Source organism: Aedes aegypti, chromosome 1 (genome assembly GCF_002204515.2).
Source record: "Aedes aegypti strain LVP_AGWG chromosome 1, AaegL5.0 Primary Assembly, whole genome shotgun sequence".
NCBI lineage: Eukaryota > Metazoa > Arthropoda > Insecta > Diptera > Culicidae > Aedes > Aedes aegypti.
The window spans coordinates 145429541-145501629 of NC_035107.1; the positions used below are offsets into that span (position 1 = coordinate 145429541).

General features: G+C 37.2%; 1 protein-coding gene across 1 annotated transcript; it reads right to left on the reverse strand.

Moving 5' to 3' along the window:
- Positions 1-16249: 16249 nt before the first annotated feature.
- Positions 16250-54679, reverse strand: LOC5565263 (hematopoietically-expressed homeobox protein hhex). The gene is made up of 3 exons (XM_001649561.2): positions 53996-54679; positions 20270-20469; positions 16250-16626 (listed from the first exon to the last, which is right to left on the reverse strand). Exons 1-3 carry the CDS (start codon positions 54411-54413, stop codon positions 16306-16308), a joined length of 939 nt encoding a protein of 312 aa, XP_001649611.2. The 5' UTR covers positions 54414-54679; the 3' UTR covers positions 16250-16305.
- Positions 54680-72089: the final 17410 nt, after the last annotated feature.

A 72089-nucleotide genomic window follows, 5' to 3' on the forward strand; every position in this document is an offset into this window, starting at 1 on the left:
AAATGTCTAATAACGGCTTTAAACGGTTTAAAATGGCTCAACATGGCTTAAAACGGCTTAAAATGACTAAAAACGGCTTAAAATGGCTAAAAACGGCTTTAAATAGCTTCAAATGACTAAAAACGGCTTTAAATGGCTTAAAATGGCTTAAAATGGCTTTAAAATGGCTTTAAAAAGGCGTAAAACGGATTCAACGGCTTAAAATGACTTAAAACGGCTTAAAACGGCTTAAAATGGCTTAAATGGTTAATAACGGCTTTAAACGGTTTAAAATGGCTCAAAATGGCTAAAAACGGCCTAAAATGTCTAATAACGGCTTTAAACGGTTTTAAAATGGCTCAACATGGCTTAAAACGGCTTAAAATGACTTAAACGGCTAAAAACGGCCTAAAATGGCTAAAAACGGCTTAAAATGGCTAAAAAACGGCTTTAAATAGCTTCAAATGACTAAAAACGGCTTTAAATGGCTTAAAATGGCTTTAAATGGCTTTAAAAGGCGTAAAACGGATTTCAACGGCTTAAAATGACTTAAAACGGCTTAAAACGGCTTAAAATGGCTTAAAATGGTTAATAACGGCTTTAAACGGTTTAAAATGGCTCAAAATGGCTTAAAATGGCTTAAAATGGGTCAATATGGCTTAAAATGGCTTAAAACGGCTTAAAATGGCTTTAAATGGCTTTAAAAGGCGTAAAACGGATTTCAACGGCTTAAAATGACTTAAAACGGCTTAAAATGGCTAAAAACGGCTTAAAATGGCTAAAAACGGCTTTAAATGGCTAAAAACGGCTTTAAATAGCTTCAAATGACTAAAAACGGCTTTAAATGGCTTAAAATGGCTTAAAATGGCTTTAAATGGCTTTAAAAGGCGTAAAACGGATTTCAACGGCTTAAAATGACTTAAAACGGCTTAAAACGGCTTAAAACGGCTTAAAATGGCTTAAAATGGTTAATAACGGCTTTAAACGGCTTAAAATGGCTTAAAATGGCTTAAAATGGCTCAAAATGGATTAAAATGGCTTTAAAAGGCGTAAAACGGATTTCAACGGCTTAAAATGACTTAAAACGGCTTAAAACGGCTTAAAATGGCTAAAAAACGGCTTAAAATGGCTAAAAACGGCTTTAAATGGCTTAAAATGGCTAAAAATGGCTTAAAATGGCTTAAAATGGCTTAAAATGGCTTAAATTGGCTCAAAATGGCTTTAAAAGGCGTAAAACGGATTTCAACGGCTTAAAATGACTTAAAAACGGCTTAAAATGGCTAAAAACGGCTTAAAATGGCTAAAAAACGGCTTTAAATGGCTTAAAATGGCTAAAAATGACTTAAAACGGCTTAAAACGGCTTAAAATGGCTTAAAACGGCTTAAAATGGCTTAAACGGCTTAAAACGGCTAAAAATTGCTTAAAATGGCTTCACAAAGCTTTAAATAGCTTGAGACGGCATTAAATGGCTTTTATCGTCTTAAAACGGCTTAAAATGGCTTAAAACGAAAAACTTAAAAATATGGATTTTAATTTGAAAATTTAAAAATTGCCTTAAAACGGCTTGATATGGCTTAAATCGGCTTAAAACGGCCGAAAATGGCTTAAAACGGCTTTAAATGGTTCAAAACGGCTTAAAATGGCTTAAAACGGCTTAAAATGGCTAAAAACGGCTTTAAATGGCTTTAAATGGCTTAAAAACGGCTTAAAATGGCTCAAAACGGTTTAAAACGGCTTCTAACGGCTTTTAACGGCTTAAAACGGCTTAAAATGGCTTAAAACAGCTTTAAATAGCTTAGAACGGCTTTAAATGGCTTAAAACGGCTTAAAATGGTATAAAACGAAAAACTTAAAAATTTGGATTTGAATTTAAAAATTGTCTTAAAACGGCTTGATATGGCTTAAATCGGCTTATAACGGCCTAAAATGGCTCAAAACGGCTTAAAATGGCTTAGAACGGTTGTTCCCGCGGATGCGATCCGGTAAGGAATAATTAATACGGAGAGATGTGTTCGAGTTCACGATTTATTTCCAACTGATTTGGTAAAGTTTACCGTGCCCTGTTTATACTCCTTTACCCTATTCAACTCTCACACAATATTATGTTTACTTCTTCTTGTATGCAATCTTGTGTTGTGTGTTAATGTAGCTGAATAATATTGTCGCACCGCCACCAAACCGGATCGCGCCAGTGAGACTCGCGACGCGCCTCAACTCGCGCGATTTTGAAATCAGTTTTTTAGTGTGGCGCTGCATTCTTACGATTTTTATGAACACAGCGCACTATTCACATATTAGCTGCGACGCACGGGGCCCGGGAAAACAATAATTATAAATAAATGTTGGTCTTGATTTCTACCGGATACATAATATGTATTGAAATGTCATAACAATAAATGATTGTGTGTTCATGTTTTTGTTTACAAAGATCGAATTGGATATACTGATCCACTTTTCATCTATTTTGTGATTGTTTTACAGTAGCTACATTGGTATGATAAATGGAGAAAAGGTAAGTACCGTCGTTGGGGGTAAGAATGGGTCAAAAAGGGATATGTACGATTTATTTATTGAATAACTATCGCAATTCAACTCCAATTAACTTCAAATTTGGTGTGTATGTACTTTGATGGTACATTATCAACTGTTAAAAAAATCGTAGAAAAATATTTATTCACAGCGACACCACAAGTGCATGAAAATGACCCAAACTCACCCCATAGAGGGGGTGACATTTAGTCACTGTAATTGAAATAACTTGTTTTTGAGAATATGATTGCAAAACCATTCACAGCTGAAAAAAAATAATGAAATACGATGCAAACAAGACGAAAAGATATCTAAGATGTTTCACAGGTATGATAATCCCACTTAAAAGAACGATTATACCAAAAAATTGAAGAGATTTGAGAAAAAATATGTAAGCCCAACATTTATCGTCAAGTTTACATAAATTTTCTTGTCAAATCTTCAAAGTCTCATCCCCACTGCCATAAAGCCTATTCAGTTTCCCCAAAGCTGTACTGAAACAGTGATTATTTAAAATCTTCGTTAAATTTCGGTGCGACATTCCACACGGGTAGAAATCAGAATCCAAAAACAAGATTATGACTTATGATATCATGATTCCAGCGTGTTTTCGTCTTATGAAAATACACCATGATTTGGACTCATGATATCATGAGCCAGATTGCCGTAACGCAACACACGCGTTAGGTTTTTGTAGCTGATTGCTCGGAATCATGATTCAAATGCCAAAAATGCTGAGTCGCGCATCCGTTTATGATCGACAAAATATAAAAAAATAGCATGCGTTGAGATTCGAGCCAAGAACCTTCCGATTGTGAGCCTCGTACTCTACCACTCAATCGCTTCGTCATCTTGCGTTAAGAGTGATCGATACGAATGTGATGAAGCAAAGTGCGCCGCTTTGTGTTTTCACACTGGATGTTACGCTTATGATGAATCATGATTATGACTCCAGGAACCATGATTTGTGATCCTGATATTATGACCTAACCAATTTATGAATTTCATGATTTGTAAATCATGGTGTGGGGATCAGATTTTTATCCGTGCACGATCAATACATTTCAGGCAGATGTTGACGTCATATTCCCAGTGTTTCAGCGATCCAACTCATTTGTACTACCGTAAGATGTTTCTATGATATAAAAACACTGATAAATAATTAAATTAAAGAAAAATACATTTGATAAAATTTTTCGATGTTGCTGCGCACATTCGTTGTTGTCAAAATAAGTTGTCAAAATGCATTGCATTGTTATTCAATGCACGGAATACTCAGGTAGGCTTGTTTGATGTTTCAGGTATGCTGTATTTTGAAAGAATAAACACATTTTAATGAAAACAAAAGAACACCCGGCACCGTAAAATGTCAAAAAAGTGGACTTGCAATTTAATTTACTATCGTTCTTGCTTGACCCAATCTCACCCCCATTTTTGATGTTTTAGACACCGTACCGAATAAAATATATTTTTGTGGAAAAATCAAATAGATTCCGGAAAATATGTGTGAAGTTTAATGAAAAGACTTTCAACCTTCTTCTAATATGACGACAGAGGTTAAAGTACATGCGTGATACTTTACACAGGAGAAATTTAATGTGGTAAATTTTATCTAGTTTCAACATACAAGTTTATTGATAAAGTAAACAAAAACTGCTATTTCTAAAAATATATATTATGATGAATTACGTGTAATAATATGTTCCCTAGCATATGGATTAATACTTTTAGTAATATCAGCGTTATTAGCTGAAATATTTCATAAATCATATTTTTCCGTTTTGACCCAATCTCACCCCCTAGACCCATTGTCACCTCCATCGACGGTACAGTATATTATCAAAAAGTGCGAATTCAATATGTGCGGTTTGGGGCCTCAGCATGAGGCATGTTAGTCTGCCGGCGCGGTGTAATGAAAACACTCCGGCAGCTTGCTGATGGCCTCAACAACGGCTTTAAATGGCTTAAAATGGCTGAAAACGGTTTAAAACGGCTTAAAATGGCTTAAAACAGCTTAAAATGGCTTAAAACGGCTTAAAATGGCTTAAAACAGCTTAAAATGACTTTAAATGGCTTAAAACGTGTGTTGGATTCCGTTTCCGACTCAATTATGTGGTCGTGCATTGGGTGCTCACGTAATTTCCACCCTGCTTGCGTGGGAGTCAATATTCAAAGAGGATCGCTCCGGAAGAAGGAAAGAAGAATGGACACTTCATCCTTTGTGTTACCATGCTGCAGTTCATGTCAAACCATGGTTACTGCAAGCTTTGAGTTTAAGTCGCTTGCTGATCAACAGGCGCAACTAGCAGAACAAATTAACAAAAACACAGAGGTGATCCATCGTTCGACTCAACCGAACAGTTTGGGCGTGATCGATGAAGCCATTGACCGCTTGGAAGCTCTAGTGACCGATGTCAAAAATCAGCTCGCGACGGCAAAAAGCAGTTGTTTTGCTGGCAATGTAAATGCTGTTAAAAACCACATCACTGCGATGTTTGATGTTGCGCTTGAGTCGTCCAAATCAAGCATATCAACGGCAGTGCAGTCAATAGCAAACAATATCACTGACGAGGTGAAAGGTCTTAGCAAAGATGTAAGAGAATTAGCATCTTTGACCTTAGACATAACTTCGTTGGAGCCTATGAGAAACAACCCATTACTGTAAATAGATATTTTGAATGAGCTGAAAGCCATATCAGCAAATATTATGACGAACTCCAGCACCGAAGTTGAATCACTAGACCCCACATTGGATTCACCTCCAAGTTTAAATGCTGAATTGAATGCAAAAAAAGAGGACAACTCTGGCTGGCGACTTTTAGGTACGAGGAAAGTATGGAAAGCGAATTGGGAGGAATACGACAAACGCCAACTCCGCCGCTTGGATCAGCAAAAGCAGGCCGAGAAGGCTCGAAGGCGACGTAAGCGGAACGCAACTCGAAATTCTACAACCAGCAGAAACAGCCGTTTGGAAAATAATGTAAACAACGATTGCAACAACAATTACACCAATGCCCCGCGCCGCACAGTTTTCGGAAGCCGTAGATACGATAACGACAATCAGCAATAAATCTAATATGAACGCAAATTATCTTCCACCCGATCGTGAACTCCTTGCGGCGGCAAAAAATCAATTTTCTCGACCACCATCTAATTATCGATTTGAAAAACGGGAAACACTCAACCCTTATCAACCGGACGGCCTCACGAATCCACAACACATCATGACACAGAGAAGTCCACCTTCACCACCTTGCGAAGCATGCGCATGCAAACATTCGTGTTTTCGTCGGACTTGACGCTCTCTTCAGAGGAAGTAGATGACAACTTGACGCGTTCTTCAGAGGTAGAGTATAAGCAAACGACCCATATAGCATTAGATAGTTTTAATGAAAATAACTCATCGAGTTCTTCAGTAAACTCATCAGGTGCTTCAAATGAAATTATAACATATTGTCAAAATTTTAACAGGATGAGAAGCGCAGCCAAATTGACTGAAATTCATCGTAAAGTATCAGGTTGCGCATACTCTGTTATTCTGGGAACTGAAACGAGTTGGGATGAGAGTATACGGAGTGAAGAAATTTTTGGAAATAATTACAATGTTTATAGAGGTGATCGTAATTATCAATGGTCTGAAAAAAAGTCGGGTGGCGGAGTTTTAATCGCAGTTTCAGCAAAATTGAACTCTGAAATTATCGTTACCACTAAATTTAAAGAATTTGAGCACGTGTGGGCGAAAGTGCAATTGTCTGGCGAGACACATATTTTTGTCTCCGTATACTTTCCTCCTAACAATGCGTGCAAAGAAACATACGATAATTTTTTTAGTGTAGCGGAAAATGTTATGTCTAGTTTACCCCCTGAAGTTAAGATTCATATTTACGGTGATTTTAATCAACGCAACATTGATTTTATACCAGATATGGACAATGATTATATATTACTCCCAGTCATTGGAGAAAGTGAATTGCTACAGTTTATATTTGACAAAATTGCAAACTTAGGTCTTAATCAAATCAATCATGTAAAAAATCAACAAAACTGTTATCTTGATCTCTTGCTGACAAACGTCTCTGATGACTTTTGTGTTAATGAGGCATTGACTCCACTTTGGAAAAAAGAAGGGTTTCATACGGCAATAGAATTTTCTCAGTTTATTTCTAATACAGATTTCTATATTGACAATGAATTTGAGGAAATATTCGACTTTAATTCAGCTAACTATGACAACATTAGAAATAAATTAAATAACATTAACTGGCAATCGATTTTGAGAAGCAAAGATGATGTAAATAATTCAACAGAAGTTTTCTACAACTGTTTGTTCAAAATAATATTAGAAGAAGTACCAATCATTAAAAGAAGGTGTAATGGTTTTTCAAAACATCCTGTTTGGTTCAATAAAAAAATAATAAATTTGAAGAATCGTAAACAGAAACTACATAAAATTTACAAAAAGCATAAAAGTCAAGAGAATTTACAAGTATATTTGAATATGAGCGTACAACTCAACTCAGTAATGCGATTGGCATATGAAAGCTACAACTCCAAAACTGAGCAAGAAATCAAAAACTGTCCACAGAATTTCTTCAACTATGTTAAATCTAAACTAAAATCCAATAACTTTCCTTCTACAATGTATTTTAATGAAAAGGTTGGCCATACCTCACAAGATATATGCAACTTATTTTCAAATTTTTTTCAAGAAGTATACACAACATACTCTGAAGCTGATCGTGATTATAAATATTTCGATTTCCATCCTGAATTTCCTAACGATGTTGGTATCAGTCATATAAATGTGCATGAAATATTGAATGGTTTGAAAAACTTGGATGCAACCAAAGGAAATGGACCGGATGGAGTTCCACCAATCTTCATGAAGACTTTAGCAATTGAATTAACTACTCCCTTATTTTGGCTCTTTAATATGTCACTGGAGTCTGGAGTCTTTCCAAAGATGTGGAAAAGCTCATACCTTGTTCCCATTTTCAAATCTGGCAAAAAATCTGATATTATTAACTATCGTGTCATTGCCCTTATTTCGTGCATTCCGAAGCTCTTTGAGGCTATCATAAATGAAAAAGTATTCATCCAAATCAAAAACAGAATAACTACAGCGCAGCACGGCTTTTTTAAAGGGCGTTCGACAGCCACTAATTTGCTCGAACTTGTAAACTATTCATTGAGTGCTATGGAAAATGGAAATCATGTAGAAGCTTTATACACAGATTTTAGTAAAGCATTTGACCGTGTTGATATACCCATGCTTATATTTAAACTACAAAAAATTGGTATTGAAGCCAAATTGCTGAAATGGATTGAATCATATTTAACCACTCGCGAGCTAATAGTGAAATTCAAAGGAAAAAAGTCAACTCCAATACATGCCACTTCAGGGGTTCCACAAGGCTCTCATTTAGGTCCGCTTTTGTTTATACTGTTTGTAAACGATTTGTCGTTTATTCTTGACAAAATAAAAGTATTAATCTATGCTGACGATATGAAACTTTATTTGGAAATAAAAACTGCACAGGACATACATACTTTTAAACACGAAGTACAAATCTTCCACACGTGGTGTCAGAAAAGCCTACTACAACTGAATGTAAAAAAATGTAACCTAATATCTTTTAACAGGAAAAGAGACATTCCCAATGTAACAATAACTTTAGGCAATCAAAATGTTGAAAAATGTAATAGAATCAGAGACTTAGGCATAATTTTAGACTCAAAACTTACTGTCATTGATCACTATAACACTATGATAAATAAAGCTAATAATATGTTAGGCTTCATTAAACGCTTCGCTTATAACTTCAATGATCCATACACAATTAAAACATTGTTCATTGCCTATGTTAGATCAATACTTGAATATTGCAGCATAATTTGGTCACCTTTTTCAACAGTACATGATGAAAGGATAGAGTCGGTGCAAAAACAATTTTTATTATATGCTCTTCGCAAATTAGGTTGGACAGAATTTCCATTACCATCTTACAAAGCTAGATGTATGTTGATTAATATTCAAACACTAAGAGAGCGTCGTGAATATGCCATGATTTCATTTATAAACGATATTGTATCCCATAAAGTTGATTCACCAGAATTATTATCTAAATTAAACTTTTATGTACCATCCAGACGTTTACGCCATCGAGAACTATTTGCAATCAACTATCACCGTACTAATTATGCAAAATTTGGGCCAATGAACCAAATGATGACTACTTATAATAAACATTACAGTTCAATCGACTTAACTTGGTCCAAAGCGAAGCTAAAACAATACTTCCGCACATTATCTTAAGAAGAAAAATTAGGTAATTGAATGTAGAAGTGTAACTAGCGCATAAGAAACTCTCTGTAACGGTCTACAAACATGATTGACGACAATAAATAAATAAAAAACGGCTTTAAATGGCTTAAAATGGCTTCAAATGGCTTAAAATGGCTTTAAATGGCTGTAAATGGCTTAAAACGGCTTTCAATGGCTTAAAATGACTTAAAACGGCTTGAAATGGCTTGAAATGGCTTCAAATGGCTTCAAATGGCTTCAAATGGCTTAAAATGGCTTAAAACGGCTTCAAATGGCTCAACATTGCTTAAAATGGCTTCAAATGGCTTGAAATGGCTTAAGATGGCTTAAATTGGCTTAAAATGGCTTAAAATGGCTTAAAATGACTTAAAATGGCTTCAAATAGCGTCAAATGGCTTCAAATGGCTTAGAACGGCTTAAAATGGCTTAAAATGGCTTAAAACGGCTTGAAATGGCTTAAAACGGCTTCAAATGGCTTCAAATGGCTTAAAATGTCCTAAAATGGCTTAAAATGGCCCAAATGGCTTAAACTGGCTTCAAATGGCTTAAAACGGCTTGCAATGGCTTAAAATGGCTTCAAATGGCTTACAATGTCTTAAAATGGCTCAAAATGGCTTAAAATGGCTTAAAATGGCTTAGAACGGCTTAAAACGGCCACGTAGGTAGTGGCTTGATATGGCTTAAATCGGATTAAAATGGCTTTAAACGGCTTAAAATGGCTTCAAATGGCTTAAAATGGCTTAAAACAAAAAACTTTAAAATTCGGATTTTAATTTGAAAATTTAAAAATTGTCTTATAACAGCTTGATTTGGCTTAAATCGGCTTAAAATGGTTTTAAACGGCTTAAAATGGCTTAAAACGGCTTAAAACTTAAGAAGCCATTGTAAACCGTTTTAAGCCGTTTTAAGCCATTTTAAGCCATTTTAAGCCGTTCTTAGCCATTTAAGCCGTTTTAAGCCATTTTAAGACATTTTAAGCCATTTGAAGCCGTTTTTAGCCATTTAAAGCCGTTTTATGCCGTTTTAAGCCATTTGAAGCCATTTTAAGCCGTTTTAAGCCATTTTAAGCCATTTTAAGCCGTTCTAAGCCATTTTAAGCCGTTTTAAGCCATTTTAAGCCGTTTTAAGCAATTTAAAGCCGTCTTAATCCATTTAAAGCCGTTTTAAGCCATTTTAAGCCATTTTAAATCATTTTATATATCATATATCTAATTGCTGAATTACACAAAATCTTTAGAAATGGGAAATTATTCAAATTAACACGTTTGGCGAAATAGGGAACCACTCTGGCCGTAACTGGTACACCTACCCTATAGCAACTCCTATCAAATCGAAAATTTGCATACGCATTTTTTTGCTTATTGAACAGTTTCATTCTTCGAAATATTCATAAAAATGCTTTATGCATTTGGTACAGCAGGTAAAATCTGCACAATGACAGACAGAAAGTGCAAAAATATCATGGGGGACTAGGATGTAATTTGATGGAAATTTTTCCGATAGGTTGCTCTGGGTTTTCCAGGAATAATTTTTTTTTCAACGCGTAATAAAATGTTGTTGCCTCTAGTGAGTTCAATTAGGAGGGATAAATAGGACCCGTTAAATAATTAGCTAAAATTTGTCCACCTAATTATAAACCCATCCTTGATAACCATTTTCTGCAAAACTTAATGTATCGCCTGATTTTCTTCGGTTTATGGGAACATCTGTTGGATATTAGATCACATTTGTAGGAAATTCAGCATAAGACTATTGCCTTTGGAAACGACAACAAAACTTATCAATTTCTACCGTCGATAAGAAGGCCAGATTGCACGCCAAGCTGGTAAACGATTCCAATTAGATCAATTCATCACCTATCAAACGGGTAATACACACTTGTTTGCAAAGTATTCCAACTTTGACAAGTGAGCAGAGCAGACCGTTGTGATAAGATCCAACCGACGTCTGGAGCTTGCGTATCTATACGCATCAATTCATCACCAACGATCGATTATTGTCTATCTGTACACACCGGAGGAGGAAAAAAGTAGCGCTGCTTGAAGTCATAGATACGGTATTTTGCTCCACGGATGGGTTGTCCATCACCAGGCCCTATATTTGATTTATTCATAAAAAAAAATCGCTTTCGAAATACCTGACCGACATCGTTATCAAATACGGTGATATACGGTCATTAAACGAATTCATCTTTGCACTTAGTGAGCTGTCCAGACGCTGTCATGAGCGGTATGCACCAAAACCCGGTCTCCGAAACCAATCAATTTGAATGACGCGTTTTCATCTTTTCCGATCGGAAATATGGAGTTAGACTAAATTTGTGGAATGCATACCAAGCAAGGCCTAAGAATTGGATGTGTAAATCAAACAAGAATTAAGCATAAGTCCCCTACTTTTTGGTTGCTTTGGCTTAGCCAGAGTTAATCATCCTCTCGATCAGCCAGATAGCCACGTAGGTAGCGGTTGATCCAATCGACTAAGAATTAACACTACCGACTGCCTGTTCCGGTAATGAAAGTTCACCTCAAAGGTGACCACTTATTCATGGTGTGATGTTGCTTTATGCTTACCGTGTCTCGGGGGGAGTGGTCAAATAAAACCTGGGAACAAACGGAGTCTGTGGAGTACTATTGCGCCGTCCACAGTATTGTGCGCTTCCTGTGCTACCCGGGACATTAGTACAGGCGTCCTTGGGTTTTTCTGAGATAATCAGCTGCCCTCAAATCTGAGGGGAATTATATACATGTTGTATTTCAATTTAAATTATTACCTTTATGCTTTCGCATCATGCGTTTTTTCAGTTGTCAGCTCACATTGGTCGAGATTGGTCACGTTTTGGTGCCGCTCCGTAGCCTCTTGGTTGTAAAAAGGTCAATTGTTCGATTGTTTTTGCTGCTTTTATTGCTCAACCGAAACCTTTGTTTTCTGCTGTGTGTTTCGATCACACCCGGTGCGCTATCGTCGCGATATAGGTTCTGGGTTGTGGCCCGGCTGGTTGACCAGTCAGATGGTCTGGCCATTTTTGAAGAGGTGCATTTTGAACTTGTGCGCGTGCGTTTCGGTGTTCCGCTTCATATTTCCACTGTGCGAAAGCATTAATCTATGATTGCGCATCCCCGCGCCGCCGGCATGACGTTTCAGGGATCCAGGGTCCTGGGGTGGAAGCCCAAGCAACATGTTCCGTGGTGATTATGCTTGACACATGGACAGCGATGGTTGCTCCGGTGCTATTCAAGTTCTTCAAATGAAGGCAACCGAAGGTAAACTACCATGTGACCCCTTTCTCCTGCGGTTTTCTATTGAAAAGTGGATCGGTATGGCAAACGATGCACAGTGCTGCGTCCCTTGGACAAAAGTAAAAAAAGAATAAAAAACTATTTTATTGCACCAAATCAATTCTGCCAATTGATCACTTCTGCATTATAAGCACTTTTTATTACAAATACTTCTGAACTTCTTCTTTTTAGCTTAACATTCAAATTGGAACAGGGCCTGCTACTCAGCTTAGTGTTCTCTACTGTAATAAATTTAGAGCTTTTTTGTTAATTCATCATTTTTGATAAAAGTTTTGCTCCTGATTATCTACAGAAGATTATTCTATAACTATACGGCCAAAAACGTATGAATTAATTTGTTTACGCAACAAAAATATCACTTTCAAATGAACAAATCTTATATTGAATTTTTTGACTTCTATGTATTTTTGACAATATTTACGTTGTGCTGTTGATTTTTAGCTGAAATGTATGGACATCATATCAATTTAATGATATTCGTAAGAACCCCAAATAATTTATTGAACAAAATTGGTAGGAACGACACAAACTAGGGGTGCATCTTGCCCCGGGTGCTCATCTTGCCCCACATTCCCCAAATAAGTCAATTACATCCGTCAAAACGACCACATCTACGAACGGACCATCTAAAAGAAACCACGCCGACTATGACCACGGAAGCGACTCCAGCAAACCTTCGAAACCCAAACGAAGCGACCGTGGAGGCAAGAGCCACTAATCTACTCTGAAAACCTTACCTCTCCGATTAGTCACCCCCGAAAAAAAAAACTGCTTTATCACCTGGTGGTACGCCCTAAGCACTATATTTATGATCCAGCCCAGTAATGATTATTTCCATATTGTTTAGTTTTCCTTGTGAATACAGACCGTACCTGGGATTGATCTTGCTATAATGATGATGAACGTCGTGACTAAAAATATTTCATAAAAAAATCACCCTTCTTTCTAAAATAGGCTGTTTTTTTGAGTTATCACTGGTAAAACTATTTATACTTTCGTAAGAAACTGATCTTTTGCAAAACTGAATGTTCTCCAATAGTCTTGTTGTTATAATAGTTATTGGTTAGGATGCTCTTCCGAGTTTGGATTTCATAAATGTTAAAGCTACTTTAATTTATATAATAACTTTTCCTTTAGAAATAGGCTGTTATTTTGAACCCAAACGAAAAAAAGATCATCCCACGTGTAAGTTTTGTATTTTTAGAAATTCAGGTAAAGGATGACCCATTCGGGGTAATGGCGTTCGGAGTAACGGCCTTCGTTGAAGTGGCATGGTAGACTCATAGAGTCAATGACAGCTCGTCCCACAATAAAATTGGTCGAAGGGTGATTCCGAAGTCATCTCCATACTAATTGCAAACGCGTTTTAAAATACAGACAACTCTCCATAACTCGAAAATGAAGGGAGCATCGAGTTAGGGAGGTATCGAGTTGCATAACACAAAACCAGTGCAAATGCGATCGAGTTAGCCATGAAAATCAATCTTTATTATGGTTCTCTAACTCCATATCGAGTTACGGAAGCTACATGACTGTTTCGCCATGGCATGGAACATTTCGAAACTTTGGGTTCTGATTCATGGGAGCATCATACCAAAAAGCCAAAATTATATAACGTGCCACAGAAGAAGAAGTGTGGCCTCCTAAATTACTTCCTGTAGTAATTTTGCTAAAGCTTTCTCTAAGATTCTGGGAATATCTGGAAAAAATGAGGAAACTCTTTAGGAATTCGTGAAGTTATTACATGTAGAATCCCAGGAGAAATTCCTGTTGGAATCCCTATAGGAATTCCGGGTAGAATCTCTGGAGCAATCTGATGAGAATGCCTGAAGAAATCTCCAGAATAATTTCGGGAAGAATTTTGAGATGACTAGCTGTGGAATGACACCTGGAGGAATCCCTGCAGAAATCCTTGGAGTTATTTTTCTGAAAGAGTCTCAGGAAAATTTTTGGTGAATTCTCTGAAGACACAACATGAGACATCGCTTGAATAATATCAGGATCCATGAATAACAGGATTTGTATGAAGAAATCACTAGAGGTATTCCTGAATCCTGTTACAACTCTTAAAAAAACCCGCTGCAAAATCTCTAGAGGAATCCTTGGAGAAAACCCTGGAAGAACCCCTGGAGGAACTCCAGGCAGAATTATTATTCTGGAGGAATTGCTGAAGGTGCTCCTGTAGCCCTATCTGATCCGGTCTCAAAAAACCTGGTTGCGATCGAAACTTCATCGTGAAGGAATCTTTGTCGAAATCTTTGTATGGATCACTGGAGGAATCTTCAAAATAAATCCTGGAGAAATCTCTGGAAGAGCCTTTGAAGGAATTTTCTTCCAACATCAATGTTTTCATTATCAATCTGACTAGAACGAATGAATAATTTTTCGCATAATCTGGGATAACGCCCTAAAAGCCATTGGTAACCATCTGTGTAGCTCGTTGTTTCTGAGCAAATGAATGAATAAGCATCCAAACCAACACCACCAGCAGGTAGATAATGATCCTTTCTTCACCATAGACTTGTTAAATGACGTGTAAATTTATTCAAATGCTCAGAAACAACGAGCTACACACATGATTACCAATGGCTTTTAGGGCGAGATCATAAGTAATGCGAGAGATGAATGAATAAGCATCCAAACCAACACCACTGGCAGGTAGATAATGATCCTTTCTTCACCATAGCGCTGTCAAATAACGTGTAACTTCATTTAAATGCTCAGAAACAACGAGCTACACGCATGGTTACCAATGGCTTTTAGGGCGTTATCCCAGATTATGCGAGATTTGATTCCTTTCCTACTACACAACTTCCTACGATTGCTATGCAACGCAAGTTCGACGAACCAACATGTTTGAATGCACGAATATGTTCCTACAAAATGGTTGCTAGTAGTTCGTGCACATATTACACAGTTCGCGTAAACATTCGTGGAACTTGCACAAATGTTCGTGCATTGCACGCACTGTGTAATCGGTGTAATCACAGCTTCGTATTCGTTTGCTTTCATTTGTTGACAGCTCAATCGAAATAGATCTTTGCACGTCTGACATAACCTCGAAACTGCATATAAAAAATCTAAACAATTCCAGCAGTGTATGTCAAAGAGCAGGACAGTCGATTGAGCGTGATGAAAGTTGGACAGAGAAGGATAATTTTTCGTCACCTCACCATGCACTCTTAAATGGTGGCTATTCTGGCCAAACTGGTTTTTCTCCCGTTGCCGTTCCGCTATCATTGCGTCTGGCCGTCTGGCTCTTTACGCGGGGGAAGGAAAGTTAATAATTGTCTTTCTACATTCAACAGAAACTCAGCAGCTTAAATATTTCAGAATAAAAGATTAAATTTATCAATCGTTACGAATTCTCTTTCCACCTTCGTATCAAACCGCAGGAATCCTCCATATACCATATATTTTTTATTATAACGACGCATATTTCAACAGCTTGGAACTTACCATATCACACTGATTGAACGTCTTTACCATCAACTCACCTGATAAGCTATTTTGCCAAACATTAAGGCCACTTGGAACAACTCAAATCACCCCCGTAATCTCAGCGTTGGGCAATGGGTGTGCTCGCTGCAGGCTGAAAACAACTTCCTTCTCAAATCGTTCATAACTAATCTAGATGATGATGATGGAGCTGCCTGATTTGACGCAATCGAATGGCCGATACACCCCAAATAAGTCGGGTGGCAATGCATGCGGTCACCTGGAAATCACAAAACAGCGCACTCACTGGCTATATCAATATTGGATGATCAATTAAGAATGGGTAGGATGTCATGTAGCTGGGCCGATATCGACTGGTTTCGAAAAACCTATCAAATCAATTCGTAACGAACGACTATTGGATATGGGTGAATTTTGCGTTATCACACCGTCGAAATAATGAATATACGATGTAAAAAAGGTTAGGAAAAGGAATGAGCAATCGACCGTGATTAATTGCTTGATGATGTTTCACTGAAAGGCAAGGTGCAGTGCCTACTGAGTATTTGCGGTAACGTTAGGCTTATCAATCGCAGCAACCGTGTATTTGGTTTCAAAGGTCGCTTCGCAAATTTGTTAGACCTGATGGAGTCTCGGCATGAAATCAGACGACACCGTGTCTGTCCGCGTGAGAAGTTGAATAATTTATTTGAATTTCAGCATAGATAAAGTTTAAACTAAATAACATTGATGGGCGAGGCACCTCCGTCCTCGTAGCTGCTGTCCTCCCCTTCGCTGGAGGTTTCGTGTTCTGAATAGTTTTCGGAACTCTTGCAATCGTACGGTTCCGCGGGTCTGCTGCTATTCAAGGTTGCACGATAATCATTCGAGTATGTTTTCATCGGATCTGCGGGTGAACTGGTGGATGACGTAATGGTGGCGGAATGTGACGCTTTGTGTGCACCGTCCGGTCCCAGGTCAACGGGTGAATCTGAGGTTTGGCCTCCATTGTTGGCGCGTCTCCATTTGGCACGGCGGTTCTGGAACCATGTCTTGACCTGTTGAAATAATGATAATATTAGTGCAATTCATAATCTAGGAAATATGCGCTTAAACTTTTTAAAAGCAATACTATTATAATAAAGGATATTGCATTCAACCTTGAAACGAATCTTAAAATACAGAGATTAGAACAGAACTGAAAGGAACAGATTAGACAAAAGTTAAAGGAACACACGTCAAAGAGAACAAGGACCGACTGGAGAAGAGGAATGTGAAAAAAATGAGTTGTCGTACCTCACGGACGCGACGAACTACGACGAACATCAACCAGCTTTTAAGGGGAGTTAAAAATGCCGTCCAACTAGACAGTTGGTAAAGATGTATCGAAGCGGAACACATTAAGGTGGGCCCAGAGGAGATCGAAGATCATCCTCTGCTGCCTTTCACCAAAAAGCGAACGAAGCTCGTGGGGAGTTATTAAAACGGCTTCCTGAGTTATTAAAACGGCTTCCGCTCGTTGACATGCCAGATCATTACAGTATGGTAAAACCTCAAAAAATGCTGGGAGTATCAGGTCTTCACCCTGTTCATTGATATTAAAGCGACATACAAAGTATCGACCGCGTAGAGCTATGGAGGATCATGAACGAGAATAGCTTTCCGGGAAGCTCACAAGACTGTTTAGAGCGACAATCTAAGCAGAACTGCATAAAGATCTCAGGCGAGAACCCTAGTTTGTTCAAAACGCGCAGGGTGCCAAGACAAGCTAATGAACATTCGTGCCTGTTATTCATCATTGTGCTAGAGGGTTCCATGCGGAGAACCAGGTCTAATAGCCGATGTACCTACGATTTTCACACGGTCCAGTCAGTTTGCTTCGCTGACGACGGAAGAACATTTGAAACGGTGGAAGATACATACACCCGCCTGAAACACGAGGCAATAGAAGTAGGTGAATGCGCCGACATCAAAATACATGCTAGTAGGCGGAGTCGAACATGGCTGGGCTCGCTCTGGGACGATTGACGGAGATTCCTTCGAGGTGGTGGATGAGTTCATCATCTGTGGAACCATGCTCAAGGAGGACCTGCATGCACTTGAAGTTTACGAACATCGGGTGCTTGGAATGATCTTTGGCGGTGTGCAAGATAACGGCGGCTAAAAATAAACCACGGCGGAACTCTTCGACTTACCTGAAGATAGCAAAAGCAGGAAGGATACGTTGGGCGGAGCATGTTATAAGAATGTTGGACAACAGTTCTGCGATGATGGTATTTGCTTCTGATCCGACAGGTATGATAAAGCGAGGATCACAGCGGGCACAAGATTTGGCGAGTATGGGTCGTAGTCGAGAGAGGAGGATAGCAGCTGCGATTCGTGAGGTATGGCGAGAAATTATTGACGCGGTTCTTGTAGTGTTGCAAATGCATTCACTTAAACTTGCCAGATATGCATGCGCTCCACAACTTTCGAAGCAGCTTGTTTTGAAGCTGGTGCATTGGCTTTCCGCTACCATTTTGTTCCAGTCTTTTTCTGCAAGGCCATCGCGAACATTGTATAAACCACCGAGAACTCCAGGACCTTCTTGTAAGCAAAGGCAGACAGTTTGCTTCAAAATGTATTACAATTCCACAGTTGCCAAATGTCCTTGATCGGTGAACGGAATTTGCGTGCTCATGAGTTTATTTTTTCAAACAGAATAAAAAAGAACTTCAAGGCTGGAGACAACTTCGTCAAACTGCAACAGTCCGTCGCCGAATTGGTTCTTACCAAGCCGTTTCTTCAACTACAGCATTATCAACGTACACTGTCTACACGAAGATGAGGAGACGTTTTACGCGCAGCTGGACCAGATATATGGCGGATGTTCGCCGCGTGACGTAATAATCGTTGTTGGTGAAATGAACGCACAGGTAGGACGAGAGGAGATGTACATACAGGTGATCGGATAGAACAGCCTACACGCCGTTTCGAACGACAACGGTAAACGATACGTCAACTTTGCAGCCTCTCGTGGTATGGTAGTCTGGAGCACCTTCTTGTCCCGCAAAGATATCCATAGGGCCACCTGAAGATCACCCGATAATCAAACCGAAAAATTCTGCTCCGACGTCACCAACGTTCGCACATACCGCAGTGTGAATATGGATTCGGATCATTACCATTAGTTGCTGTATGCATGCGCTCTAAACATGGCCAAGATTACGCGCAGCTGTTGGAACTGGTCCTACCAATGGAAGACAGCAGTACACCCGATTCTGTTTTTGCACGGGGGATGCGTACCGTGCAAAAAAAGTTTTCAGTTCAAAATTTCAAAAACCGTGTAAAAAAGTAACACCATTTCTGGACGTTTCATGCAAAAATAAGGTTTTGGCGGAAAAAAATGTATGGAAACTTTTTTTGCACGGCCGTGTAAAAAAAATCCGTGCAAAAACAGAATCGGGTGTAATAGGTTCAGCGGCCTTGAATCAGACAACACTCGTACGACGGCGAATGCGAGCAGTTGAAGAACGCAGAATGGGTGCAACACCGTACGGCACGGTATAAACAGGCAAGCAACATACAAAACTCGATCTTCTGAAGAAAGTAGCGCCAGCAAGAAGAACGAGATCGCGAGGCGATGGAAGAGTTGTTCCGCGCTAAAGACACACGGAAGGTTAACGAGAAGCTTAACCGTTCGCGCAAAGGCTTTGTACCACAAGCCGATATGTGCAGAGACTGCGACGGAAATCTTCTCACGAACGAATGTGAGGTGGTCGAAAGGCGGCGGCAGCACTACGACGAGCACCTTAATAGTGATGTGGCCAGTAGCGAAGGGGCATGAAAGTAACTTCAGGAGCACGCGCGGAGGATGAAAGACTTCCGCTTCCTAATCGCCAAGGGGTCCAATCTCCGGGATGGTTGAAAACAACAAAGCCGCTAGGGTGGATCGACTACCGAACGAGCTGATAAAATATAGTGGTGATGCACTGGCAAGAGCGCTGCACTGTGTATTTACCAAGATCTGGGAGGATGAGGAAGTGGATTGAAGGAGTCGTGTGTCCCATCTACAAAAAGGACGACAAGTAGGATTGCGCCAACTTGCGGCATCCGTTACTGGGCAGTTTGCACTCTGGATGTGAAGAATGCGTTCAACAGCGCAAGTTGGAAAGCGATAGCCCACGCATTTTACCGCCTCAAGGTACCGGTTCAGATGTGTAAGCCCATAGAAAGCTATTTTGATGGTAGGATTCTACTGTATGACACAGATAATGGGCAGAAAAGTGTTCGAATTATCGCGGGAATATCTCAAGGTCCAATCTTGGATCCGATGTTATGGAATGTGATGTACGATGACGAACTGAGGCTACGATGACGTACTGCCGCTTCCAACGGGTGTTAAGACCCTACTGGTCTATGGCGAATCGATGGAGGAAGTAAAGTTGACAGCAACGCATTCTATCTTTATAGTTGAGGAATGGATTGGTTGAAAGGATTGCAGTTTGTTGCACACGATCAGATATCGCTTACGTCGTGAATGGGGCAAGTAGCTTCAACAATGACCTCCATGAACAGTATTGAATAACGGCAAACAAGAATTCTTCAATATTTGAAGGGCACAAAGTCTATGACGCATGAGACTACCAGGGGCAACGCAAAAAACAATTTGGTGAATAGCAAAGCCGGGTGTTAATTGTAAAGAACCTGACGAAATCTTACCTGTCGGTCACTTAGCTTAAGCTGCACGGCCAAATGCCTGCGGTCCTCGGGAGAGAGGTATTTGTGATTTGAAAACCGCCGCTCCAGACTCTGGGTTTGCTGGGGGGTGAACCGTACTTGACCTCCTTTGCGTTTGGAACCACAGGGCGGTATCAAATAGCTGTAGTGTGGCGGGTAGAATGGGAATATCCGGGGAGATGCTGAAAAGAGCGAAACACATATTAAGAGCTTTGGTTTTCCGGGTTTAAATTGTTGGAAAAATAAATCTATTAGCCCTGCAGGAAATCAAGACATGATATAAGGTAAAATACCTGAAAAGGAATGTATGAGCAGATCTCTGGGTTGTTTTCCTGAGGAATTAAAGAAAAAATCTTGGAAATGAAAAGTAGTATTTTAAGGGATCAGGTGGCCAATAATCGCAAATTGACTGTTACTGATAGGTTATAATGCAGACCAATGAGGGGAAGAAGAGGAATTGATGTTAAAAAAGCAATCTCTCATTCGATTCTAGACCAAATTCTGATTGTCCTTACAAAATTTGAGCACATCTAGTTGAAAACTAAGACTACACAAGCCTTCATAGTTTGTATGGAAATTACCTGGAAGGGTGGCACAGATACTACACATGAAATATAGAACAACGTTTGTTTGAACTGCAAGATAACTCCAGCTTGCCAACAACAATCAAGGCAGGCTTGGGGAAAATCGTTAGTTTTCTTTTGTTGTGTACTTTCGATTTTTCCTGATAAACATGGAAAAAGGGCCACAGTTTTCTATGCATTAAATATTCATTTTTATTGGAAATAGTAAAATGATGCGTTTTTTGTCACTTTTGATGAAATGCGAAAATGTGTTTTAATCAGTTGCGCGCTTCTTCCATGTTAGTCCAATGTTTGAGATCTGGGCTCACAGTGACAATTCGTGACAGCGGAATCCCGGCTCACTATGACGTACAGAAATTTTGTATTGGTTTCTCCCTCCCAGGTAATTACTATGGGAAACGAAAGCAATTCATTCAATCGATCATAGTGTTTACCCGAGTGCTCTTGATGATCTGAGCTACTTTTATATTGTGAGATACATTTATCACCTACAACTTTACTGAAGAAGATTTTCAAATTGGATGCCTCAGTAATTAGTTAATGTTTTTTGTATGAGTTGAAAATCTCGGACTATAATAATCGAGCTGCTCACTGGCATCACTGGATATATGCAGTAAAACATAGTAGCCATGATCCAGAGCGTCATATCATCGTGTTGTGCACAAGAATGGAAACAATTGACTCTAGCGACAAACGGCACTGTATTTGAACGGTCTAAAAGGTCGTTCTTGAAACTTTGGTTCGTTATATTATTTTGAAATAAATTGAAAAAAAAATCATTGACGAATTTTTGGAAAAAAAAATACAATAAAAATATTATAGCATCTTTCTATGACAAATAAATACATCGGTGGTGATTATCCGCGTATTGCTTTACGAAATCCCAGGAAAACCAACTGGGAACAATATGCACAGTGCTTGAATTCCAACTCAGTTACAAAGGATGAAAAAAATGATTCTATTCAAAAACTAGAGTCGTTTTCTCAAGAGGAAAGAAAATTATTCATTCGTTCCATACTAATTGTCCCATGAAGCAATCTTTTTCTAGTAGGGACGTGCCTTGGTGGAACACTAAACTTGAAAGGTTACGAGAACTCTCACGAATCTACTTACAAATCTACAGGAATGGACGGAATATTCCCAGCACTGATTCAAAACGGAGAAGCAGTGCTGATTTCGCCTCTTACTGAGATGTTTAAGGCGAGCTCAAAATTAAACTATGTTCTATCTGATTGGAGAGCAGTGAAGGTAATCTTTATTCCTAAAATAGGAAAACGAGATAAAATGCATCCAAAGTCATATAGAACTATTAGTCTCTCATAAATTTTGTTAAAGACTATGGAAAAAGTGTTGTATGATTACATTAATTCTACAAAAGGTTGTCCACAAGGAGGAGTCCTCTCGCCTCTATTGTGGTCTTTAGTAGTTGACGATCTTCTTAAAAGCTTTGAAGAAAAAGGTTTCGAAGTTGTAGGATTTGCAGATGATTTACTCATTATTGTGAGAGGAAAGTTTGACAATATCATTTCAGAACGAATGCAACTTGCCCTAAACTTAACCAATTTTTGCTGTATTCAGGAGGGCCTTAACATAAATCCTTCAAAAGTAGTAATTGCCCCTTTCACTTAGGGTTTATTCACAAATTTCATAACGCTGAAAATGGCCATTTCCGATACTCACCCACCCCCTCGTAACGCATTTTGTATGAATTATTTGCAAATTTTGTATGAGCCGTAACAGCTTACGACACCCACCCACCCCCTCTAGCGTTAAGAAATTTGTGAATGGGCCCTAAAAAAAAAAATCATCCTAAAATCTTTGAAGCTTGAAGGAGTACAAATGCACCTTAGTTAACAGGTCAAATACTTATGAGTTATTTTGGATTCTAAACTGAATTGGAATGCTCATATTGAGTATGTGACAAATAAAGCCACTAGTTCGTTTTGGGCACGCTTCAAAATTTTGGGCAGAAGATGGGGTTTGAAACCAAAAAAGATAATGTGAATTTACTTGTCCGTAATTCGCCCAAAAGTAATATAGGGGGAGATCCCCCAGTGCCGGACAGCACCCAATACCGGACAAAGTTGAAACATTGAGAAATCATGGTCCAATCAAGATGGTGTATTAGTAGAAAAGAAAGCTATTATGTAGACTAATGTTTGCGTAGAATAACACATCCTTGAAATATGCATCCCTTTTTAAAAAAGTAGAAAAGTTTGAAAATCTTTAAAAAATTGACGTATTTTGGTAATTTTGAGCCTATTTAGTAATTATTTTGAATATGAAAAAATACTTTGGATCCCGCAAGCATGATCGAACATAATCCTAATTTGATAGTATGAATGTATTTTGTACCATAATTGAAGTAAATATGGACAATTTACAATTTTGGTTAAGCACCTGCTGTCCCTCAGTTTCGGACAGCTTGATTTGTTATATGATATCTTTGTAATTATTGCATTAGTGTCTCAAAATACTTTCATTTTTCATGGGTTCCGTCGACCATGGTATCAAACATGCAATAAAATTAAGAAGAATGAACATTCATAACAACATCGTAAAATGTGCTATTTTTCATCATATATGAAAGAGGATAGGCATAGGCATCTTGCAAACTAAGAAAAACTCAAATTGTTTTTGTAAATGTTGCAATTGCATTGAATTGGTAATTATAAACTATTTCTATAGTGTACACATTCAATGATGTTCAAATTTACAGAATTCGAGGCATTTCCAGATCGTGTCCGGTATTGGGTGCTACCTTTCAAGATCGATCAATTTGGTACTAAAATACATCATCAAAACACAATGTCAAAATTCATATTTATATTTTCAAATTTATTTTTGTACACTATAAAAATGATAATATTTATCATAAATGGGTAACACAAGCCCATAAAATCAATATTTTTCGAATTATGAATTTAGTGGCTACTTGGGGATCTCCCCCTATGCTTCGCTAGTGTGGTGGCCAAAAACAAAAGAGGCCACAACACAAGCAAAACTATCAAAAGTACAACGTCTTGTGTCCATCGCTATAACGGGAGCGATGCGAAGCACTCCATCAAAAGCATTAGATGCTATTCTTCATCTGCTACCGTTGTATGAATTTTTACAATTAAAAGCGGAGAAGAGTTTTAATAGATTAAATTAAATTAATTTATTAATTAATTAAATAAATAGATTAAATAAGTTCAAATCAGGAGATCTTGTTGGGCTCTTGAATATTCCACAACATATCCATTGTGGGCCAGTGATGACTATGCATGAAGACTGAATGAAAACTGTGGACAATTCTGATATTTGGGGATTTTTTTTTATTACCGTACGGGTTTGGGCCGAAGGGTCTCAGATTTTCATGAAACTTTTTCCACAGGCAGGGCTCGTGGATATATGAATAAAAAAAATTGAGAAAAATTCAGGGTCGCCTATTTTTTCGGAAAACTCAGGTGGAAATTTTTTGTTTTCCCTTGACACTACTTACTTTGAAAAATCATAACTCAAGAACGAAGCATCGTAGAAACAAAGTTTTTATATGAAAATTTAAGCAAATTTTCTCAAAAATCAAAAAAAAATATGAACTGGAAAAAGTTTTCCACAAAATTTTCCACCGTTGGAAAAATTCGTAAAGAAAAGCCGGAAAAACTATGCCCGAACTCGTGGAAAATTTTCAAAAAAATATTTTCGAGATGGTAATTTTATAAGCTTTAATCACTGAAATTTTTGGAATGCACTTTTTTTTCGTTTTTGAGTTATGGCCAATTTTGTGAAAAATGTCCAGATGTGCCATATGAGACTTTTCTTTGAAAAATCATAACTCAAGAACGAAGCATCGTAGGAACAAAGTTTTTATATGAAAATTAAGCAAATTTTCTCAAAAATCCAAAAAAAATATGAACTGGAAAAAGTTTTCCACAAAATTTTCCACCGTTGGGAAAATTCGTAAAGAAAAGCCGGAAAAACTATGCCCGAACTCGTGGAAAATTTTCAAAAAAATATTTTCGAGAAGGTAATTCTATAAGCTTTAATCACTGAAATTTTTGGAATGCACTTTTTTCGTTTTTGAGTTATGGCCAATTTTGTGAAAAATGTCCAGATGTGCCATATGAGACTTTTCTTTGAAAAATCATAACTCAAGAACGAATTCAGAAAAAAAAGAAACACTTTTTTCTGCTTTGCTTAACGGTGTAATGTTTCATGAAAAATATAATCCAATCCGACTTATACTTCATTAAAACCAATCCCATATAGTTTCTTTCAGATCTTTTAGAAAATTTGCAATTGCTTTGATAAAAAACCTTGTTTTTCTGATGCTTCGATTGAAATATGGGTTTTCAAAGAAAAGGCTAATATGGTCATTTTTCACAAAATTGGCCATAACTCAGAAACAAAAAAAAAAGTACATCCTAAAAGTTACTAGAATTGAAGTTTATAAAGTTTCCTTCTCAAAAATAATTAAAAAAAATTTTTCCGCGAGTTCGGGCATAGATTTTCCAGCTTTTCTTTATGAATTTTCCTAACGGTGGAAAATTTTGTAGAAAACTTTTTCCAGTTCATTTTTTTTGGATTTCTGAGAAAATTTGCTTAAATTTTCATATAAAAACTTTGTTTCTACAATGTTTTGTTCTTGAGTTATGATTTTTCAAAGAAAAGTCTTATATGGCACATCTGGACATTTTTCACAAAATTGGCCATAACTCAAAAACGAAAAAAAAAGTGCATTCCAAAAATTTCAGTGATTAAAGCTTATAAAATTATCTTCTCGAAAATATTTTTTTGAAAATTTTCCACGAGTTCGGGCATAGTTTTTCCGGCTTTTCTTTACAAATTTTCCCAACGGTGGAAAATTTTGTGGAAAACTTTTTCCAGTCCATATTTTTTTTTGGATTTTGAGAAAATTTGCTTAAATTTTCATATAAAAACTTTGTTTCTACGATGCTTCGTTCTTGAGTTATGATTTTTCAAAGTAAGTAGTGTCAAGGGAAAACAAAAAATTTCCACCTGAGTTTTCCGGAAAAATAGGCGACCCTGAATTTTTCTCAATTTTTTTTTATTCATATATCCGTGAGCCCTGCCTGTGGAAAAAGTTTCATGAAAATCTGAGACCCTTCGGCCCAATTTGTACGATAATAAAAAAAAATCCCCATCTCTTACAATGTATGCGATATGACGCGTTCGTCAAGGCTCCATAAAATTCTTCACAGATGGCTCAAAAATTGGGACACAAACTGGAGCAGGAATCTATGGCCCTGGGACAAACGTCTCCGTGGCGATGGGAAGCTATCCAACAGTATTCCAAGCGGAGATTTTTGCTATACCAGAATGCGCTAATATTTTTCTTAAAAGAAAATACAGTCATGCAAATACAGTACTGACCCGATTTAAGTAGAAGTAGAACTAGGATTCAGATTGATTCCGGCTGTCTTACTGGGCAGAGCAAAATTGCAAAGGGATCACTACGAATCGAATCTTCAGAATTTTTCCAATGAGTAATTCTCCAAGACTTTAAATGGACCCGTTACTCAAGACGCGTTTAGGACCATTCTTTGCTTACTGTGAAAAAGAAGAGTGGTCCTCCATAGTTTTATGGTTCATTCAAAAAGGATACAGAGGCTGTGTATAAAGATTGTTTCGGCGCGAAAATTGAGAATGAAATTGTAAGGGCTGCTCTTCTCACCCCTGCTAAACAAAAAAAAACCTGGCTACGCCCGTGTCCCTCGCCCCCTTAAAAGTCTATGTAGGTTGTAAACGTGGTTCATGCGCAAATATTACCACGTCAAAATTTGATAAACAGAAACAAAATATATGACCCGATTTTGTCAGCCTAAAATTCATCGAGGGGCTGACAAAATCGGGTCCGTACTGTATCTATATTTTTTTCTGATAGCCAAGCTGCGTTGAAGGCGTTGGGCGCATATAAATGCTCATCAAGACTTGTCTGGGAATGGATTCTCTCATTGCGAAAGGTGTACCAAGAGAACTCTGTATGTTTGTATTGGGTTCCGGGACACAATGGCATTGTAGGAAATGAAAAGGCAGAAGAGCTTGCTAAACAGGGTTCAATTACACAGTTGATTGAACCGGAGCCATTCTGTGGCATATCGTACTGTGCACTAAATATGGAACTAAAAATCTGGGAACGACAAAGGATAATGACCAATTGGATGGTCACCACAAGGTGTAATCAATCTGAAAGATTTTTAGTTCCAAATGTAACAATCACGAAAAGACTCTTAGAGCTCAACAAGAAAGTTTTTTGTATCATTTAAAGAATATTGGTCAGGTTCAAAATGATATCTGTCGTTTCTGTAAAATGGATCGCGAAACCTCGGAACATCTGCTCTTCAGTAGTAGTGCATTATACAAGCGCAGATCCAAATTCCTAAACGGTTTTTTTTACAACAAAGTGAAATTTGTACTGGAAACCCCAGTAAGGTTGTGGGTTTTATTAACTCTATTTTGCCTGACTAGGAAAAGACGCGTCAAAGAGCTTAAGCTATTTACTTGATTCATGGTGGACAGTTTTAGTTCCTTCAATGATGCGAATAGTAAAAAGAGACATGCCACAACCTACCCAACAAAAAAATTAAGCAATAAAACAGTACTTTTCAGTGCTAAAATTAAAAACGGTACTTTTCAGTACCGTCAAACGGGGTAACTTGCAAAAATTTTCAACTTCAAAGCCATATGGATGAAAAATATGAGAATTCAGATGAGACAAAAACCATCTGGTACCCTAATCGCCACGTAAAGAATACCACGCGCTATTTATTTTATCAGTATTTAGTTTTCTGGGATCAGGAGAGACGAAAAATAAGCATTTTTAATGCTACCCCTGATGCGGGGTAACATGCAACACACAGTGCTACCTAAAGTTCACTATTAAAAACTTATCCTTTATCGTGTTATTATGATCATTTAATAATTTTCTGCAGTAATAGCATGACAACAGTTAGAAACAGGCTACATTTCTCTTAGAAAACTAAGTATTATTGATTGAATTATGAGTATTGAACCAATTTGATTGAAAACTGCATTGGCATTGAATAGGGAGTCCACACGGGAAAATTCTAGCATATCATAAGTCTTGGCAGTTATTGGAAAGCCATTAAAACGTTTTTATGCAACTTTTCTACAAATACAAAGGTATTTTAGGTTTTACTTCCCATAACATTTTTTAGACATATTTAAATCAAAGCACTGTATAAAATATTGATATGTATGTCTTAAAATTGTCTCTGTTGATGTTTTGACATATATTTTATCATATTTCATGCAGAGAGTTCCCAATGGCAGATCTGAAAGTTAATTTTCATGCAGATTTTCTAAATTATTCATTATTTTCATGAAGAAAATAAGTCTAAATATAATGATAATACGATTTATTTAAATTTTCTAACAATGACTACCAAACGCGTATTGAATTGATTGAGGTACAAAAAAGTTAATGTTACTTTACAAATATATGTTCAATTTCGCCTTTTTGTGTGTTTTTGAAGACACACGGCAGGAAATATCAAACAATTGAGATCAAAATTGCTGTTGCAAGTTACCCCACAAGGTTCAAAAACGTTTTTGAATTTTAATAGTGTTTAAGCATAAAATGATCGAAACATTTATATTGTCAATTTGTACACTATTAAGTACTGTCAGTGATAGCAAATGCCTCGAATTGCATATTTCTACCGTTTGTGTGGTACGAGGAACGATTTTTAGCATTAATTTCATACAATCCTATGTAATATGATTTTCTCCTCCAGCAAACCAACCAAAAAAGAAACAATACCCAAACCCTTGCCAAAATCTTATGTTGTATACCTAAGGCCAATAAACGGCGTAATAAGTTATAAAAATTTAACTCAATGTTGAACGAGACGACAATTCGGTTACATGTCGAACTGTTGCAAGTTTCACCCCTGTTGCAAGATACCCCGTTTGACGTGCCTTCGATTTTTCGTTGGACCCGTTGGCGAAAGCTAGCGGTGGTAATCCTTCTTGGACACCGTCTTGGAAAAAAAAAACCTCTAAGGAGGTCTCGTCTTCTTAAGTCTATTCACTAAACACTTCCAAAAAAGTGGGATTTAAAACTGTCATTAAACGTGGCAGGAATGGAAGAAAGGACGTTTCTCCGGAATGCGAACTTTCTTCCAAGGGTGAAATGGTTAATGTTGATAATTGAATCGAAATGAGCAATCAGTTCGATGCTCTAGACAAATTTTCCGAACACCAAATCGAGACAGTCTCTAGTCCAAGCCCTTTGATTCAAGTGAGGAAGCAAAGAGTGGCACCTATCGTGGTCAGTTGTTCCTAATTTGGGGGATTTAGGCAGGAGATCTTGAACTCCATTAGGGGAATCAAGGTTTCCTTCCAAATCGCAATGAAGAAAGACTGTCGCGTTTTGCCGGAAAAATTCTCAAACATCTTGAAGAGAAGAAGCACAATTTTTTTACTTATGACGACAAAACTTTGTTTATTCAAAGTCGTCTTGAAAGGTCTCTTTGTTTGGTCAAAGTCGTCTTGAAAGGTCTCTCAAGTGACTATAAGTCACCTGAAGAGATCAAAAATGGAATAAATGATTTACTTGGATTTTCACCAGTACAAGTAATCATTATGAAGAAGAGAACCCAATCTGACATTGTTCAGAAAGGGCTTTCTCAAGAATATTATTTGGTTCATTTTAACAAAAAAGATCTAAATAATATTAAAGCTTTAGAAAAAACTAGACTTATGTTTGATGTCCGTGTGGCATGGGAACATTTCCAGAAACCTGGAGGGAATTACCAGAACCCCACTCAGTGCCGTCGGTGCCAAAAGTGGGGTCATGGTACAAAAATTGTCACATGGAGTCACATGGTGGTTCTTCTCACGCCAAGAACATCTGTCCAGTGAAGGAAGATACAGATAAGTTCATATGTGCCAATTGCAAGGGCAATCATAAGTCCAATTTTTGGGCTTTCCCTTCACGTACTCGCCTACGAGGCTCGTGCCAGACAGATGAAAGATAATATCCGTTACGATAACGGTCGTTTCCGAAATTTGCCTGGTAGAGTATCAAACAATATTCATTTTTCATTTAACGATCGCTTGATCAAGAATCATACCCATCAGGAGGATGGGAATGGAATGGAAAAAAAACCCTGCCGCCACAGGTAACATCTATTGCGCCTCTTTGGCTACTGAAAATTCTAACGGGTAATCATCAGATAATGTAGCCACTTCAAGTGATATGTCTACCTCTGCTTTAATTTCCTAACAATTGAATCTAATGGTTAATGTTCAAAGCCACCACTATGACTGGAGCAGTCCAAGTCGGTGTAAAATTTACTAATCAAATTGTTATCCATGGATCCAAATAATAATTTAAATATTTTAAATTGGAATACACGTTCCTTGAATGGTAAAGAGGACGAGCTGTTTAATTTTCTTACGACTAATAACGAGCATATAGCAGTTATTACTGAAACATATTTAAAACCTGAATCCAAACTCCAAAGAGATCCTAATTTTTTGTTCATCGTAATGATCGACTTGATGGGGCATGTGGGAAAGTTGCAATCATCATTCATAGGCGTATAAAACATCAACTTTTTTCGTCATTTGAAACTAAAGTTTTTGAAACTTCAAATGTTTCTGTTGAAACATAGCATGGTAAATATACTTTCATAGCTGCCTATTTGCCTTTTCAGTGCTCTGGAGAGCAAGTTAATATGCTCCGAACTGACTTGCGAAAATTGACTCGCAATAAGTCATTTTTTTTGTCATTGGTGACTATAATGCCAAACATCGGTCATGGAAAAATTCACAAAGTAATTCCAACGGCAGAATTTTATTTGATGAGTGCTCTTCAGGATATTTCTCAATTCAATACCCTAATAGCCCTACATGTTTTTCCTCTTCTAGAAATCCATCTACGATTGATTTGGTCTTAAACGACTGTAGTCATCTTTGTAGCCAATTAGTTACTCATGCTGATTTTGATTCTGATCATGCCCCTGTTACATTTCAAATATCCCATGAAGCGATTCTCAATCCTATCAGCTCCACTTTCAATTATTTTCGAGCCGACTGTAATATATATGAAACATATACCTATTGACTCTAATCTTAATGTTAATATTCCATTACAAACATAGCTTGATATTGACAATGCTCTTGAAACTTTAACAAATTCCATTGTTGAAGCCAGGAGCATTGCAATTCCAAAATGTGAAGTAAAATTTGATTCCGTGATTATAGACGATAATCTTAAACTCTTGATCCGTCTTAAAAACGTGAGGAGAAGGCAATTTTAACGCACTCACGATTCTGCTATGAAAATTATATGGCAGGATTTGCAGAAAGATATCAAGAAACGTTTGCACAATTAAGAAACAAATATTTTTAAAATTAAATTTCTCAAATTTCTAAGCCCTTCTGGAAATTATCTAAAATTTTGAAAAAACCTCAGAAGCCAATACCGGCATTGAAAAAGGAAATAAATTTATTACTAACTAATTGTGAAAAATCTCAAAAACTTGCTATGCAATTTGAAAGCGCGCACAATTTTAATTAAGAACTTACCAGTCCAATAGAAAATCAAGTTACTCAGGACTTCGAAAATATTCTCAATCAGGGGTCATGCACAAATTACGTCACGCTCCAAGGGGGGGGGAGGAGATCAAGCCAAGCGTGACAAGCTTTACAAAATTTTTAGAGGACTCATACAAAAAACGTGTCAAAGGTGGGGGGGGAGGGGGTCGAAAAAGTCGAAATTTAGCGTGACATAATTTGTGTACCATCCCTCAAGAGAACGTTTCGAAAATTCCTGGGAGACTGATTTGGAAGAAGTGAAAACTTATATTAAAAAATCAAAAATATGAAAGCTCCTGGCGATAATGGAATTTCTACATCCTCATCAAGAAACTTCCAGAAAGTAGCTTATCATTTTTAGTTGATATATTTAACAAATGTTTTCAGTTGGCATATTCTCCTGACAAATGGAAAAATGCTAAGGTTGTACCAATTTTAAAACCAGATAAAAATCCTGCAGAAGCTTCTAGCTTTCCTCCATCAGTAAACAGCTCCATCAATAATAAGGTCATTTTGAACAGAATAATGGTCCACATTAGACTGGCCCTAAAACAAAAATGTTGTAAAGCTCAACGGGGCACCCCCTAGATATGAACCTTAGGGTAAGAAAAAAACTCTCAACAAATTTCAACTCGATTGGTTGCTCCACCAGTTGGCGCATTCAATTTGTAGTTTGTATAGGATATTCGTTTCAAATATATACAGAATTGACCCAATGTCACTGTTTCGTTCCGTATACTAGTTGGTCGCGTTCAATTGAGCCCAGAATGACAAATACACTAGCTGATACCCTATTGAACATAATTGCAGAAGGTTGTATCTGGATTTGAGCTCGTTTTCATTAGCTTATCAGTTATTGAAAGTTAGGCTGAATCAGCATCCCGTATAATCACATATATGCATGCGCTTTGTACAGCAGCTCGCCCAGTGTCATAGGTGGCTATGATGCGTTTAGTGGCTATGTTGAAGCAAATTAGCATGAGTTAGCAAATCTGCTTCAAATAGTTAAAACACCAACTTTATCAATTTTAATCATGATACAACCTTCTACAATATTGTTCACTATGATATCAAGTAGTGTTTTTGACATTCTGGGTGCAATTGAACGTGATCAACGATTTTCCTGAATCAAACAGTAGATGAAGTGCTGAAACCCATATGTTTGAGCTGGAAATCCCATATTAATTTCAATTCAAATGCGCCAGCTCATGGAACGACTTAATGAACTGAAACTTTCAGGAAGGCTTCCTCTAACTCTAAGGAATAATCCTGGAGGGTGCCCCGTGGAATTATACAACTTTTATTTTCTCCCATACTAAGCTGGGCCAGTCTAGTCCACATCCACGAAAATTCGATTTCTGCCAATGAACAGTTCGGATTCCACCATGGACATTTGACTACTGATCAACTTTTACGTGTTACAAATTTGATACGTTCCAACAAATCTGAAGGCTATTCTACTGGTCTTGCTCTTTTAGACATAGAAAAAGCATTCGAAAGTGTTTGGCATGCAGGCTTGTTCGTAAAATTAAAAAACTTGAATTTTCCAACATACATTGTTAGAACAATTCAAAGTTATCTGTCAAATCACATACTTCAGGTTAATTATCAGAACTCCAGGTCTGAAAGACTTCCTGTAAGAGCTGGTGTTCCCGAAGGCACCATTTTGGAACCAATATTATACAATATTTTCACATCTGACTTAAAAATCTTTGTTTGCGGATGAGACAGGCCTCTCCGCCATAGGACGAAGCCTGCGTGTCATCTGTAGTTGATTAAAAAAAAATGTATATTTTTTATTCATACTTGCAAAAATGGAAGATTTCTCCAAATGCTTCCAAAACTCAACTTATTCCACATAAACCAAAAGCTCTTTATTTGTAACCTTTAAGTAGACAGACATGCCCCACCTTATACTTAGTTTTGTAATTCTGCAATAAAATATTCTCAAATTTTATGAAATGTTTGTAATATATTCACATTTTTATTAGTGAGGTTTTAAACTAAATCGGCCTAGTTAATTTGCCTCAACATACATATTTGCAAATATTGCTCATTGAAAAATGTATGCTTGTTTTACGATTTTCATCGATACAAGCTCAACCTAAGTCAGATCAATGTTCAGCATGGGCATATTGATTTATCGGAATTGTAGTGCTGTGTGCATCCGATCTGGTCAAACAACGTTATATTCTATGTTTATCAATCAAACACGACATGGCGCCGCCCTGATTCCGTCAAAAAATGTTCAACGGTTCGAGATTTATATCAATGTCGTCGAACATCAATTCAAAGTCACCTGAACAATGGTGCGTGCGAGACATTGGGAAAACAATCAATAGACAGCCAGGGAGCAAACAGAGACCGATTAGGTTCCATATTATGATACCAAGGGTTCAGCAGTAAATGGTGTTGTAATAAAATAAATTACTACCAAAGTAAACGAAAAGAGCTTAACGCGCGAGTCACCAGACTGCAGTGACTATCGTTGTTGGCGCCGCAATGATCCTATCAGTCGTTTATGGCTTAATCCCACCTAGAAATCAGTGTACGCCGAAATTGAAAAATAACACATTGTTACCCCTTCCAGTTTTGGCTTCTTATAAAAGGGAAGTGTATAATAATTACTTTTGTGGATCCAAGCAACCCATCACGCATGTCGAACTGCGCTGTCGTGTTGTGTGCTCTGTCTGATTAGCTCGATAAACGGCGTACGTTCAATATCTACCACAGGGTACACATATAAAGGGTACCGGCTTAACGAAAGGTGACATGAAAATGTCCATTAGGCTCCAGCAGGGGGAAAGGCAATCATCAATCAATCGTCGCCGTCTTCGAATCGTCCACTCATGATGAAGAATATCTCAAAATATGAATATCATCACAGCAACCTACCGATGGTGTTGGCTTACTGCTTCTGACAACCAGGTTGCAATAAGCAAAGCCTGCTATGATGATAGACACTCGACTTTGCACTTCATCGCAACGTCTATAGCCAGTGTATTAATTGACTTCCCCTGAAGGACTTAACGTTGTTCACGAAATCGTCCACATTTACGTTCAATTAAATTATTTCGTAAAAACCATTTTATGAGGATTAGTCAACCAATAATCTCTTCGTACTCGAATCGATAATAGATAGGATAGCAGAGGCGAATACAACGTCGTTGTCCACGTTTTTTTATCACACTAAATAAATATGAAATAAAAATACGCCAGAAAACAGCACACATTGTTAAGCCGTCAAGCAGATCGCTTACTGCTAGATTTGGCTAATACCAGAATCAATGTTCAACACCCAAAAATGATAACGATTAGTAGCACGTATCACCGCACTCTATCTGCGGCAGTGATTTTGGCTTTATTTGTAGACAAAACCCGACAAAACCAAACCGACAAGACACCCCTTGTCCTGAAGCGATATGAGGGATTCGCCGTTTTGTGGCCAGAATAAGGAATCGATGAGCAAATATTCAGTTGGCTGTGCATGTGAAGCTGATAGCTAGCTTCTATGTGCAGGCCACGGAGCTGTTTGCCTCAGGCACTCAATAAAAGACAAACTCTTCATGGCTGGTCAGAAATAATTGATACAAATTAGTAGGCCAAATATCGGCGATGCGCTACTTGACAGCATTTGATACGAAACTCAAACATGGCACGCTGTGATCTAATTTTGTTAGCAGCATACACAATATCCATCTGGATTGAATCATCTCATTCTTATTCGGTACAGGAAATGGTTCGTATTTTTGTTCATTTAAGCGCATGCCACTTTCTTTGGTGGGCAGAAAGTGGTTTCAGATAGCACTCATACCTTAGGCGATTTCCAACTTACTGCTAATTTTATCATTTGGAATGTTTAGTTTTAGCGAGCAGGAATTGGGAATACTATCATAAATACCCTCTTTTTATTAGTATAATTTCAAACATTATTTCCTATATCCAGCTGTTCTGTGTTATCATCATACAACTTAATTTGGCTAATAACATTCAAATATTTAACAACATATTAAAATTGATTTGCCGTTGCAGTTTAGATTTTTTAGATGAATTTAAACTACTTGCTTTCAAGATGAGGCATTTTAATATTCTAATTTTAACTGAACCTAGTTATACATGAGCATGAACATTGAGGACCGTACAACTCGTAGTTGCTAATGTGTGATTGACCGGAATAATTAAAATTGCACAATGATACAACAGACGGAGCTCGGGTGTATGATTTGGAGAATTTAAAATAATAAAGTCAATAACAGCGCCGGTCACGTCCTTACGGTCACCGGAGAAGGAAAGGAATATTAGTGTATCGTTATTTAAGACCTACATACTCTGCATGTTTATGGTTGTCACGGGAAAGAGTTTTTGTTAATGGGAAGCTACACAATCAGGATTCATCTTGGTAAGTGATACGATTAATGTAACCTCAAATTGTAAAGATATCTTTTAACATAGACTTCTTCTATTCTGTTATTCACACTAAATATGTCAACACCTCTGGTGACGAACCATCCAAAGAGTTTGTAAATACAATATAGACAACACGAACAAGCAACATAATCAAAAGACCACACACAACTCTCCTAACTCAACCTAGTTATACAAAGCACTAATGATTAATAAATGGAAAACCGAATTTAGTACTCCACCATTTAATTTCACTAGGTTTTGTATCTTTTGACGGAGACGCGTATTCCGAACTCAACTGTAAGGTCGTCTTCAGTGTCGTGTACTAAACTTGACTTGTCGGTTTTTATTTTTTTTTTATAATATGGGTGGTATTTTCTTATAATCGGATAACCAGAACACAGGTGGCGCTGCAAATTTCAGCTCTTTTATTTAAGGATTTTCAAAAATGGGTCTTTGACAAAGTTGTAAATAAATGAAATTGAAACAAATTTGCTGCATAAACCAACTCAATCTGGTCACCTTACCGAAATACAAACAAAATTTATAAAAAAGATCAAAATATCGCAATTTTTCATAGTTTTGTTGTTATCAGGGTGGCAACTGGATGCAGATAAAACCACCCTGAGTTCAAACTACATCATAATCAGTTGCGTATTCTATAAATTGAATCTGTATTCATGACTATCCAAGCGAGGAAACTTGAATATCATAGACCACTATTTTGAGCACAAAAATTACCTTATCTACTTTCATAGGCGCCCGTAGATTCTGAAATTTTAAAAAAGTTTAAAGTTTAAAAAACATAGAAAAGCTCTTCGTAAATTAGCGCCTACATTGTAACGTTTCACGTTTTTTCGTTAAAAAAAGATAAAAAAGTTTGTGAACTTTTGACGTTTTTATCTTTTTAAGCAAAATCATTTGAATTTGAATTTGATTGAGCTCAGCGTTACATATATTGTCGATAAGGTTTGTGTCTAGACTAAATGTTTTAAATTGACGTCACCCAGTATGGGATATGTGTAGTGATGTGCAAACCTTTATAGTGTTTTTATTCGTTTAGTAATGCTCGTTTACCGAAGGCACGAACTCTCGCCACATCAAATTTAATTTGGGCGCAATTTTAGAAAGAATAGGCTCTTTATGTGAGCAGGTTTCTAGCCTGCTCCAAAGAAGTAGACTCGATCGTTTCGCTTCTATAACGGCTGGTGTTCAGAAGTTCGTGTTGCAATTTTCAAAGCTTATTCATATTAAAAGTGTTGGATTCGTTATTACTTTAACACTTCAGTCGTCGCGCTGTTGTATTTTGTACAACACCGATGAAAAAACCTCGCTTTTCGTTCACAACAGCAGCGCGGTGGTTCTGACGGTGGCAAACCGCGCGACGACTGAAAGGTTAAGGCCGTGGTCACCAAAGTGCGGCCCACGGGCCGCACGTGATGCCTGTATCTCTTAAATTTGAAAAGTTTCGCAATTTGTTTCTTCGGGGTTCTGTTCTACTCTTAAAGTTACATAGAATGTCACACTAAATTATTACAAAAACTATCCATATAGGCCACCAAGGCCCACCCTTCGGGGTAGTCAATCGGAGCGTGGTGATTCGCAAGGGAACTCTCAGACAATCGCCAATTAATCGTCGTAGACGGTTCACCACCGCTACAACCCCGGACCAAGGAAAACGAGAGCACGGATCGTGAACTGCGTCGCCAATTGCGCATCACGTTCCGGGTCAGAAGCAAAGGGTAAGAGTTTATTTCATCAAGTACGGTCAGAGCGTATGGAGGTACGTTGGCTCTAATCCGGGGGAAGAAGATCAACCACGGGTTGCACGACACTCCGTCGAGGCAAAAGCTCTGAAGAGAAAATCGGAGGCCATCCGTCCAACCGCCACCCGCTTCGCATCTCTAGTTCAGCCATATTTGCACGGGCTCATCACGCTGCACACTATTCCTGCAGCGACGCCATCGTTACGAAGGTTCTCGCCGCCATCGCCGAAGTTCCTGGCAGTTTCGAATCGTCGCCAAGGTTCAACAAGTCGACGAAGAAAAACCCTGCGCAGGTATGTCCTAACCGAAAATGAATAAATTCTCGATTACTCTTTCAAATCGACGTAAGTAACTTTCATACGGTTTTGAGAAAATTAATTAAGAAGAATCGCAACCTGTTTTCTTAAACCGTTTTAAAATGAATCATCTTTTTAACATTTTTTCGCCGTGTACATCACTTAAATTTAGCATACAATCAGCTCGCGTTCAAAAACTAGGTAGTTTCTATTATTTCCCACAAAAATAATTATAACAAAATGATAAGCCGTTTCATTCAGTTACTTTCGACGTTTGTCTACCAGTGTAAAATCGGCTCAAGTAGTGTTTTGTTTTGATTCGTGGTTAAGTCACTTTGTCTCCCATACAACAGAGCGGCGAAAGTAGCGGTTAGGTTGCGAAAGTGGAGAATCTTACATTCGTCGTTTTGTAAATCCGGAAATCAAACGTTCTAAAAGAGAAAAATCGAGTTGGTTTAGAGCGGAACGTGTAGAATTTCGTCTGCGAAACACGTAGGATTGATAAAGTAAGTTTGCTAACTTTTCTGACTTGAGTCTGTTTGAATAAGTCTTCGAGAATTGTTGAATTTTTTTTTTTCTATCTTTATTAACGAGATTTTTAGCCCTGGGCTAGTTCATCTCGGGACCAACGGCTTTACTTCCCTTCCGAAGGAAGTCGTCACTGAAATTTTAAGTGACTATCTCGGGGATGGGATTCGATCCCAGGTCCTCGGCGTGAGAGGCGTGTGTTCTAACCACTACACCAGGTCCGTCCCCCAGTTGAATTTTTATTTATAACAAAATCGAGTAGTTTTTGGTTTTAGTTGCGTTATGTTTAGTGCAATTGTAAGGGAGGTCACTTCAATTGCGCGTAGTTTTCAGGTTGCTGCTTCAATTTTCCTTAAAAGGTTTTAAGTTCTCCAGTTAAACCATTCTAAGGCGGGATTAAGCGTGTACCTCTCAGAGATTGCGTTTCTTTTGTTAAATTTGAGCCAGTGACCATTCGAGTACCGTAAAACGGGGTAACTTTGATAATGCGGGTAACTTTGATAGTGCGTAACACATCACATACTAAACGAAGTATAATTATTTCTGTTAATCAATTAAGCAAAACGAATGCAAAACTAAAGAATATTACTATGACACTTCATGTAAGAGCTGTTTTCATTTGAATCAAGAACATTTGAGGCTTTTTATACGAATATTAATAATTGACACAATTTTAGCGTTTTCGAAACGCTTACAAACAATCTGTTCTACGATCACTATTTCATGTAGTTTTGAATAGTTGGCCACTTATCTTTGACAGCCTAGTTATCATAGAACTTGAATACGGTCTCAAATCTTTCAGCGAAAAGCATTTTCACAAGCTGGGACCATTTTTGTAATCTAAAGGCCGGTTTGCTACTGACAAGAAAAGGAATCGCCTATCTCGATGCGTGGAAAATTTCTCCCAAGAAATGGTCAAGAAAAACACTTTTTTCTGATCGCAGTACGCAGGTGAGAAGAAATGTCACTTCGAAGGGGGCTCTCTGTAGGAAATTTCTTGACCCTTTCAGTCAAGGAATTTCTTTACTTTTCTTGAGCGAAACAGCATACTTAGCTTAAGTCAGAAATTTCCATGTAACGTTAAACGCCTTGAGGTATGCAATGCCCTACAAATGTTAGTTATTCATTCAATTTTGTTCGATTCATACCGTAAACGGGGTAACTTTGATAGTTTTTTCGAAGAAAGCTTGAATATTTATGCATGCTGTTTCAAAGAATTATAATTTATACTTTTAAAACAAGTACTGGCATCCTAGCTATCGATTAAAGTCGTTAGATTGCCAAAAGATTTATTTTGAATGGATATATAATTTTTCATATAATCGAAAGTTGGTTTTCTGTTATGGGGTAACTTTGATAATGGAGTATGATTCGAACAAAATTGAATGAATAACTAACATTTGTAGGGCATTACATACCTCAAGGCGTTTAACGTTACATGGAAATTTCTGACTTAGATTACAAAAATGGTCCAAGCTTGTGAAAATGCTTTTCGCTAAAAGATTTGAGACCGTATTCAAGTTCTATGATAACTAGGCTGTCAAAGATAAGTGGCCAACTATTCAAAACTACATGAAATAGTGATCGTAGAACAGATTGTTTGTAAGCGTTTCGAAAACGCTAAAATTGTGTCAATTTTTTAAATTCGTATAAAAAGCCTCAAATGTTCTTGATTCAAATGAAAACAGCTCTTACATGAAGTGTCATAGTAATATTCTTTAGTTTTGCATTCGTTTTGCTTAACTGATTAACAGAAATAATTATACTTCGTTTAGTATGTGATGTGTTGCGCACTATCAAAGTTACCCGCATTATCAAAGTTACCCCGTTTTACGGTACCGTAATTTAGTTGATCATTCCCGTACCCACGTGTATAAACTGTCAAGAGAGCTACAATTCGTTATCAATTATTACAATTTATGTGGTATCGCATTACCTGATAGCAATTATTGATGTTTCGAAATTCGGTTCGCCATTCAAGATAGTTATACCACGGAAAACAGATTTTTTTGGAAATGTTTGATGAACTGTTGAAGGGTTCTTCTCCAAACATTCAACTATTGCCAAGGCTCTTTAATGACACCATTTAAATAAACTGTTTCATAGATTCCAGATATGTTCTGTGAATCCAGTTTTGAATTTGCATTACGGATAAAAACTCATTTTCTGCGAAAACATAGCCTTTTTGTTGGCGAGTTGCTAATTTCAAAGAAAATTGCATACTTTTAGGCGTTTAATGTGATGTATTCTGTAATGCACAACATTCAAATCCAAAATTGACTAGTTTATAAACAAGTTGTAAGAGTTTTAAGACTTTATTCAGAATCAGTGACCCCAAATTTAGGAAATGGCATACCGTAAAACGGGGTAACTTTGATAGTTTTTTCGAAGAAAACTCGAATATTTATGCACGCTGTTTCGAAGAATTTTTATTCATATTTTTAAAACAAGTACTGGTATCCTAACTATCGATTGCAGTTGATAGATTTCCAAGAGATTTATTCTTAATGGATATATAATTTTTCATTTAATCGAAAGTCGATTTCCTGTTTTGGGGTAACTTTGATAATGGAGCATCAATCGAACAAAATGGAATGAATAACGGAACATTTGTAGGGCGTTGCATACCTCTAGGCGTTTAACGCTATATGGAAATTTTTGACTTAGATTACAAAAATGGTCCCAGTTTGTAAAAATAGTTTTCGCTAAGAGTTTTGAGACCGAATTCGAGTTCTACTATAACTAGGCTATCAAGTTTAATTGACGAATTCATTATGACTTCATCAAATAGTGATCGTAGAACAGATTGTTTGAGAGCATTTCAAAATTGCTAAAATCTTATAAATTTTCCATATCTGCATATAAATCCTCAAATGTACTTGATTCCAACGGAAATAGCTTTAACATGAAGTGTCATACTAATACTCTTTACTTTTGCATTCATTTTGCTTAACAGATTAACAGGAACTTTGTTATTTCGTTTAGTATGTTGAGAGTCTCGCACTATCAAAGTTACCCGCATTATCAAAGTTACCCCGTTTTACGGTACCTCTTTATTTTAGGAAACCTATCACACTAATTGATCAACTTCACCCCGGAATCAAAAATTCCACTTTTTGATGTCTAAAAATGTTTTTGTTATTATAATAACACTTCGTAAAAATTTTGTTCGTTTAATTCAATAAACATCCAACCAGTACAGGTTCTAAAAATATTTGGATGGAATTTAAGGTTTTTATTATTAAAATCATCAAAAATCTATAAAACTGCGTAGCACATCATATATTTAGAGTATTTATGATAAGTAGACGGAAATTGAAAGTATTTATATCTTCTAAATTCTTAAAACAAATGAATTAAATTTGTTGTTTCTTTGAGGGTAAAGTGAACCACCCAAGATGGAGGTAATATGAACACCACGGCAGGGCGAATACTACCGGATTTAATCTTAGATGCCGAGGGTTTTTCCGGCAAAAATACAAAGACAGATATCGACAGCCATTCAAATGAATCATGCCGCAACCCGTTCAATTTGAATGATGTTCATTTTACCCCCACTACATGTTCATTTTACCCCCAGTATATGTTCATATTACCCCCATTGTATGTTCATTTTACCCCCAAATTTATGTTGATAATACCACCGTAACATGTTCATTTGACCCACACGTTTAGAACATTGACTCAGTGGAAAGAAATTTTCAAAATTTTAATAATGTTGATAAAATTCTATTTCCATCATAATCTTTCAACTTGTTGCATTGCATGAGCATCCTTCTTCAATTCTGAGCAATTGAAAAAGAAACTGACAGCTTCATAAGCATGCCATCCCATCAACATTCCACAACAACCCGTAACACCTATGAGAGGTCGTAGAGTTCTCTGCATCTTTCTTAAGTAGGTTTTCAATGATTCATTCCTTCCCATTCCCCCCCCAGCATTCGCAAGGACGTGGCCAGGACAGCTCTCGACTGTTGGAGGATGCGTCAATCTTGTCTAAGAATCAGAGGTTAGTCCCAAATCTCTGAGTTTGGTAACTGACGGGAAGGAGGCAACCCTCATACAATGGTCTTGGACTGTACCACCTACGAATTTGTGCGAATCGCTTAATGCTAATGCTAAAAGAGAGCATAGGGATGGTTTTGGTAAATCTCACTATATCTTACATCAGGTCAATTCCATTACAAGAATCGTGACATTTTGTTTGATATGAATGAACAGCTACCGGAGGAGTGGAAGGAGGGAATTATGGGGTATAATATTATATACTATATACATAATTATATATATATAAAAAGGGTGACAAGTTACAATGTGAGAATTATCGAGCGATAACCATTCTTAATGCAGCCTATAAAGTGCTTTCCCAGATCATCTTCCGCCGTCTATCGCCACTGGCAAGCAGATTTGTTGGAAGTTATCAAGCCGGATTTGTGGACGGGCGATCGACGACAGACCAAATCTTTATGTTGCGGCAGATCCTCCAAAAGTGTCGCGAATATCAAGTCCCTACGCACCACCTATTCATCGATTTCAAAGCGGCCGATACGATCGACCGCGAAGAGCTATGGACGATTATGGGCGAGAATGGTTTTCCCGGGAAACTGACTACACTGATGAAAGCAACGATGGATAGTGTACAGTAGCGTGGGACAAAATTTAGATTCTCGCTCCAGTCCACTTTTTGTATTGCGTTTAGGTCCCATACCAACAGTGCAAAATTTCAGCTCGATCGGAGAAACTATATTTTAGCGCCAGCCGTTCAAAGTTTGTATAGGATTTACTATGGGAAAACTTACTTTTGCAAAGAAAAATCGCCAGAGGTCGCCCATTTATTTCTATAAAAAATCTAAACACAGACCTCGATAGGTATTTTTACGATGAAGAATATTGCCGAAGACCGCGAAACAATCCGACACTTGTGAAAAAAGTTATTCAATGTAAACCTTTTGGCAAGGCGACGTTGATTAACACGTAAAAGAATAACAATAATATCAAAATCGGGCAAAATTTCCGAATAGTGTATGCTTAATAACTTTTTTTTTCACAAGCATCGGATTGCTTTGCGGTCTTCGACAATGTCAATACGCCTAAAGGTAGGCAATTTTCTAAGGGAATTTTACATTCTTAACAGTAATTCGTTAATGTTGCCTAATTGAACATACTTATAAAAGTTTTGACAGCGGAATCGTTTTGGGCGATGCCATTTTTAGTGAGATCCGCATTTTCCTTGCTCATATCGCTTGCAGAACCTATGTGAGACATGAATCTTCGGTAGTGTCATCCTTAACCATTGAAATCATTGTTTCGCAAACTTGACAAATTTACGCATAAAGTTAACGCAATTTTTGCAAAACTCTCAATTTTTAATAGCTTATTAATATAAAAAAGAGAAGCAACATTCATGCTTTGGAAATGTTTCATCAATAAATGATGATACCAACTTTTTACGAGATAAGTCATTCCGATCAATGTTACCCCGCTGATCAATGATACCCCGGATTACGGTACTTCAAAAAATCGTTTTTGCTCCATATGATCATTTAGTTACATTCATAACAAATCATCCAGGCATTCAATCAAAATGTGGTCTTCGACTAAGTTGTAGCTGGGAAAATTTCATCTAGGAAGAGTTTGTGAACTGTCCCATAAAATATTTTGACGAGCAGTTAGAGGGCTGAAAACAAAAGGATGACTTCTTATGTAGTAACTTCTATTTGGACGTCATTTTGAAAACTCATAGCATCATAGCAAACATTGTATATACCGTCGATGGGGGTGACAATGGGTCTAGGGGGTGAGATTGGGTCAAAACGGAAAATTCTGATTTATGTAATATATCAGCTAATAACGCTGATATCGCTAGAAATAATTATTCATATGTTGGGGAACATATGATTACACATAATTCATCACAATATACATTTTTAGAATTAGTAATTTTTGTTTACTATATCAATAAACTTGTATGTTGAAACTAGATAAAATTTACAGCATTAAATTTCTCCTGTGCAAAGTATAACGCATGTACCTCTATCGTTAGTAGAGGGTTGAAAGACTTTTCATTACACTTCACAAGTATTTTCCGGAATCTAATTGATTTTTCCACAAAATTTTTTTTTTTTCGGTACGGTGTCTAAAACATTGAAAATGGGGGTGAGATTGGGTCAAGCAAGAACGATAGTAAATTAAATTGCAAGACCACTTTTTTGATATTTTACGGTGCCGGGTGTTCTCATTCCTTATTAAGATGTGTTTATTCTTTCTAAATACAGCATCTCTGAAACATCAAACAAGTCTACTTGAAGATTCCGTGCATCGAATAACAATGCAACGAATTTTGACAACTTCTCAAACTAGCAACTGTGTTTCGTGCGCAGCAACATCGTAAAGATTTATCAATTGTTTTTTTTTTAAATAAATTTAATTATTTATTAGTGTTTTCATATTATAGAAACATCTCACGAAAGTACGAATGAGTTGGATCGCTGAAATACCGGTACTATGAAGTCAAAATCTGCCTGAAATATATTGAGCGAGGAATGTCGCACCGAAATATAACTATTTGCGAGGGTTTAAAATAATCACTGTTTCAGTACACCTCTAAGAAAACTGAATAGGCTTTATGGCAATGGGGATGAGACTTTGAAGATAATTTGAGGGAAACAAACAAGAAAAATTATGTAAACTTGACGGTAAATGTTGGGTCTCATATAAAAAAAAGACAATTCACACCGTCTTCAGCACATAGGCTGCACAGACTGAACGATCACTAATATTAGGCAACGGACAACACGAAACACCCAGCAGCCCAGCGATGAATTTTTCGTTCGACGAAAAGTTTTCACCGACTGGAGCGGGAATCTAACCCACACCCCGTGGCACAATACGCCTAGACGACTGACGCCGCTAACCGCAAGGCCACGAAGCCCATAGCTTTTCAATTTTTTGGTATAATCGTTCTTTCAAGTGGGTTTATCATACTTGTGAAATATCTTAGATATCTTTTCGTCTTGTTCGAATCGTATTTCATCAATATTTTTCAGCTGTGAATGGTTTTGCAATCATATTCTCAAAAATAAGTTATTTAATAATAGTGACCCAATGTCACCCCCTCTATGGGGTGAGATTGGGTCATTTTTCATTCACTTGTAGTGCCGCTGTGAATAAATATTTTTCAATAATTTTTTGAACAGTTGTTAATGTACCATCAAAGTACATACACACCAAATTTGAAGTTTATTGGAGCTAAATTGCGATAGTTATTCAATAAACAAATCGTACATATGCCTTTTTGACCTATTGTCACCCCCAACGACGGTACACTCAACTTTCAAATGCAGCATTTCATCTTTTTTTAATGCATTTTTAACAGAAACACATCAATGTTAAGTTGACCAATTTTTGCCCGTTCAGTCTTTATATCAAATATGCGAAGAAAGCAATCGTGGAAGTGCTCTTAGAACACTAAGTTGAGAAGCAGGCTCTATCTCAGTTGTTACGTAATGACAAACAGAAGAACAGTAATGGGACTTTGCCAAATGTTCGCTACAATCTTTTACATCGGTACTCTGGAAAGTATAGAGTAAAGAGGGGCAAAAGTTCGAGTGGGGTAAGAGTTTCTTTTTAAGATTTCTAGCTTAATTCAAAACAAATCTTATAAATGTCATTGTGGTTCAAATGCTATTCAAGTAAGAGACTTTTACTCCAAATATCATAAAAATCGATTGAGATTTGGAAAAATTATGGCTATTTGTTGTTTTTTGACGTGAATATTGTAATTTTTGGTCAAACTTTCGTTGCATGGAACCAATTGAAGATAAAATCTTTTTCAATATTTTATGTAAGGGTGTTTCTAGGCCTATCATAAGGTTGTTTTGAAGTGTATTCGATTTTGCAAAAATGCTTGAAAACAATTTTTGGCCCATAGTGGGGCAAAAGTTCGAATCAGCCGGGCAAAAGTTCGACCCATGTATAAAATCACGGAAAAACTTGCAAATTGCCTAAAATCCCCATATTATCTTCAAATTTAGTTAAATTTGTCTGATCGTGTGAAAACTGTCACCAAAATTTTACATTTCCACTAAGTTTAATGAAAACCTGCTATTTTTGAGTATATTACAATTAACCCGGTTTTTGGCAATTTTTTGATGAAAATTTAGTGTGTACTTTTCGGCAAACTTAAGTTTACGGCTGGTGTAAAGTATGCCTGTCATAAAAGGATCGATATTTTGTGTTTTAGCCAGCGAACTTTTGCCCCACAATAGATTCGAACTCTTGCCCACCGGTGGGGCAAAAGTTTGAATAAGACAATCAATTTTGAAACTGTTATAACTAAAAATGGGTAAATATTTTGACACAAGTTTGTTTAGCAAAATTATAGCCAATATGTTGAAGGTTCACTGTGTGGTATTTGTTTTGATTTAACTGCTATTGTTTTCCAGGAAACTTTGATTATACCACTAAGGTCGAACTTTTGCCCCACCTTACTCTACCTAAAATGTTTTCGACACATTCGAACAAAATAATGCATCATCGGTGCTGCCATCAGAGAGTTGGTACTTTGAACTTATCAAAGGCAAACAGAAGCCAGCAATCGGGCGGGAAGTGAAAAAAAAACATCACAATTGCCGCTCGATCGATTGTAAATCAACGCAATCGAATCGCTTTTTGATATGAGGTTACAGTGGCGGTGGTGTTCATAAATCTCGCTGTTGAAAGATTACAGCTTATTTTCGGTGGCGGCTCCCTTTGACCGGTACCACGTTCAAAGGAACATTGCCTTCGAATGAGGTTGTTAGCTGGTATCGATATTGCGCTGGCAGGATTAGCGAGGGTAGTGTTCAACCTTTTTGGTGGGATCTACCGAGTATTGGTTTTCGACGTGTCACACCCGATTTTGTCAACGTCCTACCTGGAAAGTCTCTGCTGATTGTGCCATAATTTTGTGTGATTAATGCGTCAATTGGTTAGCGAGAGGTTTGAATATCACCCAGTCATCGCAGCAAGTACCAAGCTAGCCTTTGGCTTTGCTGGAATGATAAGCTAATCCCATTACACGTATCAACGTGGTACTTTGCACAAATACGAGTATCTTTAGGTGGAAACAGTGATCGCCAAACTGAGGCCTGTGGGTCTCATGCGGCCCTTGAGAATGTTTTGTGAGCTACATGAAGGGATTTTGAGGATAGTGAGTGTACCAGTATTCGCCACCCTAAGGAAAATTGTGTTTTATAAATCATTAAAAAAAAAAAAATATATATATATATATATATATATATATATATATATATATATATATATATATATATATATATATATATATATATATATATATATATATATATATATATATATATATATATATATATATATATATATATATATATATATATATATATATATATCGTAATTCAGCATGTAGTCTAATCAATTACGCGACACTTCACACAAATTCATGTAGGTTATGTATTATACACGATTTTAGTGTAAATTTGCGATAAATCCGACATTCCGTTATATGTGCATTCATAAAGATTTTTCAGAGTGATTTTCCGTCTTCGCCAACTCCTGTGACTTTGCTAGAAATCTGTATCCTATGAAGGGATCTTGAGACTGCAGTAATTATGAAATAATAATTATAAAATGCTAGGCATTTTCAAGATTCCTCCACTGACATTTTGATGAAATAGCGGAAAAATTTTGAGCTTCCTCTGCGAATTTAACAGCATGTTGAATTCCGATGATGGATATGGGATTCTTAGTTATTCTCATTATTTTGGTAGTTTCCCTGGAATTCCTAAAAATAAAAATAAATTTTGAATTGAGAAAGTTGTTTTGTAACTCTGGGAGGAATCTCTAGAAATTTCGGCAAAAACTCTTATGAGTCCAGTAGGATTGGCTTTATGCTATTTTAAATATTTCCTCTGAAATCCTGACGGTACTGAAAATCAGTTTTTATTTACAAGAATTCCAATGTTTCGGACCAGAATTTGCAGGAATCCCACTAATATCTAACAGATTCTTACAGAAATACCGATACTGACATAATTTCAAAAGATTAATAGCCAGATCAAATACCGGATTTCCCGTTTTGAATTGTATTAAGTGCACTTAAGACACAGACAAACATACGTAACACTTAAAATAAACTTCCTTAACTCCATCGCCCACCATTACACCATGTGTGCATGTTGAACGAAATACTGTTTCGTGCAACAAAACCCGCAGGTGGCCGTAGTGTGAAACGTCAAACACGAAGAAAAACGATGGGCGCGCCTCTGGTTGTGAGATTTGTAACATATCAAATTTGAAATGATGTAGATGTACCAATAGTGGAGGTACTAAGCACGATTGAACTTCATTTAATCGCCTATATTCAAGAAGCGCAATTAATGTACATGTTAATGTTGTGACGGGAGGTAACGACCATTGACCTAATGAGAAAAATGATTTTATCGCAGTAATCCACGGCATGTCAGTGAAAAATAATACCTCCACTATTAGTACACTGTTCCTTTAGTTGCGGTATATTTTTAATTTGTGTTCCTATAGTTGCGGTATCCGTTGTATTCTAATGGAATCCTCCACTATAGGAACACATTACCGCAACTATTGGTACAAGTAAGAAAAGTTTCAGCAATTTTCGTGATATTTCATCAGTTTTAAAGCAATTTGAACGCTCTTTTCAACTATTGTGCTCTATCTCTTGCACCCTATAGAAGCTCGTGCACTAATTTGAATTTTGACTACCGATTTTTTTTCCTTCTGCTGTTGTTTATACACATCGATTTCAAATACAGATGTAGAACGATGTATTGAACCTCATCTGCATTTTCGTTTGTCCGAAGTTATGTTGAAGGTGTTGTGGCGAAAGTGAAGTATTGGAAGCCCAAACGCAATTAATTGCTGAAATCAAAATCCAGAAATTCATGTGGAAATTCTAACAAGAAGTGTTATTGCTGGAAAGCAAAATAAGGATATATCGTGTGGGATCAAAATCCGAACACCTAAGAAATGAATCTAAACTCTTCCACTTCATATAAAACTCCTTCTATTTGTATGAAGTGTACGGATTTTTAGCCTGTATGGATTTGGGTCCCTCTGTAATTTCTTTCAGATTATAAAAGCAATCACCAAAACAAGCCGAAAAGCATAAAAGCATTTTTTTCAGAGTTCATTAAAATGGGAAAACTGCACATACGCCCTTTGCGCCACCTCTAAACCTTCACCAAAAATTCTCATTTTTTCACAGGATGTTATTTTGGGACCGATGATCGTTTTCCACTTTGTAAATCCTGACTACGGAAGATTTTTGAAAATAAGCCCCACCCTAATGCTAAAGGTGTCTGGGTTCAATTCCCGTTCGGTCCAGGATCTTTTCGTAATAGAAATTTCCTTGACTTCCCTGGGCATAGAGTATTATCGCACCTGCCACACGATATACGAATGCGAAAATGGCAATTTTGGCAATGAAAGCTCTAAGTTAATAACTGTGGAAGTGCTCATGAGAACACTACGCTGAGTATGTAGCCGACTCTGTCCCAGTGAGGACGTTTATGCCAAGAAGAAAAAGATTCTGATGGTGGTGACGAATTAAGAAATACCATGACGAAATGAAGTAAGTTTTCAGGTTTCTTAAAATATCATCAATGACATTGAAAAAATATGAAATGAAAAAAATGAGATGATGAAATGAAGTGATTTAATAAAAACTATGCGATTAATGCTTATTTGCGTAGCAGAACGGTAAAAAATTAGGGTGGCGAAAAATGTTACTATGACAAATACCGGTAGATATGTCCTAATGTGGCGTTCCTCAGCCTAATGGTAACGTCCGCGGCAAAGCCATGCTGAAGGTTTCTGATTTCGATTCCTGGTCAGTCCAGAATCTTTTCGTAATGAAAATTTCTTTGACAACCCGGCGTATAGAATATCATCGTGCCTGCCATACAATAAACAAATGCGAAAGTAATCATGAGAATGGAATTCGAAGTAATGCCGTTCTAGGACCTCGAACTCAAGCTGATGGTCTACAGGTCTACAATTACCATAAATTGGGGTAATGAAATTCAGAGTTAAGAAGTAAAATTTTATAAAGATATATGAAATATGGTAAAAACAGAGCTCTAAATGGATTAAGCCTGATTTGCTGCTGAAAAGGAATCGCTAAAGAAATTTCTCGCCGATTCCTAAAAAAAATTTTCTACAGCGACTCCCGTTTGAACTGACATCTCTTTTCAACTGCGTACTGCGATCAGAAAAAAGCGCTTCCTTGATCGATTCCTTGCAGGAATTTTCCATGCATCAAGATAAGCCAAGAAATTACTTGTCAGCAGCGAATTAGGCTTTATGCGGTAAATTCCCGTTATTCGTTAATACATTTTTTTCTTAACAGGGTACTAGAATTATAATTCCAACAACACATTTTAAATTCCACATGCAAATTTAATAATTCCGTATGCTTTTGAACTTTTTCATTTGTGGGAAGATTAGTATTATTATTATCTTTATTGACGAGATCTCTATACCGGCGAGCCCGATACCGGTTCATATCGGTATATGAGAGGTATTGTGGCAGATGTTTATAACTAAGTTCAGCTTAACACACTGAACAAAATAATTTGACATATGTGTAGAACAAAAACTTTAAAATCAAAAACGACTAATGTTTCGGACAATTTCAAATACTATTTCACTTTTCGAAAGCGGTTTGGAAAAAAATGTTGTTTCGTAGGTACAAAATTTAACATAAATTAGCGTTGGGCGATTTTGAATTGATGTTTGCTTTCCGATTAATCGATTTTTTTGAATCAATGTTTGGAGCACCTAAAACCGGGTCAATCGATTCTCTTCATTATAAATTAATCGATTCGTTTTGTTGAAATTGTTAAATATTTGTTAATGAGTTAGTGGGAAAAACATATTTTGAACTAATCTTGAAATAGTAAATCTGTTCGACTGATTTCTGAAACTGATTTGATTGAAGGATGTTGAAATCGAATGCAATGCATTTGCTTCATAAATGTCAATTTTCATTCGATTCGAATCGATTCGAAGGATTCGATTGAATCGGTGAATCGAATCGGCAGTTCAAATGTGACTCGATTCAGAAGCATCGATGTTCTGGACAATTTGTTTTCAACGCTAGCATAAATGCAGTTTTGTAGCTCGGTTGCTTCAAAGGAAACAAAACTAGAGCATACCGAAATAGAACATTTTGTTTGAAAATTTTCATGCGTTGCTATTATTCTGAACAACACTGTAGTACCTTGCACCCAATTTGCTTAAGTCTCTACTGAAGCTCTAATAGTAAGAAAGAATAAAATTTGCAGGAATTTTTCATAACACTAAGCTTTACTATGATTAGTGTTTTCGACTCATGTTGTATCTAGGGCCCCCATCAAGATATCTGACACGGGGCCCCGGCGCCTAAATCCGGCACAAGCTATAAAAACTAATTTGGTTACATGATAAAATTGGCTCCGTAATGACTTAGAGCACTTGAGTCAATGAAAAATCAATAAATTTTTAAAGACTTCTGCGACATGTAAGTGAAATGTGCCAGTGAAAACATTTGAACATGCTCAACCGTATTAGAATACCTAATTATTATATTTAATATTAGTGTTTTTAATGGTAACACCTGCAAAAGGACGTTTTAAATATCTTAGAATTTGTGAACTTATACAATCAAAAGAGCGAACTTCTAAACGGGCCTACAACTTTTTTTCTATTTTGACATGCAGCTTAGCTATAGGAAACGACTGGTGAGTAAAGATTTGAGGGAGATTTTTTTCTTATAATAACAATCAGTGGAGCACCTTGGTGTACATATTTCAAGCCAGTACGAGATCATTTGGAGTACCTGTTTGTAAGAAACTAATTGTGATATTTTTACATCTTCTAGTTTGAATGAACAGCTTTCATAATAAGTGTTCATAGTTTATTGATATTCATAGTCTTTTGATTATGAAGTAGAAAAAATAAAATAATTCTAATTCTATAAAACTCTAAATTGCCAATCAATTGAGTTTTAAAACTCATAGGATTCGAAAAACCTCTAAAATTGTCTTACGTAATTAATGGACCGCCCCTAAGTATTGCTGAAAGAAAAACATGTTTTGGAATAATCACGATAACCCCATTTTCGCCGTAATGAATACATTTAAAAAGAGTGATATATAAAAATAATTCTATTATCACCTTTGATAGTGGCCACTGCTTGAAATGTGGGTCAAACGTGTTGTAATACCAAGTTAAAACATTTTTTTATATTAGTGCTTTATAGAAAAATATGACTTTAAACTACCATGTGTTGCAAGTCATCCAGTTTGACGGTAAGTAAAATCAAACTTCGATAAATCAGTAAAAAATAAATGAATTTCGGATAATTTTAAACATTTGCAAATGCATTACTCACGAACGTGTTCCCATAGCGTTGGGCAAAATTGTCTATAACATCGATGTAACTGAATCGATTCACATTTGAACTGCTGAATCGATTCACCGATTTAATCGAATCTCTTGAATCGATGTTTTTGAATCGATTCGAATCGAATTCAAATTTTAAATATAGTTTGAAATGAGACCAAGTGCAATTACATTCAATTTCAATATACCTCAATTAAATCAGTTCTGAAACTCAATAGAACAGATTTACTATTGCAAAAGGCTTATTAAAAATTTGATTTTTTTTTCATCATGCCATTAAGAAATATTCATAATTTTCAACAAAATGAATCAAATCAAAAAACCGAATAAAGAGAATCGATTCACGCGATTTCAGATGCCCCAAACATCGATTCAAAAAATCGATTAATCGGAATGAAAACATCGATTTTTGGAACATCGATTCAAAATCGCCCATCGCTAGTTCCCACATTGCAAAAAATATTTCAAATCTAATTATGAGTATTTAATGAAATTGGATGCATTCAGACCCATTCTCACCTTACTCTAAAAATGACTTCGCAGTCTCTAACGTTTATAGCCTAAGTTTTATAGGCCTTGAAATTAGTGAGGGTATTTAAGTCTAAGCTATTTTTTCCAAGGTGCACTTTTTCTTCAGTTTATATACTTTATCGATCATATTGAACATGACTCCACTCCATTTGACCTCTTCAATGGGTTCTTCTGTTCTTCAGGAGTGAGCTCAGAGACCCAGAGATTTGTTATCTGAGTGTTAGAAAAGAAAGATATTTCACCGGAAGCCTTCAAAACGATTTTTTGCGAATCTTGTGTGTTTTGAAAGCATTGAGATGGCCCGCGTAATCAATTAGGCTGAGGACCACTGGCTTAAAACGTTTCCATTTCTTAAGGTGAAGATGAATCGAAGCCACACCCAAATTCTTCAAGATCACGAATCTTGAGAACTAGGTAACGGCTTGAGCTTAAAACGTGATCGATTGGTCACCAACAACGAGTGACTAATGGGTAAAGTTTTCAGCTTGAGCGGATATCTGGTTCTTCAGATTTGTGCTCTTGGAAATTGAAGGAGTGGCTTAAATAGATAATCACCTCAATTGTTTTAACAAGATTAAATCATCTTAGAGGACATACCTTTGTGTAACATATTTGCATACTGCTCCAGATATGCTGCATTGAATGCTGGATTGAACGCTGGATTGAAGGATGGCATTCCCAACGGTAGGTGAAGTGGAAAGTTGGTTTTCTGAAAATCTAACAGATTCGGATACAGCGCTGTGGGCTTTTTTGGCGATTCTGGTCCACTTGGTTGGTCCGGTATGGGCGAAGCTGGAGGTGACGTTGATCTGGGACCATTAGGGCAATACTCCGGTGAAGTCGAAGACGGGGTAGAAGCATGTGGTTGAGCGGTAGTCATATCCGTTAGCTGTTTAAGCACACTATTCTGAACTAGTTGTTGGTGCTGGAAAATCATCTGCTGTTGTTCTGCTTGTTGGTGAAGGATATCATCGATCCTAAACGATGATTTCCTTTTCGACGATCCCATCTTCATTGATATTACACTGGGCCGCGAAACGGCTTCACAATCAGTTAGGTAATTTCACAATTCTTCTGCACGTTCCAACACCGTTTCACGAAAATTAATAACCAGTATCAATCACAACAGTCCTATCGATGCGATAAACGAATGAATTGTTTGTCCGAATACCAGGAATGCTCAAATCGCACTGCCACACGACACTGTAAATGTATGATCGAACACTAAGTAGCTCCGGCTGCGATCGAAACCTTCGTATGACTAAATCGTTTTTATCAGTTGCTTTCGTATATATTAAACCGCATATTAGGCATGATTTTGGGCGATAAGGATACACCATAATAGTACAAAGATAAAAATACTCGTATACATCGACATGTACTTTCGATGGTTCGATTTGTAATGGCGAATAGGGCGGTTATTTATGATATCGAACTGTTCGATATGTGAGGATCCGTAAGTGTGGCTTTTTAGGTCGTAATCATTCTTTGCTGATTTTGAACGTTGTATGAATTCATAGTATGACATAAAGATAATAAAAATCAAAAGCTGCTTCAAGAGATAATACCCCATAATATATTTTTTTGCAAACCGGGTCAAAGTTTGCTCGCGTTGCGTAGTACACCGTTTCATAGATCATTTACAGAGATTATTGGAAGTAGTCTAGCAGTAGTAGTAGAGCCTGTTTCGCAGCATAGTGTTCTTATGAGCACTTCCCCAGTTATTGATTGAAAGCTTTCTTTGCCAATTGACCATTTTTGCTTATTTATATCATATGCAAGACTCAAAGATACTTTATGCCGTGAGGATTTGAGAAAATTCCAAATCCGAAAAGATCCTCGACTGGTGGAATCAGTACCGTAGCATGTGGTTGGCCATGTTGGCTCTCGCCAAGGGCCCCAGATTTAAGGAGGCGCCATAATACGTGGCGCATTTTGTAAAAGTTTGAACGATAAGGATGCCTCATGATTCACAGTTCAAAGCATATTGGGAGATGTTTCAAGATTAGTATTTTGATGATAAGGCACACTTCCTCTTCAATTATTGTTTGACTAACTACCAGATAAAACTGCATTTCTATTAGTCTTATAAAAAATCTTGTCGTAGAGTACGATCTAAGATAATGTCAGAGATATTCACACATCATTATAATAAGAGAAGGATTTTTACGGAAAATTAGGAAAAATAGTGAAATCTCGGGAAGTATATTAATTAAAAATTTCAGCATCAGAATCCAAGACCTAATTTTCATCACATTCGCATAGTTCCAGGTACGATTGTGGTAATATCCAAGATAGATTTTTGACATAATTCTTAGCAGGAATCCTTAAGGGTAAGTAGCCCGTCATTCGTTTTGGCAACAATGATGACTTTTCAGCTTGCATTTTAAAGTGATAAAACTCAGCCTTGATAGTTTATATTGACTTGAAAAAGTATCACTGTACGCGCTAACAAGTATAAGGTATGTTGATACTTTTTCTGGTGTGTCAGTGCAAAACCAACTGATTTTCTTTAACTCGAAATCGTGAGATGAATTAGCAACAATCATCAACGACGCGTACAAATTTCAATGACGGCCCACTTCGCCTTAAGGCCGGAGCACAATGGATCCGGTAGAACATCCATTTTTTTGACAGCTATTTTAAATGAACGGAATCATATGCGCCAACGCACAATGCATCCGGAATGACTTTGCGGTTCGGTACTAAACTGTACTAAAGTACTAAACGCATAGTCATCCGGAAGAATAGAAGATTTCCAAATCTTGTGCTTGAGTTTACGGAAAGCTTGTTTGTTTTGACCGGTTTCTACGGTGTACGGTTGTTAAGTTTAGTGATTTTTGTGCATAAGCAGTTCAATTTTCACTAAATAAAATACAACCGGATCTATGGAGCTGGTGAGATAAGCATTTTCGTTGGTGGGCAATGCATAATCTCGGCTGCAACAGAAGCGGTGATCAACATCACAGTGAAATTTGACCTTGAAGTTTGAAGAACATTTCCTGCATGTAGTCAATGCTGCTGTTGGTGATGTTGAGGATAGCTATGGTCTTCTAATCTATTTCTGTTCTATTAAACGTTGGTCGATGAAGAAAACGACCATGTAGCGAAGTGCAACGAGGGTCATACTTCGTAATTAACTTTAATATTGGTTCCGTAATCCTCCAGGAGATACTTCAGGATTTTTTTCTTGATTTTTTTTTAATTCCTTTCAATAAAATCTTTTTGATTTCTTTTAAGAATTCCTTTTGTATTTTTTTAGAGGTTCCTTCTGGAATGCCTCTTCATTCGAAAGCTGCACCTGAATTTCATCAAGAAGGTGCTTTTCTCATTTCTCTAGAAGTTCCTCTTGGAGTAACTTCTGAATTAATCTAGAGAAGTTGACTCTGTAATTGCTAGTAAATTCCTCCAGGAGTTCCTTCTGTGATTTCTTTTGGATATTTTTCAAAAAAATGTGAAAGAGTTTTCCTAGAAGTTGTTTTAAAAATTCATCAATAAATGACTTCTGATTTTATTTCAGAAGATTCTCCAGGGTCTCCTTCTAGAATTTCTCCTATTTGTAATGGAAATCTTCCAGAAATTTCTACTAGAATTCCTTCTGTGGCTGCTTCAGAAAATGCTTCAAGTATTGCTTCTAAAATTGTTCTAAGGAGTTTTTTCTGACATTCAACATTGATTTTTTTTTTAAATTTTCGCCAGAATTTTCTTCTGGTCAGTCGGTACGACAATAAGTGCCTCCTCATTAAAAACCACATTTCGTCCCTATTTACCGTTGAACCGGTTAGGAAGGAGTCCTCTTCTTCTATTTTGGCACTTGTTGACCACTTTGAACGCCACGTGAAGATTTTAACGACGTTGGGGGAGCCGACCGCTGCATGGAGCTCTCTTTTGGTGCATATGGTGTGCAGTCGTTTGAATCAAAGCATGTTGCGAGAATGGGAGAGATCGACAAGTAACGACACGACGAAGATTCCGACCTACACTGAACTAATCACCTTTCTGAAGGATCAATCCCGGATCCTGCTTTCACACAGTGGAAGCGTTTCACCTTCTTTTGTGCAAGAAAAACCTCACCTCTCTGTAGCTCACACCGCAGCCGTTTCGAAAACGTATACACCTAAAGCCACCAGTTGCATCGTGTGCAACCAATCTAATCGCATCTACGACTGCGAAGTCTTCAAGCGGATGCAACTCGAGCAGAAGCAAGACACCGTCCAAAAGAAGAAGCTGTGCTGGAATTGTCTGTCGCCGAGTCACCTTAGTCGTGAATGTTCCTCCAAGCCTTGTCGGAGATGCAATGAAAGGCATCATACATTGCTGCATCCGCCCTCCCCCAACGATCGTTCCACCCAACCCCAAGCAAAACCACCCATTCGAACTCAGCAATCCACCTCAAGTATCGACGACGAGTCCGTAATCCCAGCATTACTCCACTCCCCGCTCCACTTGCCTCAACCACCACCACGTCCGCCACCCAGCAGCCCCACACTTCCAATGCGTTGGCTGCAGCCAACTCGTCCAAGACCAGCTACTCAACTGTGTTGTTGTCCACCGCCGTGGTTAAAGTCCATGGCCCTTCCGGAAGATCCACATTCGTTCGAACTCTGTTGGACTCCTGCTCGGAGTCGAATTTCATCACCGAGAGAATCGTTCAGTTGTTGGGACTGAACCGACAAAAGCAAGCAGCGGTCATCGCTGGAATGGGTGGATCCACAGTCAACAGCCATCAGTGTACCGTGGCCACTTTCAGTTCCGTTGACTCCACCTATAGAAACAAACTTACGTTCAGCATTCTCACCAAAATCACCAATGATTTGCCGGAACGGAAGATTGATGTGTCCAATTGGCATATTCCTTCTACTGTGGTCTTAGCCGATCCAGATTTTGCCAAGCCGCAAAGGATCGATATGGTTATCGGAGCTCAGCTTTTCTTCAGCCTTCTGCGGGAAGGTCAGCTACCAGTCGTCACCGGTTCTCCAACTAGTCAGCCAATTCTCCAACGTACCGTGCTCGGCTGGGTAGTTGGCGGTCCTGTGAGTACCCATGGTCAATCCCGAGGTTCTGAAAGAGTCGCTCTGCTGTGCACCACTAAAGATCTTGACAAGCAGTAATCTCGGTTCTGGAAAGTCAAGAGTTGTCCCAACAGTCGTGGCCTTTTCAAGAAGGAAATAGCCTTCTCAGCATCCACCACACATGACGAACCAAGTCGGTTCGTTGTGCGCTCACCAAAGAAGGAAGAAGGAGTTTGGAACCACGTCGCCGGTTTGAAGGACCCAGCGGATCTTATCTCGCGAGACACTAATGCTTGCGAGCCACAATGGGGCAGATCGCTGTTTTCGACGGCCAAAACCAATAGTACTCTAGTTATGCACCCTAAAGGTTTGGTGTCTTCGACAAAGTGTTTTGGAATAACTTGTACTATATTTTGACACATTCAGATTTGATATAGATAAGTGAAAACTGATCTAGATCAGTTTTACCTTTTGATATGAGCGCCCTAGCAAAAAACTTTCTTCTGCAAAATTGTTCATTGAGGCATTTTTGACATTTCTTCGGAAGACACTTACACTCTGTCACTGACGTGGATTACGATATATGACAATTTAGTAAAAACAGTGAAAAAATCGATTTTGACCTTTTTTTTCATACAAAAATATTTTGTCATCAAGTATCAGAAGCTTAACTATAACAAAGTAAATTCACATTATTTACTAGCAAAATTTTCAGATTTAATTAGGTATGTTTTTGATAAAAACAGTCTAAAAATAGTGTTTTACAAAATCCAGGATAACACATGAAGCGGCAGATGGCGGCAGCTAATTTTTTGTATACGACTAGCCAAGAACATAAGTTTCATTGTCGCGAAGAAAGAAAAGTGGGGCCACGTGGGGCTTTTTTGTTGTTGTGGTTTGAAAATTTGATGAAAATATGTTAAAAAATGCTTATATTTGTGAAACTTTTCATGAATTTATATTTTTCAAATTTATTTCTGAAACATATTGCATGTTGACGAAGTGATTTGAAAAAGTGATCGCCAAACTGGTATCGTATAATATGGCTTTTATTAAACACAATACTATTACTCTAATAAAAATCAAAGGATAGATAGATAGATAGATACACATATGAGACAAATTATCTTGAATTCCGTTTAAAAGTTTATTGGAATACCAGTTTAGAGATGACTTCTTCAAATCACTTCGTCAACTTGCAATATGTTTCAGAAATACATTTGAAAAACAAAAATTCATGAAAAGTTTCTCAAAGCATTGTTTAACATATTTTCATCAAGTTTTCAAACCACCACAACAAAAAAGCCCCACGTGGCCCCTCTTTTCTTTGTTCAGGACAATGAAAGTTACGTTCTTGACAAGTCGTATACAAAAAATTAGCTGCCGCCATCTACCGCTTCATGAGTTATCCTGGATTTTATAAAACACTAATTTTAGACTGTTTTTATCAAAAACATAATTAAATCTGAAAATTTTGCTAGTAAATGATGTGAATTTACTTTGTTATAGTTAAGCTTCTGATACTTGATGACAAAATATTTTTTAACATTTTTTTGTATGAAAAAATGGTCAAAATCGATTTTTGACTGTTTTTACTAAATTGTCATAAATCGTAATCCACGTCAGTGACAGAGTGTAAGTGTCTTCCGAAGAAATGTCAAAAATGCCTCAATGAACAACTTTGCATAAGAAAGTTTTTTGCTAGGACGCTCCTATAAAAAGATAAAACTGATCTAGATCAGTTTTCACTTATCTAGATCAAATCTGAATGTGTCAAAATATAGTACAAGTTATTCCAAAACACTTTGTCGAAGACACCAAACCTCTAGGGTGCATAACTAGAGTACTAGAGGTTTTGGCCGTCGAAAACAGCGATCTGCCCCAGTGTGCGAGCTCACCAACGCTGCCCTGTGGTGGAAGGACCCACCTTGGTTGGCATCCGACGCGTCGGAATGGCCGAGCATGTTCCCAGTCCCAAGTCCCAAAGAATTTCATCCTGAGGTCCTCGAAATGCGACCTACTACACTGGCAGCAGTCACACGTTCAGTTGAGACCCCCGATCACGCTCTGTTCAACCGCTTCTTGTCGCTGACGAGACTCAGTCGTATCGCAACGGTACAGCCCGGCGCGGATGGACTGGTCCGCGTAGTGAAGGTCAGACTTGCATCTGGCGCAGTCTTCGACCGGCCTATTATGAAGGCCTGTCTGCTTCCCATCAACGATAACGCTCGTTCCGCTTCCACTTCTGGCGATGTGCCTAGCATTCAAAACCACAGAGCAGCATCCGCTGCCAACCTTAGATCTTAAGAATTGAATTTGTTAGATTTAAGTACACAATGCGCGACAAAACCCCAACAAAATTTGTAACTGCACTACAGTCCATCTCCTGCGTCAGATCTCACACTCTACACATGCACTCAATATCTCCCTAAGAGTACCCCCTAGCATCCCATCGAACGTTCAATCGCATAACGATCAGAATCATCTAGTTAGTATCGCACTTCTGACCCGTCCGGTTCAATACACGCTACCGTTGTAGAAAAGTGACGAAGTGAAGTCTAGTTTCTCCCGACCGAAAAAAACACAGTGCAGTGATTCTCCCCCCGTGAACCAGTGACCTATCCCGGATTGTCCGCTCCGCCGTTGTAGGCGTAGAGACCGTCGAAGAGGATTCCCTCGCGTGGACAATCCCATTTTCAACTTTCTATGGCTTTTATTGTAAAATTATATTTGAATATCCTTAAAAATGAGTGCGCACACTACTAACAACATATTTGCTCCACCAACATATTAAAATTTATTATCCTGACATTGTTCAAATTTTTAAACTGACTAACTCCAACTCCCTTACAATTTTACAAAATGGTAGAAAAAACAAGATTGATTGAGCGCTATCAAATCCTAACCCAATGCTCTATAAAATGGTTACTCGAAGTTGAATCGCGATTCGGAGAAATTGTGCAGGCCTGGTTCAGACTCTCCTCTTCCATTCAATATATACACTTAAGAAATACAGTATATTATAATATTTTTATCAAACTCCAGCAGTTTAATGCTTGGTAAAACTTCGAGGCTCAATAATACCGATATTTTGAGAAAAATATGATGATATTTATATAGTAGACTTCAAACGGGCCTTTTTACTGCACACATACATATAAACGTTTCACACAAAAATAATATGAGAAAGCAATTCATTTTTCTTCAAGTACAGTCATGATAACAATAGCTATTTTAATTCATGTTGCTATTTAAACATAGAACTCTAAAAGAAATAGTGATGCAAAAAACTAGTAGTTTAACTCATGAATATTTCTTATGTTATGCGTCGGATTGAACTTCTCTCTTCAGCAACTTTATTTATTATTTTTTGAAGAATGAGTTTTTACTATGAGATATACTGCTTCGCGACTAAAAATGGGTGAACCACCGTGCGAGGTTTTTACCAACTTCGCCGCGTCGCAACTCGATTCTCAATAGTGCGCATAATGCACACTGCGGAGGGCATAGATGCGCACTATAGCGAAGCGACTCGCGACGCGGCGAAGTTGGTCAAAATTCAAACTTCGCACGGTGGTTCACCCATTTTTAGTCGCGACCCGACCAGACGGAAGAAACAAGATTATAACAGAATGTGTTCCCCTGATATGATTATTTTATATCACCAGTTGTTAAAAATCATGTACCGTTAGTAGTTAAAGTAACAAAATATCTAACAAAATTTGTACCAAATTAAACTAAAATATAACAAACCCTATTACAATTATATCAAAATTATTACTGAATGTGTTGCAAGGATGTTACAAAATAACAAAATTATTGCAAACTATGTTACTGTCTATGAGATCGGATGTTATTTACAAAAAACTTATAAATGCGATGTCAAAAATATAACAAATGTTGTTATAAATGTGTTACTATAAATATATCAAGTTGAGAACAAAGTCATCTTGATGACAACATTTTATCAACTTCTGTTATTTTTAACTGCTGCTGATAGGAATGTGTTATAATCTTGTTATATGGTTCTGGTCGGGGAAGCAGTATAATAAGTTTGTACTTACATTACAGTACTAGCATTGTTGCGACGCCGCTTGAACAGGCCTATTGTCTGAACAATAGCGCTGGAGCTAACCGCAGCATGTCAGCTCGCGTGAAGTGGTAATGTAGGTAGACACGATATACACAACACGGTAGGCTAGTCCCACGTGTAAACAACGATTTTAAATCAAAACATGTGTCGTCATTCCTATCGCCAAGCATGAGGCCTTGGGGTAGTAAAGGAGAGCAGGCCTTGCTTTCTTTTGCACTCGTTTGAGTTTGCGATAGGAATGACGTCACTAAAAAATGTCACTTTGCGTAATACAGTCGCCTCTCCACATCTCGATATCGAGGACCATCGACATAGGGAGAGATCGAGACATAGAACAAATTTTTATCGAATACTAGATTGAAAATCACTCCGTTGCCAGGAAAATCAACAACAAACAGATGTCATTTCGTCTTCGCAAATTGTTTTGAATCTCTAAAATCTAGTCTAGTAACCTTTGATAATGGGCATATCGACATACGGAGAGAAAATTGGGAACGAAAATCACATCGAGATAGGGAGATATCGAGATAAAGAGGATATCGAGATATGGAGAGTGAAAATGTATGCAGGGTGAAGGGACCGAAAAAATCATCGACACAGGGAGAGATATCGAGATGTAGAACATCGAGATGTAGAGAGTCGACTGTATAATACCTTCCCAGACAACCAAAATGTGCGTGTAACGAAATCTGGAGGCTTTGTATTTTGCACGTTATAAAATGTCGCGAAAAGGCCTTCTACATACAAAAGTGGAGGAGATATGCGTGCATATATTATGTGATGAAAAATAACATACAATGCGAGTGTACAGTGATACCTCCATGAGTCGATGTTCCATGACTCGATATCGACTCATGGAACCATACTAAAAACAGAATTTCATGGTTACTATGATGGTCCCTAGAAGACACTTTCCAAAGGATTGCTGTTCCATGACTCGATATTTCCATGAGTCGATGGTCCCTTCAATATCGACTCATGGAGGTTTCACTGTATATATATTAGGGTGCGGCTTATTTTTAAAAGTTCTCAAAACCAAAAATTCGTGTGCTCTACTGAATTTTAATCACATTAAAAGAGAAACCTCAAAATATGAGCCAAAAATATTAACATTTAGAGGTGGCGCAAGCGTCTTGAAGGTGAATTTTCAGGTTATGAAAAATGACCTTCAGTGAAGTAAACATAACTTTGTTAAATTTCAACCGATTTTGAAACTTTTAGCATCAATACTTTCAAAATTGAATTTATGAAAACTTTATAGAACATCAAATTTGTCTAAAATCAAAAATAGTTCTAGTTAAAGGTAATTTATTCCAAATTTTTCCTCATTTTTCTAAAAATTTCAACTTCGCTTGACCATAACTTCATGATTACTCAACCGATTTCAATACTTTTTACATTATTTTGAAGCTGATTCAATTGTTTTCAAACCTTTCATACATCACATTTTACTAAAAAAATCTCTTGACCAAGTTTTTTAGCAAAAACTGAACAATAACATGATTTTTTAACGAAAAATGCCAGTTTTTCCAATTTTTTACCAGTTAAATATTATCTCTAAAGCTGAAACTGTTTTTTCTCATTTATTAAACCTTTGTGAATGACTTTGCAACAATTTTTGAATAATTTTGAAACAAAAATATGTTTGCATATGTTAAAAAATATATGCACTATTCAACTCGTAATTAAGGCAAGATGCATTAGAAATTTAAGTTTTATTGAAAAAATGCAATTTCCGGCGAAAAAAACTTAAATAATCAATAGAAATTTGATTGTTTCATTGAAAAATCGTGTTTTTGGGTAGTTTTTGTTGAATAACTAAGTCAAACCCATTTTTTAGAAAAATGTGTTGTATGAACAGTTTAAAAACAACTAAATTTGCTTCAAAAACATGGAAAAGATTCGGAATTGATTGAGTAATTATGAAGTTATGGTCAAACAAAAATGATTTTTTGCAGTAAAATGAAGAAAAATTTGGATAAAAGTATTTTTAACTAAGACTAGTTTTGATTTTAGACAGATTTGATGTTCTACAAAGTTTTTACAAATTTAAATTTGAAGGTATTTATGCTAAAAGTTTCAAAATCGGTTGGAAAATAACAAAGATATGTTTATTTCACTGAAGGTCATTTTTCATAACTTAAAAATTCACCTCCAAGACGCTTGCGCCACCTCTAAATGTTAATATTTTTGGCTCATATTTTAAGGTTTCTCTTTCAATGTGATTTGAATTCAGTTGAGCACACGAATTTTTGGTTTTGAGAATTTTTGAAAAATTAGCCGCACCCTAATATATATCCTACCGAACTAACCTGTGATCTTATGTGAGTTAACTTATGATAACAAACGTTGATTTGACAGCTGCTACAGATTGATTCGACTTATTTTGTACGAGTGTACGGGATGTAACAAAATGTACAAATGAACTCAGAAAAGAAGTGTTTTATGTGAGGAAACTCATCAATCTGACGAGTTTATCAACGGTGTTTTGCGGGTTTGATGTAATTAGTATGAATAAACGATTTGTAACGTGAACTTTCCTGCGATTTTTGGTTGTCCGGGATGTGTCTTTTTATCGTGGTAGGTAGAGAAGGAGAAGGCAAAACAAAAACATAGTTTGTTGAAGTAGAAGATGCAAAAAACTGTGTGATATTATCGCCATTGAAAACAGTTTGTTATATAGATAGTAAACAGTTTATATATTTCGTAGTGCCATAATTATAGACGAGACCATAGGTAAGGACCTGAAATAAGAAGAATATTAGTGAGAAAATCAAACGTAACAACTTACCAAATACCTTACAGCCGTGGTGACCTTTTACAAATCTACCCGGTAAAATGGGTAAAACCTGTATAGGAAAGGCCTCCCTCCCACCAGAGTTGAACGATACCCTGAAACTGTAAGTAGAAGCGATAGAGAAATCGAGTGATTTGTAATAAGAAATCGTTATATGTAGAAAAAGGCATCCGTGAAACAGCTAACTGTTTAGGCTAACTGTACCTAACACCATACCACGAGTAATACTGAAGAGGAAGTCGTGTGAGAGGAAACCTCATCTTGTGAGTATCCATTAGATTAGTAACTAGAATAAGAGAACATTTATAAATTATTGAAATATATTTCAGCGTTGCTGAAAACAAGTCAGCCGCTGAACAAGCGTGTTTGGAACATATCTCAAAATAATTTCTCCATAGTAATTTCCATATAAACCTACATTGTCTTTGGGCCACCTTTAAATCACCACATAGCAAGCTGAAAATTTTACAGAACACTATTTTTATAGTAAGTATAATAAGGAACATATGGGAGATTGGATTTTCAAACATTTCTAAATTTTGAACCGCCCTAAAATTGCATGTGAGTTATGCTATTTTCAATGCGCCCTCTTCATTTTCGCGGGATTGAGGCTATTTTTACACGCAAATATGATTACATATTTTAAATATTCTCGAATAAATAATGTTGCGCATATATGTTCTTTGAGAAGCATAAACAATCAAAAGAAATTCTAAAAATAACGAAAATCAAGCTTTTGGTTTAAAATTTTGGTTCCAATAAGCAACCCATTCTTCCCATTCAACCCATTCTTCACTACTGCCCTGTCCTTTGGTTCAGAAAGGGGTATGGGCGCGTTCTGCCAACTCGGTCGAGGCAGATTTCTTGTGTGAGCAAGCTACAACATGGACGTTCTAAAGTGCCAGAATGAAGTGTTGTGCTTGTGGGGATCACTTGAAGATGGGATGGAAGGTCATAACTTCGCGTGCGCGTTTTATTTATGCTTCTATAGTAAGTTATATACAATAATCGACCCTTAACTATCTAAATTAACAGTTGCAAATACAATAATCGTTCTGAGCTTACTAACATGTCGTCGCGTTAATTTTATCATAATGATCTTTTATCTACATCCGTCGAACCATTCTGAATGGCCGTTGTGAGAATATCACCAATAACTTCTCACATGCAGTAAAGCTGAGTTGTCCTACATTGAAACATTGAGGTTTTCGCTCTTTCGGATTAATTTTTGTTGTTTACCGTCACTTTTGTTGAGATGTCCTGAATGCCGCACATGGCGTACAGTGATCATTACCATGGAGTTTCTCGAAAGCTGCATGGGGATTGTTTTCGTGGGAATCCAAAGAGCGAATTTTGTATGATTTCATTGTAGGCCAATACAGCAATAAAGCATGTAACAATCACTAACATTTTTTTCTCTCCTTATCCTTGTTTTCATATCTAACTCGCAATCACAATGAGGAAAAAAAACATCCGAGAGGAAAGACATGGCAGTGTATTGGCCGACAGAAGGAGGAACAAGTCATTGGAGAGGCAGGATATCCCTTATCATGGCAGCGTAATGGCCTAGAAAATAATGAGTATAATTTTTATTTAATCATTACTGCTAATTGAGGTAAATCAGATTAACTAACTATTTACTTAGCTTAGCTTAGCCTAGCTTAGACTGACTACACATATCAATGGTTGCTATTCCGTGATTGACCAAAGTCAGTGAAGATGCACAAAGAATCAACTAGAAGTTCGGCTGGGATTGGCAATAATCTTCTTCAGTGTGCATAATTCAGTGCCTCTATTTATACATGGTCAATAACGGCGCCGGCCAAGTCCTTGCAGTCAGGTGGGATTGAGGAAAGGAATGTTAGTGTGTAACCGTTGCTATTTGGAGACCGTGTTTGCCTCTGCATCTCCACAAAGGTTACTGGGAGGGATGGTTGTTAATGGGGAGGATCGTTGGGTCACAGGATTCACTTTGATAAGCGATTAGACCATTATAAATGATTATTTGTTAACATGCTTAGGAATATAATATATTCAATTGACATGGAAAATTTCCAAATAGGAGTAAATAATGTCGTTACTTGAAGAGACGAACCATTCAAAGTTTGTTGAACAAATAGCTAAAAGCAACATTCCTACAGCTGTTAGGACGAAAGCATGTGTAACAATATTTTACTCAAATTAAAAAAATATATCGATTGGCTGGACCATCACATAATATTCTTATGCCGACACTTACAGTGGCGAACCATTCAAAGTGTTTTGAATAAAATGAACGTTTTGCAAGTCTATACTTCTATAAAAATAAAGGTAAATGGCAAAGGATTCTATACATAAAAAAATGAATTAGAGTTCATGCCGACACTTACAGTGACGAACCATTCATAGTTTGTTGAATAATCATATTTATGTTCCACCGTTGTAACGATTAAATGTGCGGTCATACATATTTTATAGATTTAAAAAAAAAACATGAAACGAGCTCACCAATTGATCCTTCATCCTTGATTGAGCAGCCACAATTTTCAGCTTTATTTGAAGCATACATACTAGCTGAGAAACGCAAATCTTTTTTTTTCGCACTCGCGCCACGCGGACCGAAAACGATTGGTCTTGATTCCATCGCTCACCCTGCAAGAGCATGCCATGGAATCGGAAGACCACACACTACTAACGCGAACCTCTTCTCGCACTCGCGCCACGCGGACCGAAAACAATTGGTCTTGATTCCGTCGCTCGCCCTGCAAGAGCATGCCATGGAATCGGAAGACCACGCACTACTAACGCGAATCTCTTTTCGCACTCGCGCCACATTGACCGAAAACGATTGGTCTTGATTCCATCGCTCACCCTGCAAGAGCATGCCATGGAATCGGATGACCACACACTACTAACGCGAATCTCTTTTCGCACTCGCGCCACACGGACCGAAAACGATTGGTCTTGATTCCGTCGCTCGCCCTGCAAGAGCATGCCATGGAATCGGAAGACCACGCACTACTCTCAGATTAACTAACTATTTACTAATAACAAATTTGTTCCACAGAGCTATTCACAAAACACCACACATAATCCCTCCTTTCCCAAATCCTTAGGCAAAACACTTCACTACCGCTATATGTATGACTGATTCCATGTTCTTTCGACCTTGCATCATTCATACGTGTAGAGGAAGTCTAGAGTAAAAGCAAAACTTAAAGAACCTTCTGGTCAAAGATGTTGCGTTGCCTACTTCCCAAACTCTAAATCCCCCGGTGTATTATGGACGGTATGAGTTTTCAAACTTATACTGGAGACATGGCCCCTGACCCCCTTGTACATCAATAAAATTAAAAAAAAAATAAAATAAGCAACCCATTCTTCACTACTGTACTTATCACAAACACTTTACCGGAAGACGAATGCTACCTAATGGACTATTTTAAGCTTAGCAAGTGTGGAATTCTCCTTGAAAACATTTCTACAACGCTGTTAGCCTTTTTTCTATGGAAGGGGCATATTGCCCGGATTGTTTTGAAACGTAAATATTTGGACCATTTACAAAAAAACATCTTGTACACTGGAGCAACCTGGAAAGAGACCCGACCAGAGGAGTGCAAAAAAATTATATCACAATTATATCAGGAATTGTTACAAATAACAAATTTTGTTTCATTTTTGTTAGATGCACTTTGAGTTGAGGGAGGAAAATTTGTTGTTATTTAAAACTGACTTATAACACAGTTTGTTATACAAAATCTAATAGCAAAGAAAATACCTAAATTTGTGATATTTTTGTTTGATTTGAAACATAATGTGTTATATTTTTGTTTAAATTATAACATATTTGTTTCAGTTTTGTTTAGTGTGGAAGTAATTGTATTATAATTTTTGTTATTTCAACTACTAACCAGCCAAAATTAAAACATATTTTGTTAGAAAAAAGCGCTAACTGAGTACCAAAATCTGTTTCAACTCGCTTGTGATCCACTGGTCGGGGAAAGTTGCGTGCAGAACATGACCAACTGAATAAGCAACACCTTGACATAAAAAAAAAAACTTTAGAAATAATGCATTTGCTACTGCGATAGAGCAGTTTTTCCTTAAGGGGAGAGCGTATTACACCGTTTGACCTTACTCATCGTCTTTGTGCGCTTTTTTTTTTAAATAATGTTCCTGTCAAACCAGATAGGATGATTTGTGTTTCTGTGACTCCGCTTGATTTTTTTAGGATTTTCTTGAAAAAATATTTCATAGAGAATATTATAAAACAAATCTACAGCATTTTCAAAATTTCCGTCATTCCTAAAAAGTGTTTGCCAATTTGTATTGTTGATTCATCGTCTAATGGACTCATAATTTGCTGAATGGTATTCAAAAACTTCTTCGTATTCGCAGTCGTTGGGTCTATGCTGTTCGTGGATAAATAAAGAACAGTTACATCCAAGCTAGTCTCTGTTGCAAGAATGTCTGAGAAAGCCGAGCCTATTTTTTATTAATTTTCTTTTATATAAAAGTGCACTTCATTCGATTGAAATTTTGACAATAAATCAAAATTTCAATTGAATTTCGCTGACATGTGGAGATTTATTAAGTTTCTCCGGTGTGATGCTGGTGGATGAATCGCATTCGTAGCAAAATGTAGACTCCTTATCATGCCCGACCAGTGGACTACAAAAAAATTGTAGCACAACTATATCAAGATTTGTTACAAATAACTAATTTTGTTAGATACACTTTAAGTTTATGTAGGAAATTATAACATAATTAAAACAAAACCAGGTATAATAATAAAAACTGTTTCAAACTTGTTTCAATTCAAACCATAATTATAACACAATTTGTTATAAAAACTTTGAAAGTAATTGCTTATAACATATTTTGTTAGAATTCAGTTATGCAAAATAACAAAATTAGTTATATTTTTGTTGGATTTGAAACATAATGAGTTAAATTTTTGTTAAAATTATAACTCATTTTGGTTTAATTTTGTTTAGTGCAGTGCAAATTGTGTTATAATTTTTGTTATTTTAACTACTAACCAGCTAAAATTATAACATATTTTGTTAGAAAAAACGCGCTAACTTAGTAATAAAATCTGTTACAACACTGTTCCCAGACAACCAGAAATCGCATGAAAGTGACCGTTACAACTCGTTTATTCATACTAATTACATCAAACCCGCAAAACACCGTGCATAAACTCGTCAGATTAATGACCTTCCTAGCATAAAAAACTTCTTTTCTGAGTTCACTTGTACATTTTGTTTCGTCTCGTACACTCGTACAAACAAAACGGATCACTCCGTAGCAGCTGTCAAATCAACATTTGTTATCATAAGTTAAGTCGGATAAGATCACAGGTTAGTTCGGTAGAAAATTTATACACTCGCATTGTATGTTATTATTCATCACATAATGTATGCACGCATATCGCCTCCACTTTTGTACGTAGAAGGCCTTTTCGCGACATCTTATAAGTGAAATGTTGCACATACAAAGCCTCCAGGTGATTTCGTTATACGTACATTTTGGTTGTCTGGGTTGTAATCCACTGGTCGGGTGCATAAATATATGCTGCAAGTAGAGACCAACGGTGTACACAATTTTTGGATCACGCAACCGCAAGTTTTTAATCGTTGGTGTTTTCTTTGAGTCTATGGCAGCTGTCCAACACAATATGTATAGGGTTTTAGTGCTAGTAATAGACCCCTTATAGCTGAGTTTTATTCTCAACCACCAGTATGCACTGCTACCATCTTTTCGAATCTAACATGTTCTAAGCTAATCTAACAAGGGCCATCCGAGTGTTTAGAGTCCACGGCTACAAAGCAAAGCCATGCTGAAGGTGTCTGGGTTCAATTCCGGGTGGCCCAGGATCTTTTCGTAATGGAAATTTTCTTGACCTCCCTGGGCATAGAGTATAATCGTACCTGCCACACGATATACGAATGCGAAAATGGCAACTTTGGCAAAGAAAGCTCTCAGTTAAGTGCTCATTGAAACGGTCTACTTTCCTGCATTGAATTATGCAGTGTAGTCATTACGCAGCTGAACCTAGTGGTGTAATGATTAATTACGCAACGCTGTAAAGTTATGTATAACATTTTTTTCAGAAATTGTGAAATAATGGTGAATGCATTCCGATATGATTTCTGATACCCTCAAGTGGTCTTTACGAAATTGCAAAAAATGTTGTACGCAACTCGTTGCAGAACTCGATTTTTACAGTACTCGTCGTAATTATCCAACTCGGCAAGCCTCGTTGGACAAATGTACGACTCGTGCTGTAAAAATCATCATTCTGCAACTTGTTGCGCAAACTACTATTATTCTACCGGACGCTTGTGAGAACATTTTTGAAGAGAGCATTCGAAAAAAAACTTAATTTACCGCTTTGGTTTTGTTCGGCAACATGTAAGGAATGACTCGTTTGATGTTTTGATTAACGTCTATTTAAAGCAAATGCATGAACCAATGCAAGCCGAAATAAACAATTCCAAAATGTAACGTCAGAAAAAGTTAGTCTTCAATTGCGACTTTTTTCTTCTTTCAACTTCTTACCCTTTTTTCCGATTGGTTGACGACCAGATGAACAACGGGAATCGATTTTGATAATTTTCCGAATTGTTTGCTTTATGTGGCGTCTCGATAATCGTGTTTGGATTGTCCGGCGTGTTTACCCTTCTGTGTGCACACATGTTGTCGGATAAGGCGCTGATGATGAGGAGAAAATCGACATTCGAAACCGCGTTAGCTGATTCGTGACTCAATGAAGGCATTGCTGTATCAACAGTTGGATACTTAATT

Excerpts from the sequence above, each read along its gene's own strand:
- LOC5565263 (XM_001649561.2), bottom strand. The coding sequence starts at position 54,413 with ATGAAGATGGGATCGTCGAAAAGGAAATCATCGTTTAGGATCGATGAT. Across the intron at positions 20,470-53,995 it reads TGCAAATATGTTACACAAAG|CATCTCCCCGGATATTCCCA; the intron begins GTATGTCCTCTA and ends CGCTCTTTTCAG. Across the intron at positions 16,627-20,269 it reads TTAAGCTAAGTGACCGACAG|GTCAAGACATGGTTCCAGAA; the intron begins GTAAGATTTCGT and ends TTATTTCAACAG.